Raw genomic sequence first — 60,948 nt, 5'->3', positions numbered from 1 at the left:
CTTGTCCATGTGCAGATTGTCACACAGCGGTGAATTATTTTCATATTGTCTCGTGGTTTCCTGTTTTATTTTGAAAGTCTAACTCTCCTCTCGTTTCAGGTCACTTGCCCTTCCTCTTGTGTCACCGGTCTGATTGTCTTCCCGATTCCTGATTGTTTCCACCTGTTCCCCATTACCCTCCTGTGTATATATGGTCTGCGTTTTCCCCTGTCTTGTGCCAGTGTGTCACGTATCGTGTCGTTGATTCTTTGAGCATACCAGCCTACGTACATCAAGTCATAGCTAAGTTTTTTGTTCTTGATTATTCATTGTCTCGTTTTGCCTCCTTGGAGTGATTTTTTTGTTTGATACTTTGTTTTGTTTTTTGATAGTTTTGTGTTCGTAAAGAATAAATTATCCTTTGCCTTTCGCTACCTCTGCGTCTGAGTCCTCCTCCTTTACCTGGTGTGTCACAGATGAGAAACTACATCATGGTAAGGGCTAGTGCTCTAGCCAACAGCAGACAGTTGACGCTGAAACAAATTAAAAAACTTATGGATAGAATCCACCTAAAAACGAGGACAACCTGATCGCTTTCGTTCAACATGTTTATTTTTTCACATGCTCACAATAACATAGTAACAACCAAAACCTAAGAGAAAAAATCAGTACATCACATAAGATAATGACAAACGAAAGCAGGCCTTTTAGTATAAAAAGCCCATTGCCTTAAAAACTAAGTAAAATGAAAACTAAAACTTGAAATGCTGGAAATACTTTTTTAAGTTTAAAGCACTAAATACCAAGTTGTTTTTTTTCACTAAATACCAAGTTGGTTTTTAGCGCACAAATTGAAGCAACAGGTTCTGCAACGTCAGTTGTTCTATTTGAACTATATAGTTTGGTATCTTTCATTTATTTGTTGAAGTAGAAAATTTCAATAAACACAAACAAAAACAAGATAATGCTACAAATACAAGAAAAATACACTTTTTTTCTTTTTATTGTTTCATTTCAATTCCAAAAATTCACATTTTGAAAATAGGTCATGGTCATCAAATTCAGCAAGTTTCTCCAAGCTTTTTATGTCTAAGTATGTCCGCAACTTTTCAAAGTACAAGACATAAATCAGTCCCAAAAGGAGACAGATGGGTCCGTCGGATGTGAGCTCTCTAATCATTCCAGTAACAAATGTGTCAACAGATTATATGACCATAATGGCCGTAGTTAAATAAATTTGACAGACATTTTAGTGGTTTCACCAGAAAGACAAGAAAACAGAAAGGGGGCTAATAATTATTATTATGTTTAGGAGTCATTATATGTTAATTACTTCTGGTATTGCTGTGTAGTGTGACTTCAGCCTTGACAGAATAACACAGCGTTATCTAATTGGCATGATTATGTACTCAGGTCTGTTTCTTGTTCTGTTAGGATGAAACTGACAAGGACGTATGCCGTCAAACTGGTACAGGATTCTTCTTTGTTGATGAAGAAAATCCTCTGTTTGGCCCATTCAAAGTTGGAACTGTCTTGAGATTAACAAAATAGATATAAAAGTGGCATTTTAAGCCACAAACCTGCCATGGTTTAAATTTTGTGTGATAGAGCAGCATCCTCCTGTTCAGCGAAAGAGGGTTTGAAGGTGCTAGTTCTGTCAGGATTTTAGCTGAATTGTATTTTGCTACATTTTCTACTCCTCCGTGGCATTAAATGGGTGATAATTTACTATGTGGTTGTGTTGCGATGTCATCCACTGAGGTACTGGAGCTCTGTTGCTGGAGTGCTTCATCACTGTTTGAGACCATCAGAATGGATTCAGACAGGAATGAGTGGCCGGAAACATTGTGGGAGACGTATTGAGATATATCTATCCCTGAGCTCAAGGACATCTGCTTCAGAATCAAGAAAACAAACCAAAAATACGTTAATTAACAAATAATTAATCTTTAACCTTAAAGAACACTCACTTAACTTCTACTCAAACACTTATTGAAACCCAGCATGTGTTTATACAACTATGAAATAATAAATGAACACTGAATAAATACTTACTCTACTGGTAGGTTCAAGGAATTTCTTTGTGGTCCAGCTGAGAGCAGGACAGCCATCTCCCAGTCTATCCTTTATTTTTGGGTGGGGGCTCTCACACAACAGACCTACAGATTACAGCCATGTTAGGTGAGCCCAAATGAGATCAGTTACAGAGAGCCTAACAAGACATTAGAATTGGGCTATTTTACATTTGGTTGAACTATTGTAGCATGAATATGTTTAACACGGCATACGTGGTTAAAAAAAAAAAAAAAAAAAAAGAATTAAGTCAAACTTAAATGTAGATAAAGATCAGACCTTGGAAATAAGAAGAGTGTCTGTCCCTCCTCATTTTGTCCTTGTGTGTGGATCGAGCAATAATGTTATCCATCTCCTGTTCGGATACCTGGGGCAATACCATGAAACCCAGAAGTTTTATTGTTTTATTATTCACTGTCTAAACAACACCACACTGGCAACTACTAGAAATAAACACAAAGAAATGAAGATATTTTATAAAAATGTTTGAACTAAAAACATAAAGCAGATAATACTAAATAGTAATATATAATGCACATTTAAACAAAAACTAGATAGATAGTAGCTTCATCACAATAATAATAATAACTAGAACATTCCTGCGGAAATTTTGACTGTGCCAATGCTGCTGCCGTCCTGTTCAAAGTGTGCGTGGTGTCTGCCCGAATTCTCTTTTTAAAGTGTTACCGCTAGGCTCAAGGCCGGCAACAAGGAGGGAGGCCACACACAGAAATATACTTTGAAAATTAGTGTAATGTGTAAATCGGAGGACTCAGTAATGTCAGCCGTGACTGGATGGGTGTGAGTTTGATGTAATGCATGTTGGAGGGTACAACAAACCAAAGGAACAGGATGACGAGGATGCAGTAGGCCTGGCTGAGAGAGAGAGAGAGACACTGAGAAGGGTTGTCCTTTATGCCCTTCTATAGGTACTTTGTCTTACCTATATACAGCAATTTGTTTCAGCTCTGGTTGTTTTAAAGTGCTTTATAAATAAACGATTAAAAACAGCAAAACGATAAAAATTAAAGCTGCGAGCAGCGTTGAACGGGACCTCGCACCCCACGCCCGTCGGGGACCAGCAAGGACGGGGTCACTGCAGTTCTCAGGGGATACACTAGAGTAACAGTGCACCGTGGCACGATGCACAGTCTGTGCAATTCAATATTTGTCAGAGCAAATCATCTGTGACAGCTGTAAGTCTTGGCTGTTTTGAATGTATTCTCTCTGTGGCATCAAAGTATGTTAAAACAGTTTCTCACACACACACACACACACACAGACAGCCACCAGAGAGAAATGCTATGTCTCCATCTGCTGGACTGTCAACATTTGAAGTAAATTCATTCACTGAGAGTAACAGCAGGTCACACTACAAAATAAGACATTTCCTTTAACGAAAACTCACAAATCCGACAGTGAGTGATCATGAAGGCCATAAGTATGTCCTGATAAAATCTGAAGACAATCCAATCATCCTGACAGGAACAGCAGGTCACACTACAAACACATGCCAAAATCAGACATTTCCTGTTCATAAAAGGTGGCGCTACAATAATTGTATGAATATTGACATATGGATGTGTTCAGTTAGGAACTAGTAACAATACTGTAAAGTTTGATGCACTTTGGACTGAATTAAAGCACGTTTAACGCAACTTCCTGTTTCATGGCGCATCATAAAACTTTGAGGGGCCAGAACACCCACGCCACTTCAACGAAAAGTCAATAAACACAAGTTTTTATCGTTTGTCTATCTTTCGACAAATTATTTCCAAATTTTGAAGTCAATCTGATAAGGTTTAATGCCTGATTTACACACCCTATGAAAAAAACTTTTGTCCACTTTTGACAGTTAGAATATGGCTCCAATTGACTTTTTTGTGCGGCCTGGGATGTTAGATATATGTGACATATTTCCAGATTTTTAGATGCAACGGGCTTCAGGGGCTGGTCCGTAGATGGCGCCACAGAGCCATTTTGCCACGCCCGTGCTCGAGGCCCCTATACAATAAAATTTTTCGGGCGAACGAATTTTTCTGCAAATTTTCAGGACTTTTCGTGCATGTTTAGACATGCGTGGAATTTATAATAATAATAAGAAGAAGAATAATAAGAATAAATTAAATAAGAATAATAATAAACAGTACGAAAACAATAGGGTCCTTGCAACTCCGTTGCATGGCCCCGTTGGGCCCCTGCACTTCGTTGCTCGGGCCCTAATAATAAACAGTACGAAAACAATAGGGTCCTTGCAACTCCGTGGCATGGCCCCGTTGGGCCCCTGCCCTTCGTTGCTCGGGCCCTAATAAGAAACAGTACGAAAACAATAGGGTCCTTGCAACTCCAACGAAGTGCAGGGGCCCAACGGGGCCGTTGGGCCCCTGCACTTCGTTGCTCGGGCCCTAATAATCAAAATAATAAAAGCACTAAACAAAAGGACAAAAACAGGGTCTCATGCTGGGTCGAAAGCCAAGAAATAAAAATGGGTTTTAAGACAAGTTTTAAAAATGGACAGTGAGGGCGCTTGTCTGATGTGCAGTGGTAGATCGTTCCACAATTTGGAAGTAGCAACAGAGAAAGCTCTGTCCCCTCTGAGCTTCCGTTTAGACTTCGGTACCTCTAGGAGCAGCTGATCAGGTGACCTGAGACATCGAACAGAAGTGAAAGGATGGAGAAGCTCAGAGAGGTAAGGAGCGAGACCATTTAAAGAAGATTACTCTTATTATACATATATATATCTATATATCTATATAGATATATATATACATATGTATGTATGTATGTGTATGTATATGTATGCATATATATACTACCATTAACATTGTTAGAGTCATGTGCACAGAATGCATGCTATATTGAAACACATCAGCATTAATTAATGTTAACAGACCAACTCGAAACATCATAACTATGAATTTACTAACATCCATATTTTCAGGTGTGCAGCCTTTTTTTTTTTTTTCGGCAGACCATTAACTTATTGTTGACAGAACACTTTCAGTAATTCTTTTCTATTAAACAGAACAGTCTCTCAGGTTCATTCTTCATTGTAACAGTTATTTCACTTCAAACAGTCTTTAATGAATGAACAGTCTCTTTACACAAATTCATCTTCAGGCAATATCATGTAGTTTTGTCACAACTACTGTACATAGTCTCCATATCTATCTGGTGGTCTCACAAGTCTGCCACTGGAGGTAACACGTGCTGGAGTTGGTGGCACAGTTAGGTGTGGCAAGAGGTGGATCAACCTCTGGAGCAGGTGGGTGCAACTGTTCATCACACTCAATGCATCCTTCTCCACCCCTCACTGAAGTCTCTGGAGCAGACAGGAGGGGCCACATGTGACGACGGTTCCTGCGCAGCACTCCTCTGTCTGTTTGGACTAAATATGACCATGGAGAGTCACATTGTTTGAGGACTGTAGCTGTCTTTGTCCATCCACGTTCATTGTCAAGCTTAACAGCAACACTATTTCCAGGTTCAAGGTCTGGCAGGAGTTTGACATCATGCCTGTTGTCATAGGCACTCTTGTAGCTCTGTTTAGCCTTCTCATCAGTCTGCCTCACATGTTGGAGATCTGGCCACGCAGGTTGTAGCTTAGATTCCAAAGCAGGAACTGTGGTGCAGATCTGCCTACCAAGCATGAGCTGAGATGGACTCACACCTCAGCCTCTCCATTAGCCTGAGCATAGTGAGGACTCGTGCAAAACTGTGCAAAAGCTCTGCTTGAGAACTGGGGACCATTATCTGTGACTAATTCGTTTGGACATCCCTATCTGGCAAATATGTTTTTCAGTTTAGCTCTAGTAGTTTCAGTGGACTTTGACAAAGGCTATTTCTATGTACCTTGAAAAGTAGTCAACTACTACTAAATAGTTTTGTTTATTCAACTCACATATGTCAGCTGCTACTCTTTCCCATGGACAGCTGGGAAGTGGGGTAGTGATCAGGGGTTCTCTTTTGTGTGTGGGCCTGGACTCTTGACAGTGTTTACATGTGCTATTTCCTGAATATCTCTACTTATCCTAGGCCACCACACACTACACCTAGCACGTTCTCTACATTTCACAATTCCCTGGTGCCCATCGCGTATGCGCTGCAGTATCTCTGACCTCATCTTGTGTGGTACTACTATTCTATCATTGTACATTACCAGTCCATTGGATGTAGTCAGGCAATGTCTCGAAGTGTAGTAGGCTTTTATCTTGTCTGGCACTTTAACTGCATACTTGGGCCAACCTGTTATCACATAATGCTGGACCATTTGCAGTTCAGCATCTTGCAGGGTCTGCTGCTTGATCATGTCGAGCTTGGTCAGTGAGATGGGCCATGCTGTGTGGACTGCTTCCTCGTAGGCCTGTATTTCACTTGTCAGCTCTGCGACTTCTTGTGTCTCAGCTGCCTGTGGGTGTCTGGAAAGGGTATCAGCTATGACTAGTTCTTTCCCTGGTACATATTCAGCTGTGGGATTATAGCGCATCGTGCATAGCAACAGTCTCTGGCATCTCATCTCAGCTCAGGTAGTTGAGTTGTTGCTGACACAAGAGACATTTTTCATGGTTTAACTTTAAACCTGCATTCTTGAGTGTGTCCAGGACTTTTTGTAACCTCACTTCATGTTCTTCTTGAGTGTCTGAATATATGAGAATATCGTCCATGTAAATGGCTACACCTTCGTGATCCTTTAGGAGCTCAGTCATTTCACGCTGAAATATTTCACTTGTTCTGACTGCCTCACAAGCCCTACCGCTTTGTTGAGCGTCAAGTCAGGTATTAACTGTAGCTTCTCTGAAAGCTCTTTATCCAATATCCCTATGACTAACCTGTCACGGACATGTTCATTCTTAGCATCGGCAAATGCACAGGTGTCAGCTAGATCATGCAGGCTCCTGGTGTAGTCCTCCGCGGTCTCCCCCAGCTTTTGAGAGCGCTGGTGGAAGCGTGCTCTTTCGTGAATAGTATTCACTTTGGGCACAAAGTAATTGTCCAATTTCGCCATAACAGTCTCATAATTATTCGGATCTTCCGAAAACATAAAAGTCTTGTAAACTTGTTTGACTTCTTTCCCCAGCGAGTAGAGCAGTGTACAGACCTGTACCTCTCCATCTTCCTTGTTCAGCTTTGTAGCTATCCTGTATCGGTGAAACCTCTGGTGCCATTCGGGCCATTGTTCCGGCCGGGAAAAGTTGAAATTCTCTGGAGGTGGGAACTTAGCCATCGTCCGGTGACTTCTGACACCATGTAGTGTTATGCTAAAAGATTCGCAGTCACTCGGCCATCATCTTTTGGTCCTTTATTGACTCTGTAGAACATAACACTGGAATGACTAGCAACTGTGTTTTTTTCGTGGGGCTGGACTGACTTGTGTTACAACATAAAAGGTCCGGCTTTGTACAACTGCTATAGTTCCCACGCCCTGCGTAACCCCATATAACACCATTACAACACAACAAGACATAAACGTTTCCTACTTTACGTGGTGGAATAATATTTTGCAACTTCACACAGATGCACTTTATTTAAAAATATCATCCCTTTAAATTGTAAAACTTCACTATTACGTTTTAACTTCTGTGCCGCTTTGATGACTGTGACAAGCTCCCGCTAGCCTCCATGTTAGTCTGCCGCGGCTTGCCACACGGGTTTGCGGCTAGCTCCGTGGTTTAGTACGCCGCGGCTAGCCCCGCGGGTGCGCGGCTAGCTCCACAGGTTAGCCTGCCGCAGGTAGCCCCACAGGTTAGCTCGCGATAAGCTCGGGGGTTCTGAGTGGGGGGGTCATAGGGTCAGGTTCTGTCTCCCTACTGTACTGCTGTAATGGTGTGAGGGGTGCTAATGTTTTGGCAGATCGTGTGATCCACTGAGAAACTTTTTCCCCCCACTTTCTGTGTGCACCTGTGCTGTGTCTGCTCGTCAGGGGCCGTTGCCACGCCGATGACAACGCGCACATGATATTCAATATGTTATACTCCCATATCTTCTGTACCCTAGGATTTGCCCTCCAAACAAATGCTTATAACTCAAAAACTACAAGTCCTATCGGGAAAACGAACACATTGTGAGAATCAGTCGTCTGTCCTCTACAATTTTGTGTTGCTCCCACGCGCGTACTGCGATAATTGTGGCCTGGGTCGATTGAGAAAGAAGGGCATGCGAAACGGATTTTCGACGAAACCCACACTCCACTCCTGTGTTTTGGAGTGGGGTTAAAATTAGTGGCATAACATCTGTAGTTGCTTGTTAACTTTGTTAAGTTGTGTGACGTTAACTAGCTCTCAGTTGGGTGACAAAATTGAGTGTTGGACTGAGTATTGGTGTGGCCGATTAATTAGGGGTCCATGCAACAAGTTGCAGGAGCCCTGTTGATTTTGTTGCAGTTTTTATTCTTCTTCGCTTTCTGTTCCTTCTGCTTAGCTAAAAGTGTCTCCCCAGGACAAACTGCAAAGGCGAAAGGCATCAAACCTTGTAACTTGGCAGAAGTCCTAGCATGTCACTATGATTCTGTACAAGCACCCCAACTTTTGTGACCCTTGGTCTCTAGGGGGCGCTACACAAGCAACATTGTAATATTTCAAAAACTGCGATAGCTAACTTCATGAAATTTGGCATACACAACGGGCTAGGAGATTTGATTGCATTTTTTTCAAAATGGCGGGAAAAAATGGCAGGCGAAAATGTCTAGTAGAACCAGGGCTATCTAAGGAATCAGAGGGAGAAATAATTTTGTTTCTAGGGCACACAGTTTTCGAGATATGAGGTAAAATGTAAATTGGCTTATTATAGCGCTACCTAGCTGTAGGCATGTGTATTGACACCTTGGCAAAGTGACATGCTAGGACTTCTACCAAGTTATCAGGTTTGATGCCTTTCGCCCTTGCAGTTTGTCCTGGGCAGACATTTGTAGGTACGCAAGAACATTAAGGTGATTAAGAATAAAAATTGGAAGAAAAACAATAGGGATCCTGCAACAAAGTTGCATGGACCCCTAAAAATTGCAACAAACACTAGATGATCGCAAGTGATCATAAAGGGGTCCATGCCGTGACGAAGTCGTCCCCGAGAGGGACTCGGAGGCATAAGTCACCAGTACCGCCCCCTATAGACCGTATTGCATGAAACTTTTTGAGATATTGAAATGTTGCTTGTGTAGCGCCCCCTAGACACCAAGGGTACATTAGAACCAGGGCTATATAAGGAATCAGAGAGAGAAAGAATTTTGTTTCTAGGGCACACGGTTCTCGATATGTGTGGCCAGCAGGGACAGACTCTGTACTCCAGGACAGGTTTCAACACACGGACTGGAGTATGTTTGCTTCTCAGGCCACCTGTGGCTCACACTTGGAAATTGACAATTATGCCTTCTCTGTTATGGACTACATCACCACCATCATCGATGACGTCACAACAGAGAAGCAGATCACCACTGTTGGGACCTGAACCAAATTTGTTGTGCCCACTAGAGCCACTAGATGATGCCATAGCTACCTTTCTAGCCTTAGAAGCTACATAGCTACTTAGCATAGTATTGCTAACCCCATTGCTTTGTTGTTGTTGTTTTTGATACCTCCATCCCACATAACAATGGAGAACCCTTGTGTAGAGCAATTAATTTCTTCCCTTGCACAGAGCCTAAACCCAGGCTACCCTGAATACTGAGGGATTCTTGGCGTCATTACCAATCCACTGTGAAAGAGGCAACAAAAAAATATTTTTCTGATATTGTTCTGTTAAACTGTCATAAGCCTCGTGTGTTGTTTAAAGTTATCAACTCTGCTCTGAATGCACCACAGACTGGAATTGAGGCCTCCCCTGCTGTGTGTGAGAACTTTCTTCACCACTTCATTGATAAAATCACTTCTACCAGAGCACTTATTTCACCTCCTGCTTCTGATCCTTCAGTGTTTGTCCCCTGCTCTGCTGTGTTGGACACGTTTGACCCTGTGACCCTGCCCTCTGTGCAGGAGATTGTGAGTCATTTGAAGCCCTCAGGTTCTCCTGATGATGCTGTCCCACCCCGATTTTTTAAGGAGGTTTTTCCCACTATTGGGCTATCTTGTCTCACAGTTATTAATAGCAGTCTGTCCTCTAGAGTGGTCCCTGCAAAAATTTAAACATGCAGTTGTGCAGCCTTTGTTAAAAAAAACCTGGGCTGGATCCTACTGTTTTGGCAAATTTCAGGCCCATCTCTAAATTGCCTTTCTTCTCTAAAATCTTAGAGAAGATTGTTTATTCCCGGCTCATGGACTTTTTAAATGAACAAAAAATTCTTGAGATTTTCCAATCCGGTTTTAAAACATTGCACAGCACAGAATCAGCGCTTTTAAGAGTTTTTAATTATATCTTTTTAGCTACTGACTCTGGTCACTGTGTTGTCCTGGTACTTTTAGATTTGACTGCAGCATTTGATACAGTCGACCATGAAATCCTGATTGCTCGTTTGGAGCAGTGGGTGGGCATCAGTGGCACAGCACTGGAATGGTTCAGGTCCTACCTGTCACATCGGACTTTCTGTGTCAGCCTTGATGACGCTGTGTCCTCCACTGCTCCTCTCTCATGTGGGGTCCCACAGGGCTCTGTGCTTGGCCCTCTTTTATTTTGTCTTTATCTACTCCCACTTGGTTCCATTCTCAGGAAACATGGCATTTTTTTCCACTGCTATGCGGATGACAGCCAGATCTATGTCCCCCTCAAAAAGTCTGAATCAAACTCAGTTAACCTGCTGCTAAAGTGATTAGACGACCTTAAAGCTTGGATGGCTTTAAATTTTTTGAATTTTAATGAAAAAAAGACAGAAGTCATGGTCTTTGGTGGCACTTCTGGGACCCCCCCAGTTGATCTGGGTTCTTTGGCAGAGTATCGCGTCCCAATTGCAAAAAATCTGGGGGTAAAAGTGGACGCAGATCTGGCACACCTGAAGGACTCACTCCCTCCCACACTGGACCCACACCAGTTCGCCTATCACAGCAACAGGAGCATAGACGATGCAGTCTCCACAGCACTGCACTCTGTGCTCTCACACCTGGACAACAATTACATGCACGATTGCTGTTTGCTGACTTCAGCTCAGCATTCAACACTGTCATCCCCTCCAAGTTAATCACCAAACTTGGAGCCCTGGGCACCAACACCTCCCTCTGCAACTAGATCATGGATTTTCTGACCAACAGACCACAACACGTGAGGTCAGGCCCCATCTGCTCCACCACTGTCACACTCAACACCAGTGTGCCACAAGGCTGTGTGCTGAGCCCCTTTCTGTACTCCCTCTTCACCCACGACTGCAGGCCTGTGCATGGATCCAACTCCATCATCAAGTTCGCAGACAACACCTCCATGATTGGTCTCATCACCAACAACGATGAGACAGCCTACAGGGAAGAGGTACAGAACCTGGCCACATGGTATGCCGACAATAACCTGCTCCTTAACACCAGCAAGACCAAGGAGCTCATTGTGGACTTCAGGAAGCAGAGAAGAAGCATGCATGACCCCATTCACATCAACAGAATGGCCGTCGAGCGTGTCTCCGGCTTCAAGTTCCTGGGGACCCACATCTCAGAGGACCACCAACACCTCCAGCCTTGTCAAGAAAGCTCACCAGTGCCTCTTCTTCCTGAGGACACTGAAGAAGAACCATCCTAACCAACTGTGTCACAGTCTGGTATGGAAGCTGCTCTGTCTTTTCCATCCTGCCCTCAGGCAGGCGCTTCAGAAGCCTCCGGACAAGGACCAGCAGATTGAGCAATAGCTTTTTCCCCAGAGCTGTGACCTTATTGAACTCAGACCCCCGCTGAACCCTGCCCCCCACTTCCCCCTGCTGACCCCTACACATGAATTCACTCGCACCCGTCAACTCCTCATTCCCTCACTGACCAAAGACTTTTACACCATCACCACTGCACAATTGGACTGCTCTGCACATGCACACTGTATATAATCTATTTGCACAGTACCATGTACCGAATAATGCACTAATTTAGTAACATTAGGTAGCTATTGCTTATTGTTTATGCACTGTAAATCGCCCACTTTATCTGTATTCTGTTTCGCCTAATTTATCACCTGCCATCACCTTTATTGTAAATTATGTTATGTTATAGTTCCTGTTTATAGTCTACTCACATTTAACGAACAAATCCATCTGTATAATATATTCATAGTACCTCATTCAATCATTATGTATATCCTGCTCACTAACCTGTATGGTCTCACCTGTACATAGGTTTTGATCTGTAAATATTGTCCATGTGCTGTAAAAACAACCTGTACCATACTTATTTACCATAATATTTATGCCACGTGCACTTACTGCCTATTGCACTTCTGGTTAGATGCTGAACTGCATTTCGTTGCTCTGTACCTGTACATGTGTAATGACAATAAAGTTGAATCTAATCTAATCTAATCTAATCTAACATGAGGCAAAATGTAAATTGACTAATTATAGCACTACCTAGCTGTAGGCATGTGTATTGATACCTTGGCAAAGTGAAATGGCAGGACTTCTACCAAGTTACCAGGTCTTGCAGTTTGTCCTGGGCAGACATTTGTAGGTACGCAGACAAGTAAGGTGAAGAAATATAAGAAGAAGAATAAAAATCGGAAGAAAAACAATAGGGACCCCTAAAAACTGCAACAAAAACTAGATGATCGCAAGTGATCATAAAGGGGTCCATGCCGTGGCGAAGTCGTCTCCGAGCGGGACACGGAGGCATAAGTCACCAGTACCGCCCCCTGTAGACCGTATTGCACGAATCTTTTTGAGATATTGAAATGTTGCTTGTGTAGCGCCCCCTAGAGACCAAGGGTACATTAGAACCAGGGCTATATAAGGAATCAGAGGGAGAAAGAATTTTGTTTCTAGGGCACACGGTTCTCGAGATATGAGCCAAAACGTAAATTGGCTTATTATAGCGCCACCTAACTGCAGGCATGTGTATTGACACTTTGGCTAAGCGACATGCTAGGCCTTCTACCAAGTTACCAACTTTGATGCCTTTGGCCTTTGCAGTTTGTCCTGAGCACACACTTTAAGGGAAAAAGAAAAAATTAAGGAGAAGGCGAAGAAGAATAATAATCGCAACAAAATCGTGGTCCGTAAGATCGTAAGATCACCCGGTCAGACTGTTGGAGGCATGACAATCTGCCTATGATACTGCTTATTTTCAATCATTATAGCAGCTAACTCACCTGTGATAGAACAACTGCTGTCACTAACAGTTTTGTTTATACTCATTATCAAATTGTCATGTAAAATGCATCAGCTATATCTTGTATTTGTATCACCATCAGATATGCTTTAATTTGATGTATGTATCTATGACAGATGTATGTTTATCTCATTCCTCCTGTTACTCTCTTCTCTCTCTTTTTCTGTCTCTACCTGGCCGACCTTAGGCAGATGGGTCTCTCCATATTAGCTGGGTTCTGCTCAAAGTTTCTTCCTGTTTTTCCTTGCCACCGTCACCTTCATGCCTGCTCTGGTGGTTTGAGGCCAGGTTTCAGGCCTGATTTTGTAAAGCATCTTGAGACAATTGTATTGTTAATGCTATATATGCTAGATAAATAAAATTGAACTGAACATCCAGCACATTAGATTCCTGGTTCAGGCAGTTTACTTTCACTTTGCCAAGCCCTATTAACCTCCACACATGGGACAACGCCCCTAGTGTAGTGGCAAATGAAACCTATAGCGCCTTCTCAGCAGCTGTCCTAAGGTCCTGGCTGACAGGCGCTACTGCTGGAACCACGACCAGGGGCTTAAGGCAGTTGCGGAAGTGGTCAGTAAAGCCATCAGATCCAGCAAATTCCACCCTGAGAAGAATTTAATTATATTCCTCAAAGCTGGTGAATATCCCCCAACACTATAGACAAGGCCGTGCTTGCTCCCTACAGCCCGGACTGGCAGCTGAGAGTGGATCTTGCAGACAGCTTGAGTTCCCAAAGCATATCACCCACACCTCACTCTGTACCGACAAGGTCATCTATTCAGTCTACAGTGACTGGAGCATAAAAAGGGAGCCATACGTTGAATTGCTGAGGCCACAGAAAGAGCCACGAGGTGGCCCTGGATTAAGAGGGGAGACCCATGGCTTCTTGCTGTGTCACTTGGGGGAAGCGGTCTGATGTTGAAAGACCTGACCCCCCCAATGACACCAGGATGCTCACCATTGATGTATCCCAACGCATCATAGAGATGTATCTTAAAACCTTGGCAATATGTTCATAGGAAGAATCCATACAGCATGTAACTTCTCTTATATCAAAAGTGCCTGGACTGTACAATATGCCATCAGTGCTAATGGAGCACAGTACATGGTATAGTAAATGTTAAAAGGAAATGGATCACACATCGTCTTACCTTGGGGTCAGGATGCCTGCTTATAATAAGACTGACTTGTCCTGGGCCACATTCACTGAGGATGGCATAAGCTTCATTGAGAGCAGTGTGGCGAAGGCTGACTGAACCCACCTCCAGTATCTGATCTCCACGACTGCACAATGACACACAGGTGTGAGCACAACACTGTCAAAGCCCTTTTTGTACATTCAATAAGATAAATGTCCACATTTGTTAGCAATATATTGAAGTATTTACCTGAGCCTTCCATCCATCTTGGCCACAGAACCCAAAGCTAAGCTATGGATGTAGATACCAGGAGAAGAGTGCTCCAGGGTCAGGCAGCAAATTCCAATCCCCAGACCAACACCGGGCTCTAAAACAACAGCATATTTTTGAGCAGTGTCAGTATTTCCTGATTTCTTACTGAAGGGAAATGCATTCTAGACTGTTATATTAATATGCATTTGTTTTCACTTGTGTAACTAATAATGGCAAGTGAATGTATTATTATTGCTTTCTCACTCACACGGTATTGCTTTCTACAATACAGATTGAATTTTGTACAAAACCAAACTAACCCAAAACAGATGCAAATGCATACAGTTCATTACTGCCAGCAGGATATCACCACAGAGAAGGTGAAATCAAAATTGTGCTGAAAATTCTGTTGTCAGTTCAGCTAACCTTTATTAAGTGTAACCTCAATGATAACGCAATCTTTTGGACCTAGACCAAGGCCCATGTGGCTGTCAGCCTGTTCAAACCCTGATGGCACAGGTGTACCATCACTGGTATTGGAATTGGGTGAGCTGGAGCGGCTGAGGAGGGTTGGGGTTGGACATGGAGTCAGACTTGGACTGCGCAGACGGGTTCGAATTGTCAGAGTCACTACACCTTTTTTCAGTTGCTGTTGGAAAAAATACAAATAAGGCAAATGTTTTTTTTTTTTCTTCATGTTCCTTACACTGTTATACAAAACTCTTTGCAAATATGCAGTTCACCTTGAAGGTCTGGATGGCCTGTTGGTGTGTGAGTCCTTGGAGAGACTCTCCATTTACCTCCAAAATCTCATCTCCTACACAGCAAAGTAAAAAAAAAAAATTGGTGTAAAGTGTAAATACAAATCATTATGAATTACATACACAATTCTTTCCTATATAACTGTCACTTCAGTTACACAGGACATAAAATAATGGTTACCCTCTTTTAATCGGCCATCAGCTGCTGCAGCTCCATGTAGGGAAATGGTTTTGACAAAAATCCCCATCTGACCACGTGCTGAGTCCTGCCCACCAACAATACTGAATCCTAGGCCCTGAAGAAGTTACAGTTTAATGAATGTCAAAAAACTGGGGAAGATAAAGTGGTTAGGTGTTCACAGATTATTATTAGATTATATTAGTATTATTTTAGACTTATTCGGACACATGAGAAAGATATGATAAAAAAAAACTGAGATTCTGTTTAAAAACTCACATATCAACCCTAACGTCTGTTCTGGAATGGTAAGATTCATCAGTTTCTGGTGGAGGAATTAAGCAGATAATCATATTTATGATTTGTTCTAGTTTTTGTAAGGGACGAGCACAGAAAAACATGTTATTCCATTTCCTTCTGATATATTGTAAGTGTTAATGCCAGCATGTTGAAGTCTAGTCTTTTGATGTCTTCACTGCCAAACCACAAAATGCTATGGGAGTTTTCAGTGGCAGCTTCAGGGCGGGCAACTGGTGCAATAAAGGCTGAAGTGTCTCATTCAGTGGGTAAATAACAATGGTCTAACTAGACATGTCACATTGCATGGAATAGTATGTTTTGCTGTTCAACCAGAAACCAGTAGATGGCAGCCATCACCTTGGTTCACCACCTTTGAATGCAAAGTCAGGTATTTTAGTATTAATGAAAAATAAACTGACTCCTCCATCTGATTGAATATATAAGGTACCAGGCAATTCATCTTTGGTGCAACAAATCCAGAATAAAGAGCCGTAGCACTGGAGTTAATAATGTGAAATTATTTAAACCAATTCAACCACTGCACTTACTATACAGTATAACAATACTAATCACATAACTAAGTAATGAAATGACCCATCTATATAAAAAAATTGTCTGGACTGGCTGTACCAGCAATCGAATAATATATATAACCTCTTGGAACCCATACAGGTTGGCTTGCATTGTCTGCTGTTTGGAAAAAAAAATAAACATTTCATGTGATAGAGCAAAATAATATGGGCAATTTGCTCCATGGAGCACAGCTTTACACGGACAGTCTACAAGAGTGACAGAAACGCTACCTTTTTCTCACCCTATGGCAGTGCGTCATCCTGATTGCCCAATGTGAGAAACTGGACGTATTTTTTCACATATCTATGGCATGATTATAGTACAAACTTTATAATGGCACTAGTATAGTACATCATCATCGCTTTCCACCAATAGATGAAAAAAACAAACACAAACCTAAGCAAATGTTAGCAAATCATAATTATAGAACCAGACAGATGCATGTTCTGTCATTGTGATCATACAGTATATGCGCATACTCTGAGCTTAATTAATGCATATTCATGTCAAATGAGTGCACTCACCTTGCCCTGGCCTTTCATCAGCACTATACTGGAGATAATGGATGGCTGTGCCAGTCGCCATGGAGATTCCACTTGAATTGTGCTCAGGGAGCGTGCTGATTTCCTAATGATCTGATATTGGTAGAAAGAGGATTGGAAAAAAACTCAGACAAATTAATCTTCACAGACTTTGTATCTTCTACTGGCATCATTCCCACACAGTTTCAGCATGTCTGTGTTTCCTATGTAGTACTGTCTCTGTAGCTGTATCTTGATGATGATGAATTTCAATTCCAATTCTCAATTAGACACTCATTAACGCTGAAATTAGTGAACATCTCTAAGTCATTGTTGTCATGACAGTCGGGGTAGAATGGGTCACCATGCTTTGATCTGACTCTCTTTGTGTGTGTGTGTGTGTGTGTGTACACCTACTTTGAGTGTGCTCCACCCACATGTCTGCATCAACATACTGTACATACTGTGTGTGCTTGTGATCCTTCAAACATATAACACACACGTCTGAATATTTCAGTTGGCGAAGTTGGTCTTTTGTTAACCTATGTTTTTTCACCTTATATCCAAACTTGACAGCAAACAGAGCATATGGTCTACATTTTCTAAAATGTGGCAACAAATTTTATGTAACACCATAATGTTACGTCTATGTATCTTTGCAGTTTTCGCTGCACAAAGAAGGAGGTGAGGCTTTTTACCGACCTGCCTCACTCCAGCACTATCTAGTTGTTGAGGTAAGGAGTGTTTACGTCGGCCAGGGGGCTGTTTCTCTGCTACTTCACAGCCGCTCACATGATTCTCTACAAACAGCTCATCCTCTTCACCCACGGACTGTAGGCGACAGCTCCCCGCAAACCAGGGATAAGAATAATTTCTTTCCTCTGCGCAGAAGTAGAAATTAGTAAAAATTAAACTTTTTTCTACTAAATAACTTCAAATAACTTTTAAATCAAATTCACAAAGTCCTAGACACAGAATTACCCATAATACTGTACATACAACGTGAAAATGCCAAAGCTGAAAAAGCTGCAAATATAAATATGACAGGGCTTTTGCATATGACATGGTTATGTCATGACATATCACTGTAGTGTCAATTTATGACTGTAAAGCACCAACCTTGGGATTGGCTGCACAGCTTGAGTGGTTTGGGACTGCGGCAGGATCCTTTGGATGCCTCTTTCTGAGTTTGATCTTGTAATTTCTCCAGACTGGTCAACTGCAAGATCACACACTGATTTTCATGTTATCAAATTTTAAAAAGCTATAGATTCTCCAAGTATGTTTCTCTGTGACTTTTTTTTTTTTTCATTTTCATTTGCTTTCTTCTTCAGTCAGCACAGACCTATTTCAGATCACCTCCCACTTTAGAATGGTCTATACACACACTACTGTATACATATTGGTGTATGTATGAGCCTTTTACTACTGTCAAAATGTGATTTTATTGCTACTTTGTATTGTTATGATTTGGAGCTTTGGAGTTTTTCTGTTCTGTTAAGTTTTTCTGTGTTCACATCCTGTTCATTCTGGTAATGTGCCTCCTTGTGTTTCAGTTAGTTTTACTCCCTGACCTTGTGTTTTCCCGCCTTTGATATTGTTTTCGCCTTCCCAATCGTTTTCACTTGCACCTTGTTACTGATTAGCCCTTATGTGTATCCTGTCTCTCTCTTTGTCCCTTGTCAGTTTGTCTGCTGTGTGTGTTCATTGTGATTCCTTGATTGGTTTGATCTAGGTTTTGTAGATGTGCTCTGTTCTCCTACGTCCTGTATCTCATTTTCTTGTAGTTTTTGTTGTCTTGGATTCCCTGTTTTCTCTGTGTGGATTCCTCATTCGTTAAACTTATTTCTGTGGTATTACTTAATTTGGACAGATTTTCGTTGTATCATCTGTCCGCCTCATCCTCAGTGTGTGTCACATTTGACAATAGCTTCTATAGATGGGAGCAGGCCAATGTAAGTGTTACAAAGACACTCTCGCACACACACAAAAAGTAAACAAACGTATTATCTATGTTTACCAGATAGGAGTTATGCAGACTGGTGCTACTGTTGGTCTGAGAGGAGTGCAGGGGATCAGTCTGAGACAAGGAGGAATAGTAACTACAGTTGCTGACGAGGTCTGGCAGACTGGTGAATGGGAAGCACTCAATACCCAGATCTGATTCCTGCGGGGACAAAAAGAAAGGAAAGAGTGTAATTTACATGTATCATACTTTGGACGTGTTGAGAAGGGAAAGTGAGGTGTCATATACATGTGTGAAAACAGGCATAGTTTAGAATACTCTGCTTCATTATTATAAGACTCCTGTTGTCCTTTCTACGGGCCTGTTCAGACATTAAGATGCGATCGCAAATGACCCACCATAGGTACACTGCCTGGCCAAAAAAAAAAAGTCGCCACCAAAAAAAAAAAAAGGTCACACACGCTAATATTTCGCTGGACCACCTTTAGCTTTGATTACAGCACACATTTGCTGTGGTATTGTTTCAATAAGCTTCTGCAATGTCACAAGATTTATTTCCATCCAGTGTTGCATTCATTTTTCACCAAGATCTTGTATTGATGATGGGAGAGTCTGACCACTGCACAAAGCCTTCTCCAGCACATCCCAAAGATTCTCAATGGGGTTAAGGTCTGGACTCTGTGGTGGCCAATCCATGTGTGAAAATGACGTCTCATGCTTCCTGAACTACTCTTTCACAATTTGAGCCTGATGAATCTGGCATTGTCATCTTGGAAAATGCCCGTGCCATCAGGGAAGGCAAAATCCATTGATGGAATAATCTGGTCATTCACTGTGTTGGGCAAGTTACTTCAAAAACGTAATACATTACATATTACTTGTTACTGTCATTTCAAAGTAATTTGTTCCATTATAATATTACTGTCTCTGAATTGTAAGACAGTACACTACTACTGCATTACTTTTAAGTTACTTTCACCAAAATAATTGGAAATATATATTCTAAATGTATCTTATTATGCTCCATGTAGCTCATTACACATCCAGTGCAGGGCTGAGCTAGGCTTAAGGCTAACAACAGAAGAATGTAATAGGCCGTGATGGCTCATAATACAATACAAGGAACAATCATAGCTAGAATTTAGTTAAAAACAGACAAAAGGTCAAAGTCTGGTAAATTGTAATAGAAATACAGTAACTTTAGGCCTACTCATAAAAATCAATAGAGAGCCCACTATATCATAACCTAAAGCCTAAAGACATGACGAGATACACAATCCTTTTTTTTGCATTTCTATTTCTTTAATTCAAGGTCACGGCACAAAGCTGGCATGCATTAATGCACAGTAACTTCATAAAAACATAATTATGGAAAAAAAATACTTATATACTATTTGCCAATGGCTAAAACACAGGCTACCAAATAAAGGCTGGTAAAATTTAGATCACTTACAGCTAGACTATGACTATTAGCTATACAGTCATGGACGAAAGTATTGGCACCCCTGGAACTTTTCCAGAAAATGCACCATTTCTCCCAGAAAAGTGTTGAAATTACAAATGTTTTGGTATACACGTTTATTTCCTTTAAGTGCATTGGGACAACACAAAAAAGCAGAAGAAAAAAGCCAAATTTGACATAATTTTACACAAAACTCAAAAATTGACTGGACAAAATCATTGGCACCCTCAACTTAATATTTGGTTGCACACCCTTTGGACAAAATAACTGAAACCAATCGCTTCCTATAACCATCAACAAGTTCCTTACACCTCTCAACTGGAATTTTGGACCACTCTTCTTTTGCAAACTGTTCCAGGTCTCTCAGATTTGAAGGGTGCCTTCTCGCAACAGCAATTTTTAGATCTTTCCATAGGTGTTCTATGGGATTTAGATCCGGACTCATTGCTGGCCACTTCAGAATTCTCCAGCGCTTTGTCTCCAACCATTTCTGGGTGCTTTGTGAGGTGTGTTTTGGATCATTGTCCTGCTGGAACACCCATGACCTCTGATGCAGACCCAGCTTTCTGACACTAGGCCCTACATTACGGGCCAGAATGTTTTGATAGTCTCCAGATTTCATGATTCCTTGCACACAATCAATGCACCCAGTCCCAGAGGCAGCAAAACAACCCCAAAACATCTTTGAACCCCCACCGTATTTGACTGTAGGTACCGTGTTCTTTTCTTTGTAGGCCTCATTTGGTTTTCTGTAAACAGTAGAATGACGTGCTTTGCTAAAAAGCTCTACCTTAGTCTCATCTGTCCACAAAACATTGTCCCAGGAGGATTGAGGCTTACTCAGGTATGTTCTTGCAAACTGCAGTCTTGCTTTTTTATGTCTCTGTGTCAGAAGTGGGGTTCTCCTCGGTCTCCTGCCATAGCGCTTCATCTCATTCAGACGACGACGTATTGTTCGAGCTGACACCGTTGAACCCTGAGTCTGCAAGACAGCCTGAATTTGTGTGGAAGTTGACTGAGGTTGTTTATCCACCATTCGAACAATCCTGCGTTGCATTCTTGCATCAATTTTTCTCTTTCGTCCACGTCCAGGGAGATTTGCCACAGTTCCATGGGTTAAAAACTTCTTGATTATATTGCGCACAGTTGACAAAGGAACTTTAAGATCTCTGGAGATTGACTTGTAACCTTGAGATTGTTGATGTTTTTCCACAATTTTGCTTCTTAAGTCCTCAGACAATTCTCGGCTCTTCTTTCTCTTCTCCATGCTTGGTGTGGCATACACAGGCAAACAACACAAAGGTTGAGTCAACTTTTATACATTCCAACTGGCTTCAGTTTTCTATATTGCCAGCACCTGTTACTTGCCACAGGTGAGTTTAAATGAGGATCACATGCTTGAAATTAAATTCTTTACCCACAGTTTTAATAAGGTGCCAATGATTTTGTCCAGTCAATTTTTGAGTTTTGTGTAAAATTATGTCAAATTTGGCTTTTTTCTTCTGCTTTTTTGTGTTTCCCAATGCACTTAAAGGAAATAAACGTGTATACCAAAACATTTGTAATTTCAACACTTTTCTGGGAGAAATGGTGCATTTTCTGGAAAAGTTCCAGGGATGCCAATACTTTCGTCCATGACTGTATATGGGTCTAATGACAAAAAAATAAAGTGCTTCAAATGAAACTGAAGTGCTTAGGTCTACTGGGACACATAAAATACAGCTCAGACATATTCAGTCAAACTTCACGCAAAAAAAGTAAGTTTGACTATACAGGAAAAAAAATCAAGTCTAAACCTCTTACTGCCAAATATATAACATAGCATGCAGCCAAACAATGCTGGTACAATGGAAATGGGAACATAGAATATAGCTGATAGCTAGACCTATGGCTATTGGCTCTGTGGGGATAGTCATCTTTCAAGATTACAAATAACAAAATCAAAGTGCCTCTTAATTTTGGGTTAATGCATTGTAACATGCGTTACTGACATTTGTACCGAGTAAAATATTTGGCACTAGGCATGATGGGTGCATCACTTCATTTGACTCTCTTCTTACCCTGATGCACCCATCACTCTGGAACAGGGTAAATCTGCACTCATCAGACCACATGACTTTCTTCCATTGCTCCAGAGTCCAATCTTTATGAGTTTTCTTAGGGCTACACAGCTGTTCTGTCCCAGTCCCTCGGGTTCCCTTCACATTGTACGTGTGGAAATGCTCTTAATTTCAGTATTAAACATAGCCCTGAGTTCTACTGTTGTTTTTCTTCAATTTGATTTCACCAAACGTTTAAGTGATCGCCAATCGCGATCAATCAGGATTTTTTTTCGACCACATTTCTTCTTCGAAGACGATGTTTCCTCACTATCCTTCCAGTTTTTAATAATGCATTGGACAGTTCTTAACCCAATTTTAGTAGTTTCTACAATCTCCTTAGATGTTTTACATCTTTACCACGACCAAGGGATGTGTCTTTCGACATGGTTGTTCAAGAAATGAGAAGCTACTCATTTCATCATTTGGGGTTAAATAACTTGTTGCCAGCTGAAAGATAATCACCCATGTAGTAATTATCCAATAGGAGGCTCATACCTATTTGCTTAGTTAAATCCAGGTAGCGTCTGGCAAAACTCAGCTGAAGCAGGAGCACCCCTGTTGTGTATACTGTAGGTGCTCTTTAATGCAACTCAGGACACAGTGCATTCACACTAACAAAGGAATGCAGACACATGCAACCCAGATCGCCTCCAAATGTGGTCAGAGGTTGGACCTCTCAAATGCGATCTCAATGCGTCCTGTGGGTGTTCACATCTGTCTTTCATGAGATCGGATTGCCCAGATTCCGAAGATTCTTAATGCAAGATCTGAACAGGCCCTACATGTCTTGCAGTACAGAGAAAACAACAACAACTGGAAGAATTGAAGCATGTTTTTTTCTAAAGAGATGAGGTGTGATGTGTCTATCTTCAGTGCATTACTGCTACACAATAACTTCATCAGTTTGAAAAAACAAACAAAAAAACATTTAGCAGTGTTGGTCTTGTCAGCACCACAGACAAATGGCCAGTTTGCAACTGAGCACAAATAGAATTTGCATCATACCAAAGCAGGACAACTGAGTAAAAAGTGATGAATCATCATCTTTAATGGACACCAACAGCACAGGACAGGATACACCCAACTTGCCCCACACACCCCACTCTGTTATTACATGTTACTTTGTTAACACATCTGTAAAGTGATCTTGAGTAGACCTAAAATTAATGCAGATTAACTGAGGTTATTGTAATATTAAGATTTCTTTCAAAGGAGAGATATTTTTGTGTGTGTGTGTATCTGTGCACTTACCCTCCTGGCCACGACCAACTGGACAAGACCAATAGTGGACCGAAGGATAGCCACAGCCTCTTGATGAGTAAGACCCACCAGAGACTTACCATTAATCATCAGCAGCTCATCACCCGCATGAAGGCGACCATCTCTAAAACACAAACACAGACACATGCACGCAAACACACACAGAACCAGCTGTTACTGCACTGTAGAATACACTCTCATCTACTGTAAAGGTTAACAGGGGTTTGCAGGGAGCACTACTGAAATGTGAGCTTACTATACCTGTGAATGACGCCCCCTTCCACTATATGAGCTACAAGGATGCTACAAGGAGAGTGCTTGGAACCACGACCCCCTGTTATATTTATGCCCAGGCCCTCCTCACCCTTCATCATATGCATCTTCCAGATTTGACTGCCCTGTCTGGGCTGCAAAGGAGCACAAAAAAACATACATTTTATAATATGTATATAATATATTTTATAATTATATACTTACCTTAATTATGAAATCAATTATTCTCTGAGATTAGGTGAAACCAGTCGACTGTAAATATTACCCACTCACTTTAGGTATTTCAATGTCAAATCGGAAAATGAAACAAAAGGAAGGAGATCTCTTACTTGTCTAATGGTCTTCAATTCAATTTAATTCAATTCAATTCAATTCAGATCAGTTCAATTCAATTCAGTTTTTTTTTTTATAGATAGTGTCAGTATCAAGAACAAAACACTGGTCTGAAACCTGCAGAAAGGAAAGGTGACGGTGGCAGGGAAAAACTCCCTTTTAATAGCTAAACCCAGCTCACATGGAGGGACCCACACTCTGTCTAAAAAACAGAGTTTTATTTGTTTTTCTGTATTACATTAATAAACAAATACAAGTAAAAAAAAAAAAAAAAAAAAAAGTAATTTTACACGTTTGATTGGAATATCCAATTTATCATATTATATGAGTAAGTGTGCAAAACATTCATAAACCTCACAAATAGAAATGCCAGATTAGACTAAGCAAGAATGAAACTAAAATTAATCTTTAGCAAAATGACAGTTTTGTTTTCATAAGAGTTATTACTGCCTGCACAGATTCACTGTAAAAGCAATTGGGAGTTGTTTGCTATTAGGGCCTGATAAGAATGGGAATAATGTGTACAAACATATTTACGATTGCTTCACTTTATATCCAGTAGGGATGAAGATACTCTCATATTAAAGCTGAGGGCCTGCAACTCAAGCTCATACTCATTATATAACTGTAAGTTTAGTATGGTCTACACTCAGTATATTGTTGCTGCTTGTTGTTGCACTTCTAAATTTAAAGCAGGATTGTTAATTCTAATTACACAACATACTTACCGCTCAATTTTATCAGTCATCTGGATGACTTGTGGATGCAGAGGTATTTAATATAAAACAGGTCACCACCATCTGGGGTGCAGACAGGCTGCCTATAGACATTATTCCTCAGTTACAATCCTTCTGATGTGCTGGGATGATACACCAGCTGTCTGTATTAATCCTGTGACCCACATTTATAACTACCACTCTGTTCTCTCATACTAGTTGTTGTAGGGTCTTATAATATCTTCTCAGATATTTATGCACAGATCTGTCACAAAATACCGTATTGCTGGACATGTTCTTTAGTTCTTTTATGACCAAGGAATTGGTGTAACTTTATTTATCTGAAATCATTTGTCTTAATCCTCTGAGGAGGAGTGAGAGCTGACTTTCTTACCTGACTGACATCTTGCAGGTGGAATGGTAGTGCTTTCACAATGTGTAAATGCTGAGGAACAGTTCTCACCTGAGGAAACATGTCTGGGATTTCTCCTGTAGGTGTATGTGTGGAGAGGATGCAACCTGAGCCATCTCCTGGAGGACTGACTTCAGCGTCAGTGGGAAGAGAAGACCTGCAGCCATTAGAACAGCTCCATACTTCTGCTTCAGAACTAACCCTGTCGTCTCGGTTAAAGGAAGATCGTGATATGACACCAAACTTGCGTGTTCGTTTGCTGATTGCCAGGCTGTCAGTTGACTCAGATGCACATCTATTGTGTTGCAGGTGTTCACACTTGTTACTGCTGACAGGTGTATTGACACTTTCACTAACATCACAGGGAGGGAGGGGAGCCTTTCTCTTGACTCGCCGGAGTAAGATCAGGTTGATGCAGCCTTGATTCCAGCACTGGTCAACCAAGTAACTATAAAAAAAGAAAAAGAAATATTAGTAGTAAACTGTCAGCTAATACGAATACATGCATTCTTTTCTTTATTAAACAAAAGAGGACATGACTCATGGGTCATTAGTCATGAGTTACCGTGTGACATTACACTTTCACAAAAAGAAAGGTAAATGTACCTAATGCCAGTTAGAACAGAAAGAGGTGAGAGACACATAGTGCTCCCTGGATAATGTAGTTTAATTGCAAGGGTGCCATTTTTTGTATCTATTATTCAATTTTACCAGTATGGCAGCAAATAATAATAGTCATATGTAGACATTATTGGATTAGCTTGATGTGATATGAATAATGTTTTACTGTAGATTTTTTTACATTTCTGAGTAGTATTCCTATTTTTTTCCCCCTCTAATTCTAAATTTGTTTAAATATATGCAGAGCTTTGATAAAGTATTATGATAAAACATAAAACAACAGTGATTTGTCATACAGTATCTTTGTTTGTATTTATATATTGTTTTATTTATTTATTTAAGAGGCAATTTAGGATTCACTCAAAGGCTGATTGGATGTAATGAAGTAAATTTTCAGATATTCATTTGGATGAATGCCTTGACATCATATGGTTTCTGTGGTGTAATGGTCATCATGTTTGCCTCACACCCGAAAGGTCCCCGGTTTGAAACTGGGTGGAAACAAGTCTTTTGTGAAATTTCACATTATGGGATTAAAAAAGCATCTATCTATCTATCTTGGTCCATGTTTCAGTTTTCACAAGTAATTACCTGGCTCCGCTGACATTTACTCCCACCATCAACTGTCCATTCAGTGAGAGCAGTTCATCTCTGAGTTTGATCCCCCCACAGCAGGCTGCTGGACTTCTTTTTCTCACCCCTGTCACCCAGATGCAACCCACATCCAGGATCGGGCCCTGGTCCCGCCACCTTCTTGGGCCTCCTTTCTTTCTGCCACTGGGATCCCCAAAAATAGGAATGTTTCCAAAGTTAAGGCCAAACTCAGCAGCATCTCCCTTATCTTTACTGAGGGAAACAGCATGGACCTCAACATCTAACCTCTCCTTGCAGGAGGATGGGCTGGCTGATGGAGGTGTGTCACCCTCCATGAAATTAAACTTAATGTACTCCACCAACTTCTGAATTGCAGCCAGACACAGGGACATGTCCTCCACATGAAGACTGCTAACGCTGGTGCTACTGCACACACTGTCTCCATCTCCAAGCTGGTAGGAGTCCTGATCAACATGCTAGAGGAAGAAAAGGAGCAACTAATCAGTAAATTAAGATGGATGACATTATTTGCTTTGACATTCTGAAATGTATCATCCGTTTGTTTTTTATCAGAAAAAATAAACACTTTTTTATACTATGGCCACGTCCACACGTACGAAAACGATCTTTTTCCTCTCCGAAAACGGGCCCTATGTAGGCTACATTTGAGACTTAGGGCCTGTCCACACGGAAACGCAAAAACGCCGAAACGCATAAGTTTTTCATCGTTTTGGCCTTTCGTCCACACGTATCCTGTAAACGCATTGCCCTAAAACGCACTTTTCTGAAAACGGGTCCCAGGGTGGAGAAATTCGCAAACGCAGGTCTTGCGTTTTCATGTGGACGGCGAATACGGGGAAAACGATGACGTCTTCGCCACACTCCCGAGCAGCCTTCCACCTCCGGCGAGACGTCTCGTAACAACATCAACAACAATGGCGGACTACATGCTAGTTTTCATGCTGGAGACGATATTGAGCCTATTAGGGTTACTAGGGCAACATATCATGCTCCTGTGCCACCACGCTGAGCAAAAAAGGCGATTTGTTAACAGCGTTCAAGCTTTATGCGCATGCTCCGCATCTTCCTCTCCATTTTTGGTGAATTTCTGAAACCGAAACAGCGCCACTTATAGGCCTGGAATAGGAAGTAGCGTTTTCGGTCGTGCTGAAACGGACCTGTGTGGACGCGGATATTTCTTGAAACGATGATCGAAAACGGAGAGGGAAAAGATCGTTTTCGTACGTGTGGACGGGCCCTTAATCAGTGTTTACATTTTAGTCATGTTTTCATTTTTATTTGTAAGGTGTTGTTTTTTCTTTTGTGTTTACATGTTTTGAAACTTGATATTTTTAAAAAATCCTGAGATTAATTCAGTTCTGATTCTGAATGAATTACCTTGTAGACAAAATTGTCCTGTTTCAGAAAGCTGTCCTCCTGTGACCTTGCACTCTGAGCCCTGTACCAGTCCTTCAGCAATGAGAGTATGTCGAGGGCGTTGTCCTGAGTGATGGGCATCCTGGCATCTTTGACCCCCTGACCAGCAGCCACTCAGATGCCTCCAACACTTACCATATGCACAGGGCAGGAATCAGTTAGGGTGTGTTACCCCAATTCCATCTCTGAATGGGGGGTCCAAGGGGCTGCTATGCTTTGGCGTCTGCAAGCATCAAGCCATCACCTAAGCAGAACACAGTAACATACATATGTTGTAGCAGTAGATGACAGTAACAAAACTGTTTTCATTACTAAATTATGTTATCTTGCAAATCCCTCTGAAACAACCAACAGAGCAGTGGAATAGCTCTCTAATACCCCATACTGGATTGTAAGGAGTGAAACGATAACAAAGGCTTGAAGTTGCAATTTTGTGCAACTATTTTGCGGGCGGCTACAGCATCTAAGAACTGTCAAAACTGGATTTATCCCTTCTAGCATCAAGGGGATCAAAAATAAATAAATAAATAAATGCATTTTTTTTTTTTTAAGATCAAATAAAGTACCACTGCTAGACAGTGAGTGGAGAACAATAAAAATATTGGGTTGTATTTTGATATTTTTGTACAGCAAAACGATCTCCAGTATGTTCTCTCTCACCATAATGTGCTGTTGTACACCACTTAAAATGCACATTCCTCTAACAATAACATAAGAATAACTACTAAGCACAGCATCACTTCCAGTCCTCTTCAGTAAAGGTAAAAGGCTGCATAGTTCTACTGGTATATAGATCTAAAGTAAACAATTCATACTCATACTGCACTGCAATTTTCTGTCCTGTTTTGTTCTTAGAACAGGGAAATGCCACCATATCAAAATATTTGCGGCTTGAAGATGCATACTTGTAATCAGCTGATTTGAACATCTTGAACCCATCTAAAACCCAGCTTTTTCAACATGTAAATGGGCATCATGCCAGCATTTCTGTAATTTCCTTCCATAAGTGCCTTGTCTAGTCATATTTGGTGACATTGGAAAATGAGGCAGCTACAGTTTGTTGTTTTGTTAGTTGTGGTTTTGGATCTGAGTCAGGAGCTAGCATCAGTACTGTAGAGATACACAATGCTGCCATTCCACTGCATGCATTTATTTCAAGAGCTGCCACGCTGCCAACGCCCCGCCTTATTGCGAATAGGCAAAACTCAGACATTCCAGCAACTCAGTGCGAGAGAGAGCAAGAAATAATTTTAAGATTTAGGCGTCCATCACAAACAAAAACGAAAAAATGTATGCATTAATTAGATACATATACCCAGCATCAGCTATTACCGAGTGGTCTTGCACATGTCAACATACAATTGCATTAGACATTTTTCATTATATAACGTAAACAACTGCAGATGAATAATACTTCATTATTGGACTGTCGTAGGTGTTGTCGTAAGTTCTGTTAAAGACTGTATATGCATATAAATCTAGAATTGATATTAAAGGAACAACATCCTGAAATATGCCAAAGCTCAAAATTCTCACCGCACTTTCTCCTTCTGAAATAAATGATCAAATGTCAATGTCAGCCTGGGCAATAAAACTCTGTAACTTATAACTGTACCATACACTCTTATAACGTGATGCTTTTAAAATAGGTGACTGTAATATTAGGTTTGTTGTTAATGGTCTAAAATCTACTAAACCAGCAGAGTCCTTCATAGGTCCCATTGGGGGAAAAAAGGATTGCTGAGGAATGTAGGTTGACCATTCATCTGCTTTGAGCCACATCCGTTTCAGAAATAGACAGAAACTACAGGCTTAGGCCACACTAATGACTATGCAGAGCTTGTGTTTCAAATACTGTTGGGCTTTATGATACCATCTGTTTCTGCGATCCCTGTACATTTAACTTAAGCTCTAGTCTGAGCTGAATTAAATTCAATTCGGTTTTATTCATATAGCATCAATAACAATACCAATTGTCTCAAGACATTTTACAAAATCCAGTCTGAAACCCGGCCTGAAACCCCCAGAGCAAGCCTGAAGGCGACAGTGGCAAGGAAAAACTCCCTTTTAACAGGAAGAAACCTTGAGAAGAACCCAGCTCATATGGAGGGACCCATCTGCCTAAGGCCGGTCAGGTAGAGACAGAAAAGAGAGAGAGAAGAGAACAGCGGGAGGAAGGAGATAAACATACATCTGTCATAGATACATACATCTGACTAAAGCATAGTAGAATCTGAAAGGTGATACAAATATAACATATAGTATGGTCTGGAATAAGTGATTTAGGTTTACTACAAGGTACTGGAGGTAAGAGAGGAAAGTCTGCAGGATGAAGCTTTCAAATGTGATATCAACAGGCAAAGAGGGCAGTTATAGTCCCATATCAGACATACACTGATCAGCCACAACAAACCACTGACAGGAGAAGTAAATAACAGTGATCATCTTGTGACAATGCAATGTTCTTCTGGAAAACTTTTGGACCTGACATTCATGTGGATATTACTTAGACAGGTACCGCCCACCTAGACCAGACCAGACACATAATATTATGTCATAATATTATGCCTGATCAGTGTAAATGGGAGCTTTTCTGGTAGCCACAGATTTTACACAGTTCAATGCTCAATGTACTGATTGTGGTAAGTAAAATCTGAAAGTAAGCCTGGTGATGTTCTAGCCCTGCGCGAAGTGACTAAAAGTCAGCTGTGGTTTATGTAGTCAGTTTAAAAAGTTTTTGTTTTGTTGCCTTCATTTAACAGTTGAACATGAACAGAGGACAATGCAAGAGGGAGAGAGGTGAAGAGTCATTTTAACATGTCCCAAAACTGTGTACGTGAAATAATAAATTAGAGCAGAACCACATTGCTATCGAAATGTTCATATCTTAGTCTAACCTTTCTTAGCATCTCAACTGCATTAAATATGCATGAAGATTTTACAGCAAGCACAGAAATAATTAACAATTAACTACTCAGCTAGTTGTGTTGGGGCCCCCATTTTTGAGTCAAAATTCCTGAACCTATATTTTGACTACAACTTTAATAATAAAAATGTTTGAGTTGTTTTTTGTGTTGGGAGTGGATGACCTCCTAGTTTCCAGAATATTCAACTTGCATCACTACAGCAAATGAGTAACTATTGTCCCTCTTCTGCGTATGACTCGGGCCATGATAAGAGATCCCCATTAACTCACACCACCAACAACAAGTAAGAACGTGACTGGGCTGCTCCCGTGGCACTCTACTCAGGCACTTGTGTGTGGGAAACAAGAATATCTGAGTACTGAATGCTCAGCAGGAACAAAAGCAGACTTATTGAGAATAACATACTCTTTTGGGCCTCTTCTGCTGAGCTGGAAACAGTCAAACATCGCACTATTGATAATATATTTAGGGGGGAGGAGAAGGCACCGAAACAGGTGCAAACAGAGACACTTCCTTTTCTTCTTCTTCCTCTAGTGAAATAAATAATATATTGTAAACAGGGAAACATTCAGCAGCTGCCATCTGATTTGTGGGAAAAACTGAGGCATGTGGAGCTTCATGCTACTCTGCATCATTGTCTGACACATTATACACCGATCAGGCATAACATTATGACCACCGTCCTAGGGGTTGAGAGGAGGGGTCTCTGGGGATCAGGCTTGTTCCAATGCGTCCCACAGACACTTGATCAGGTTGGGATCTAGGGAATTTGGAGGCCAGGTCAACACCTTGTGCTGTTTTTCATGCTTTTTTTTAGTTGTTTGTTAACTGTTTTTGTGTGTGCCTGTGCCAGGCTGCATCCTGCTAGCAGAACATTGTATTGTCACAAGATGATCAATGGGATTAATGCTTCAACTGTCAATGGTTTTAATGTTGTGGTTGATCAGCATAAGTCAGTACAAAATCACAGAGAAGGCTATGATGCATAACGCTGTGGTGCATAAAGTACGAAACATAAAGGTACAAGGAATATTTATGTTATACTCAGGCTTAATTACTGGTCACTTATTGGTCATGGTAAACAGCAGCAAACTGCAGGCCCCTCAGTGCACACAAGCATGAACCTGGTCCCAGGGGGACAGTGGGGTGAACTTGTGTCTGCCTAAAAAAGTTGGAAGCTAGCTATGCTATAGAAGGGCAAGAAACCAATCTGCATCCAGTGTGGCAGAACGCTGCTTCTAAGCGTCACTGAAGGGAAGTAGCTACATTAAGTGAAGCAACATTGGGGGATGTCTAGACAGTTTTTCTTGGTCATAGACGTCCCTGCAGCCACAAGCAAGTGTAACTTTTCTTCTGGATTAGGTCCCCCCAGATAGGCCCCTGTGAGTACTAGCCTATCATCAGAGGCACAGAGGTCTAACTAGCAGCAGGGATGGAGGTTTAGTAAGATATTGTGGTCAGGCCAACAGCCTATGCACAGGTGGACACAAGCGGAATTCTTCATTATATTTCTTCTCCCTTCATATGCTGACTGCTTGATTGCTCAAAACAACACAAGTGGACATAAGTTAGCCTGTGTGGAAAAAGAAAACTGCGCATGCATGATGGAATAATGCCATATGATGACGGAAAGTGTTTTAAATTGCGTCTGGATTTCAACTGAATCTGACCCACTTGAAATTAGTGCAAATGACCTTTTCATATGCCATAAAGCAGATGTCTTCAACAGGGGGTCCGCGCCCCCTAGGGGGTCTGCGGAGGTAGTGCAGAGGGGGTCGCGAAAGTTTTTGTTGATTAGACATTTTTTTTATACCCCCCCCCCCTCCGCAATTTTTTTCCACAAATTTAAATGTCTTTAAATACACATAGGGGGTCCCCGCTCCATCTCTCCACCAGTTTGGGGGTTAGGGTTATCCTTGGCCTGGAAAATGTTGAAGACCCCTGCCATAAAGGCTTTAAATTGTTATCTTCATCTAACATATAGTGTTTCTCTGACATTTCCAGCAATGACCTAAATCCCTTTAAATACACCCTTCCCCCTCTGCACATAATTTTAGTCTACAGTCTATACTGACACAGATTTACAGCAGGATTTATCAACTGGCCTCCACTCTCTTCACAGCTTGTATTATTATCCATTTCAAATACGGAACAAAGAAACTGTTGCAAACAATGATAAAATTTCAGTGCATATGGTGGGGATTAGGCCCATATATGTATTGTCATGTACACGGACGTACACACTGTGGAAGCCATTTATTATAGAGAAGTTTCAGCTGCATGCCTTGAGCCACACAGCATTGATATTTGTTATGTAAGTAAAACTGGAACCAACTGAGACTTGGCGTTGAACTAATTAATGAACAGAACGCTGATTTATCTAAACCACTTATAATATCATTCATGACCAGATAGTTGAGTTTTAGACTGAAACAAATGTTGCACTGCACCCTCCCCCTCTACCCTTCTCTTCTCCTGGGCGCCATATGGCCAAAGATTACATTCAGTATATCCAAGATGTCACATTGTTACTCTATAAAGGAAGAAACAACCCTCGTGTGCTACCTCTGTAATGTGGACACACGGCTGGTGAAACTGACTTTCAAAGTGTGAAATGTGGCCATTTTCATCATAACAGGATTCATATACAATTTTGGAGAACATTTTATATTATTGTCCAATATGCTGAGTTAACTAAAAATTAAATAACGAAATACTACTTTATTTTTATTTATAATTATGTGAAATTGTGAAAAAACATTCTTCTTAAAAACTTAATAATCTTCCTTCCCTGAAATAAAGACCACCAATACTGTATTTGTGATAAACAGATAAAATTTGTGACCCTTTAGTTAAATGTACCATTGTCATCACCAGAAAAACAACAAATACACAATATCACACTACAAGACATGAGTTCTGAAACAGATTTAAGGCTCTGATGCTAGATAGGAGCACTGCATGCCGGGGATTAGAGCTACTTATTACTGCTGTTGTCAGCAGAGAGTAGGTTGATTCTGTCTAAAACTCAGAATTTTAACCTTGCTCTATTCGTGCAAATTCGTGCTATTCGTTGCTCAAGCTGTATATTTCTCAGCGTATCAAGCCAGAAAGTATTATTTCAAAACTAACACAGGTGTTTCCCTATCTTATAGTTTTGCTCCTGATTGCTGAAATAAGTAGAATCCGAGATCAGGTTCAAAATTCTCCAGACCAACTGATATGATTGCATAGGCAATTAATGTAAAAAAAAAAAAAATAATTAAGGAATATGCTAGTATTGTAACATTTATGTTAAATCACTAATCTACTCTGAGCAAGAAACTGCAAAAATGTGCATTCTGACAATAAGGTACAAGCAACTAATTTCCCTTACAAGTTTTACTGGCCTTGTCTGAACAAATGTCTCACACACGTCTGACAATAATACTCACATGCCCATTTTCACTGAAAAGGGGGTTAGTTCCAGCAATCATACTCCATTCCTGTTTATGATGTCAAATAAATAATCCATTCTGTCCATCTGTGACAACAATTGTCTACGTAACATAATCTGGAAAAACACAGTCTGGAAAACAGTACGCTTCTCTGGCCCAATTGTTGCTATGTGTAGGCTACCTCTATGTACATATTGTATCAGAAAGTGTCAGTCTATCACTGTACCTTTGGGCTACATCGTCCAGGCTCCCGATTCCAGTCCAAAATATTCCATGTTTCCACAGGTTTTTTAATGAACTATAGCCTACTGACGTTAGCTGCTTCTAAAAAACATCACACATTCACAACAATGAAAGCGTGTTGACAACTAAATATGTGCAAGAATAAAGTATCGCGAAGATGAATTTACGGTCATCTCGAAAGGGTGGTTTTAGGTCTCAAAACTCCATTCAACTGATATCCACTGCAGGAACACCGAAACAAGAAACCAAAAAAAAAAGTGCTGGAACTTTTGTGACGGACGTGGATATGCTTTGGATACGGATGATCGCCGCCTTGTTCTCTGTTGCGGGCGGAGAGAAGAGTCGAAATGTCCAAATTTTGTCGGGACGAGTGATTATGCCTGAACCCAGACAGCGTGGTATACAACTGTATTCAGCTTTGTGGCGTAGATCACGTGATCACACGATGGACTCCAGTGTTACCATTTCACACTGGTGACAATCCGCTTATCGTTATCATTTGAGCCATCGTATCTTTACGGAGACAACATACGTTGCACCACGATGTTACTGTAGTTATAATATTTATTATACTGAATATGGTAATTATTCGGAACCACCTTAGAGACAGGGATGTTTATGTGCATAGTTACATGTACTCACTTGCCAGCTCACTAAGTAAGACAAGATAAGATAAAATTATTCTTAAAATAAAATAATCCTTTAATTTATCCCACAGCCCTACACATTTTATTGTCGTAAAAATTTAAACAAACTGAAAGATCAGCAGTTTGTATAACGATGGACAGAGAAGCAACAGATATTGCAGGCAACTGTTTGGGACCTAAGGCCAGTAGGGGGCCCCCGAGGGCTGAATGTGCTAAACTTTCAATGACTGTAGGAGACTTCCCTAAGGGGCCCCTACATGACACAACTATGGACACGCAATCCCTTTATGTGTGCATGACCCTTTAAAACAGTGGTTCTCAATTATTTTCTGTCATGCCCCCCCCCCCCAGGTGACAGATTTTTTTTTTTTTGTATGAGTTGCTGGCACGAACATTCTGCATACAATCACCTGAATATCAAAATAGATCAATAAAATGAGCTGAGGCAACATTGCAACAACTTTAAACGATTTCCAAGGTCAGTTTATTTACTCAATTTGCAACATCTAAACAAGACTGCTCAGTCTGATGCTGCATGCTGCAAATGATTCACTGGGATATCGTGTGAGTTTTTTTTGCACCTTAGACTTAGACTTAGACTTAGATAAACTTTATTGATCCACAAGGGAAATTGCTTGGTTACAGTAGCTTAGTTGTCATAAAAAACACACTCTTAAGAACCTCAGATAAAAAGAAAAGATTAAATTAAATAAAATAGAAATAAAAAATAAGTAGAATAAGATCTAGTAACATAAAATAGAAATAGTATAAGCCAAAATGTACAAATTATCATATTAGAATATGAACAAATGTACAAGAAATGGAAGAATATAAGTATAAATTATATATACAGGGTAAGGTGTAAGGTGCAGTAGTGTCCATTAACATTAATAACAATGAGTTATCTGTCACAGAAAGGTGAGTTGTTGTACAACTGGACAGAGAATGGTATGAAAGTAGTCCTGTAGCGTTCAGTGTGGGAGCGGAGCTGGATCAGCCTGTTGGAGAATGAGCTCCGCTGCCCCTCTATTGTCTGGTGTAGTGGATGTGACGGATTGTCCATGATGGAGAGCAGTTTGTCCAGTGTCCTCCTGTCCCTCACTGAGACAAACGTCTCCAACTTACTGCCAATCACATGACCAGCCTTTCGGATCAATTTGTCGATCCTACTTATGTCCTTTTTGCTGGTGCTGCTCCCCCAACAAACCACAGCAAAGTACAGGGCACTCGCAACAACAGACTGGTAGAACATCCTTGCGATATGGTGGGCAACTTTGTACGAGGCTGCTTTTTTTATTTACCAAACAGTGCTTCTTTATTTACCTATTCCGAACTCACGAAATGACTGGCCTCTTGGCGATACCCTGTACACCGGTGTTCCTATGGGTGTTCCTGTGTAGTTTTTCTATGGGTTGAACAGGCAGCCTGTTGATTGGTTTGAACACTGCCACCTAGTATATTCACACCTCCCATATATTACAAAAGGGGAACTACCGTTTTTTACAACCTTGACCTTATTTCGGCCATAAAATACGATTGTTTACTCACCCATATAACTTTGGTGTTATTTGGAATCCTTCGGACAGAAGTACAGAATCCAGTGTTTTCCAAGTCTAATGTCTTGTTTATTTAGCATGTTTTTAACACGATGTCCAACAGATTTCTTTTCATAAAGGCAAGTTAGGCTAATGTTTATAACGTGGATTACAAATGGGTGTCGCTCATTCAGCACTAAAACTACTCACGATAAGAAAGACATTCAGGATTAAACAGTTACTTGTTATTGTAGTTACTATTATGAACCTCCTCAGAAAAAGTCTTCAATGTAGGTCATTTAGCACAGTGATTAGTAACATTATGTTGCCGTTATGACAGCTTATCTGTGAAGAAGAGACACTTAACCTTCCAGTGATGACGACACTGTTTTTAGCCAACAAACTCCAAAGCTGGATGTGCATCATGAAGCCTGACTGCATCCATTTGTACCCCTCCAGGCTCTTGTATGTAGTGTTGCCAACTCCCTGAAAAATAAATAAGAGACACCTCATTGGCAGGACCGGCCGACCCGATTGCCTTTACCTTTCCTGGCGTGGTGAATTTTTTTTCAGCCCGTTATTGTGTGTGAAATGATTTTTTTCATTCAGATTCAGATTCAGATTCAGAAAACTTTATTTGTCCTGGGGGGCAATTTAAGGCACAAGTGAGCAGCTTAATGTGCATGTACAGACATTTTAAGGAGCAAAAAAACAGAACAAGATACAAAATACAAAGTTTTTAACTATTTGACTCAAACCTGAATTGAATTAGATTCATATTTTTGAGTGTATGAATATGAACACATGGAAAACAATTTATTATTCAAAAATTTATTTTTAATACAAAGTAACAAAATTAATAGAATAAATATCCTTCTCATAGCAAAACTGGTCTGGCCCAGTGATGGGCCACACAACCCACTTGCACTTGGCCCACATGCATGAATGAATTGCGGTCCTTCAGTGGCCCACCCTTGGCGTCCAAAATGTGGGCCACATAAGGCCCATAACTCAGCCAAACTATTCAACCAGAGCTGGCTCTAATCTGGCCCTATGTTGGACCAAACCATTTTCAGAAGTGGTTCCTGATATCAGCCTTAATTAAACCTTAACTCAGCCACTTACTTTTTGGGCCATATTCGATAACAAATTTCAAAACAATTGTTTGAAGGTCGCCCTGCGATAGAATGGTGACCTGTCCAGGGTGTACCCTGCCTCTCGCTCAATGACAGCTGGGATAGGCTCCAGCAGACCCCGCCATCTGTAAGCAGTTACAGAAGATGAATGAATGAATGAATGAATGAATGTTTGAAGGTCTGTAGGTTTGTTAATTGCAGTCTGCCTCGCATTTTGTGGCCCAGAGTTCTAATTTGATATTTGGGCCGAATACTACACTCAACAAGTGGCCCATATCTTGTCTGCCAGAGTCAAGACAGTGCCACCTATGCCTTATGCCAGTGCCGACTGAATGCCTTCGTGGCTTCGTGCAAATCTGGGCCAAACGTCACTGCTATATGGGAGAAAGCTGTCCTGCTTAACTTAAAACTGTATAAATATATAACATCAGAAAGCAGAACATTCTTCTTGTAATTGGGCAATATGAAAACTGCAAACAGAAAGTGTGAGGAAAAGTTGTTTCTTTGTTGTCTTCTGGTATATTCTTCGCAAGCAAAAGTACCTCAACCAATGAGATGAATGGGATTCCTGCTGTGAGCTCATTGGTCACAGAGCAGGAGACTGAATAGGAATAAGTTTACAGAACAGATCCAGCTTCCCATGTGTAGAACAGATCCAGCTTCCCATGTGTAGTTTGGGTTAAATTTCCCAGAATGCAAAAAATACAACATGATACCGTGATTTAGTAGGTTTGGATGAATGATTAGCGGTAAAATGCTGTATTTTAGGAAAACAGTATAGTTCTGTTAAAAAACAGTAAATCACCAAAATTTCAGTTTTTTGTTTGTATTAACAGTAGAGTGATGTATTCAAAAATAACAGGTTAATCCTGTTGGAATTCTGCTGTAAATTAACAGCAATTGCCAACAGTGTTGTTTTCCTGGCTGAGTTGTGCCACTGCTTTACTTCTTTTACCGTGTAAACGCACACAAACGCACACATAGTGTCGGGAAAATTCACCTACATGAACTAGTTCAAAGTTCAGTTCACAAATTTTAAAATGAACTACTTCAGTTCATAATTCAAAATTTTGCACTAAGTTCACAGTCCCAAAAATTAACTAGTTCTTTCTTACTTTTTGCCTCCCTGTGCCTGCCAAAATGCACGTTTATTAAGGGGAGGGAGAGAAATTTGTGCCTCTCAACTTGAACTAATATTCATTCATTCATCTTCTATACCCGTTTTGTCCTGTTAAGGGTCACGGGGGTCTGCTGGAGCCTATCCCAGCTGTCATCGGGCGAGAGGCAGGGGTACACCCTGGACAGGTCGCCAGTCCATCGCAGGGCCACACACAGAGACAGACAACCATTCACACTCACATGCTCACCTACGGCCAATTTAGAATCACCAATTAACCTAATGAGCATGTCTTTGGATGGTGGGAGGAAGCCGGAGTACCTGGAGAGAACCCACGCAGACACAGGGATAACATGCAAACTCCACACAGAAAGGCCAGCCGGCCCATGGATTCGAACCGGTGACCTTCTTGCTGTGAGGCATCAGTGCTAACCACCTCGCCACTGTGCCGCCCAACTAGCAATAATCGCGCCTCGGATAAACCTCATAGGCTACGATTTGAACTAATATGGACAAGCTAAATGTTGTGTTTTAAAACATGAATCATTCCATAAAGGGGAAGAAGATACTGAGCCAACCGAGGAATCTACACTGTTAAATAGCATTATTGCAGAAAAAAAAAAAAAAAAAACATATTTGGGGCATGATGAGTGTGGATGAACAAAGTTTTTTTTTTTGCCTCATGTCATTAGAGGAAGGAGGTAGTCTTCTTAATTAAAAGGAACACAGCATTTACTGTTGAAAAAGAGATAAATTACACTATGGGAAGATATGTAATGGTGGTGGGATCAATAGGTGGCACTCAGAATTCTAATATTAAATGTACAGTATACACTTCAAATAAGGAGGAGAGAATAAGGAGAGAATTAAACAGATGGCTAAAGCAATAACCAGTGAAAGGAGGGGGATGGAGTTGATGGGAGGGTATGTTTGTGTTTTTTATAAGTTGATTGGAGGGTATTTCATGGTTCTTTAAACAGATTACCACCTGACTGGGATCAAGCACAAACATTTTTAGAATACTGTTAACAAAGGGCTGGGCCTTACTTTCTAAAAAAAAAAAGGCATGAATAAACAATGAAGCGAATAAAGGGATAAAATTAAAAAAAAATTTAAATAGCAGTAAAAAGTATTAGATAACTCCATAGTCACTATATTGAAAACAGCCAGAGACAGATTAACTTTCATTATAAAGCAGAAGGAGCTTTACATTTCGTAAGACAAAGATATTATGAGACAGGTAACAGTGCTTAGTGTAAGGCCCAAACAAATACAATAATGTCAAAAATTAAACATCCCATATCTACTGTAGACAATTCATGTAAAAGCCCGCAAAGATAAGCGTTTTCAAACTATTATAAAAATTTATGCGAAACGTGGAATTTCCTAAAATTGTAACCTACCAAGAATGCTCAATCAAGGTGCGCCGCAATAGGTAACGTGAGGGAAAGACTTTTACTGAAACCTGATTTGCCGCTTGGAGGGAATCATGTCAGTTTTAACACAGAAACTTCTGGCATCTACTAGAAGCTTAAAAAGAAGACACCTTATACACTATATTACCAAAAGTATTCGCTCACCTGCCTTTACTCATTCTATGAACTGAAGTGCCATCCCATTCCTAACTCATAGAATTCAATATGATGTCGGTCCACCTTTTGCAGCTATTACAGCTTCAACTCTTCTGGGAAGACTGTCCACAAGGTTGAGGAGAGTGTTTATAGGAATTTTTGACCATTCTTCCAAAAGCGCATTGGTGAGGTCACACACTGATGTTGGTCGAGAAGGCCTGGCTCTCAGTCTCCGCTCTAATTCATCCCAAAGGTGTTCTATCGGGTTCAGGTCAGGACTCTGTGCAGGCCAGTCAAGTTCATCCACACCAGACTCTGTCATCCACGTCTTTATGGACCTTGCTTTGTGCACTGGTGCACAGTCATGTTGGAAGAGGAAGGGGCCCGCTCCAAACTGTTCCCACAAGGTTGGGAGCATGGAATTGTCCAAAATGTTTTGGTATCCTGAAGCATTCAATGTTCCTTTCACTGGAACTAAGGGGCCAAGCCCAGCTCCTGAAAAACAACCCCATACCATAATTCCTCCTCCACCAAATTTCACAGTTGGCACAATGCAATCTGAAATGTACCGTTCTCCTGGCAACCTCCAAACCCAGACTCGTCCATCAGATTGCCAGATGGAAAAGCGTGATTCATCACTCCAGAGAACGCGTCTCCACTGCTCTAGAGGCCAGTGGCGACGTGCTTTACACCATTGCATCCGACGCCTTGCATTGCACTTGGTGATGTGTGGCTTGGCTGCAGCTGCTCGGCCATGGAAACCCATTCCATGAAGCTCTCTGCGTACTGTACTTGGGCTAATCTGAAGGTCACATGAAGTTTGTAGCTCTGTAGCAATTGACTGTGCAGAAAGTCGGCGACCTCTTTGCACTATGCGCTTCAGCATCCGCTGACCCCTCTCCGTCACTTTACGTGGCCTACCACTTCGTGGCTGAGTTGCTGTTTTTCCCAAACGCTTCCATTTTGTTATAATAGAGCTGACAGTTGACTGTGGAATATTTAGGAGCGAGGAAATTTCACGACTGGATTTGTTGCACAAGTGGCATCCTATGACAGTTCCACGCTGGAATTCACTGAGCTCCTGAGAGCGGCCCATTCTTTCACAAATGTCTTGTTTCACAGTCTGCATGCCTGAGTGCTTGAATTTATACACCTGGGGCCAGGCCAAGTGATTAGAACACCTGATTCTGATCATTTGAATGGGTGAGCGAATACTTTTGGTAATATAGTGTATCTGTCAGCATGACAAATTAAAGGGTGCTTCAACAAAGTTCAGGGTTGAGCACACTTGCACAATTTGGTTATTCAAGTTTAATTTCAATCTTTCTTTTTTTTTTATCAAAAATTACAGTTAAGTGAGACAGAAGAGAAAGAAGAGGACAAAAAGAGACCAGCAGAGGCAAACAGATACAACCATACATGTGGAAGAATTATACCCCATTTTGAAGTCTCTCTGTACATCAAAAATGACTCATTCAATTCCCTTCACTTTCAGATCATCTCGTACTCGATGGAGATAATCAGGATCTGGGTATCCATACCTGCAAACAACAGAAACATTGAATTAACACAGACAGTTGTTGGAGAAGACCGTTTACAATCCCTTTTTGACCTCGTTCCTCTTCTCCGCACGTTCGTTTAATGGACGACACTGCACACTTCTATTTCTTTGTGTTGCTTTTAATAAATTACTCAAACAATTTGGTGACCCCGACATGATGGTCGACAATTGGCGAGGATAGAAATTCTGACGTTTTCAGAAATCATCCAGAGGTCCTGTTGAACCAGATGACAACGCGGCGCCGCTAAAATAAGATGAGCAGACGCCTGTTTGAATCGAAGTTCTGCGATTGGCTAAATCCAAAACAAGTTGTCTGTCTGATCAATACGACATCTGCAGTTTGAACCAAAGAAATAAGCTTAAAACTGTGCACTTTGGGGTGAAAGGCCCCGGGGGTTAGAGTCCTCCGAACTCACATTTCGAGACCGTGGGTTAGGAGACCCTGGGGTTAGAGTCCCCTAAAAGGCGGATACGGTCTGGAATTGATCAGGTGTGCGGGTTTAGAGACCCTCGCAATTTAGACATTGCGTAAAAGCTGCGCATGCACACCTGGAGACCTTACGTCTCCACGTAAATTTAGAATTGGGATCAGACACGTGCGGGTTTAGAGACCCTTGGGATTTAGACATCCCATAGAAGCTGCGCATGTACGTGTGACACCTTAAGTGTTGTGTAAAACGCTCCGGGTTAGAGGCCCTGGGTTAAAGTCCCTAAAGACCGGGTTAGAGGCCCTACGGTATGGAGCGCCGTAAGAGTGTGTGTCTTTACTCTGTTTAAAGGGTTATATCTGTGATTATCCTGCTGGTCTCGGTTCTGTACGGGGAGGTTTGGGTGACACTGTTGACTGGTGAATTAAAAGAATTACGGAGGATCGGGAATTAACCCCTAGGTTGTGACTGGACCAAATTAGTTTGGTCTAGAAGCTTGTCATAACGATCTCCTGATTTGCCCGATGGAGGCATTCACTGGTCAGGTGCACGTGTATAACAATTTTTGTAGAAACATAGTAACAATGGAAGGTGAATTTGATAGGGAATGTGAGGGTTATGGAGGTTGTCCATCGGATGGTGATAATGATAATGAATGTTCAGTGGACTGGTGGGAAGAAAAGATCCTTGCCCAAGTGAGTAGTGGAATGAGGGAGAAGGAGAGAAAGGAAAAGATGAAAGAGGTAAAAGGAGTTTGGCAAGACCTCCAACAAAAGGGAAAGGTTCCTGGAGGCACTGAAAGGGTTCAGCTTATACGTATCTGTATTGGCAAAATTAGAATGAGAAGCAAAAAAAGTGGGATGAATTACGTGAAAAACTCCCGGAGAAAATTTTAAGTAAGAAAGAAATGGAAGGGGGGCGCTGCTGTGCTGGTGAGATGCAGACGTGATTTTCAGCAGCTCCCAACAGGTGGAATTTCAATCGATCAAAAATGACCATTTAGCCAATGTTGAACTTTAGAAATAGTTGAGGGACTTTTATAACATATTTCGAAACAACAATTTTAAGTTTTCAGTCCCAAGAATGGCGGGCACAGGCAAACTTAGGCCCAAAACGTTGCGTGGAACTTCCGCTAACCAAGACGCTAACGCTAACGAGGGAGAGGAGGTAACGGCAACCATGCTCAGAGATATATTGCAGTCTATGAAAACGGACATTTGTAACTCAATTGAGGCGGCAGTAAAGGGACTTCAAACTGATATTGCCGCTGTAAAGTCTGAGCTGAATACAACAACAGGGGCTTTGCAGCAGACCATCAATCTTCAAGAGGAGAGACTAGCTGCGGTGGAGGACTCTGCAACAAAGACTAGCGATGGCTTAGCCGAAATGGAAGTAACAGTGAGTACACTCAAAGACGAGATTCGCGCACTTCAAAGTAAATGTGAAGATCTAGAGAACAGGTCGAGGAGAAACAACCTAAGGATAGTCGGCATTGCGGAAGGAGAAGAAGGCAAAACTCCGACAGCATTTATTTCCAACCTGCTAAAAGACCTGTTTGATTTCGAAGATCAACCTCTTATCGACCGAGCTCATCGACTATCACAAGCTAAGCAGAAGACAGGGCTACCACCCAGACCCTTCATTCTCAGGGTGCACTTTTTCCATGTTAAAGAACAGATTCTCCGCATGGCCCGAGAGAAGGGAGACCTCGCATATAACGGAAAGGCCATACACATCTTTGGAGATCTGACCGCTGGAGAGGCGAAGAGACGGGCGACTTTCAACGACGTAAGGAAGATTCTGCAGAACATTGCGGGCGCCCGCTTTGGCTTCAGACATCCGGCTACGTTCAGAATCACAATGCCCGGCGGAGAGGAGCGTCGCTTCACAGATCCAGAGAAGGCTATGGACTATGTCAAATCAGCCTCGTCGAAGTCCCCAAGTTCGGATTGATGGTCACTACAGGCTACTGCTACGGACTGCGGAGTATCTTCTGAATGCAAAGGTTGAGTTTTAATAATTCCTCTCTTTTTTCTCTTGTATAATAATAGTTGGCACATTGTGAATGCCTTAACATATGGTTCTTGATAAGATGATTCACACACGTTGCGTGTTGGTGATTAGGTAGGCTATAGGCCCGAATCCCGCACATCTAAAGTTTATTTGGTGTTTAAACATGGATAGCTATGTTTTTTTTTGGTCTTGCGGACATTACTTAATGACACCTGAAGGTAATTTTTTTGTTGTTTGCCTTTTTCCTCTCACGGTTTGAATACAGCTGTGGTTACACAGCTTTGAAGCTAGGGTTAAAGCTTCATGTTGGGATGTGGAGTGAGTTTGCACCCAAGTTGGGGGGGTGCTTGGTTGGGTGGGAATAGTGGGATTAATGTAGTAATTTGTTTTTGTGTTTGTATTTGTTGTTTTAACCCACTTAATGTGTTGTTATGGCCACAATATCTATATTGCTTCACCTTTGCTGTGGAACAGAGTCTGACAGTATGTTTTCTCTGATAACATGGCCTGCATTCATTTTGCTAGCTGGAATGTGAAGGGATTAGGTCGGCCCAGTAAACTCAACAAGGTGTTGGCTCATTTAAATAGCTTGCATATACAGATTGCATCTCTTCAAGAAACACACCTGTCTCCCTCTGATCATGTGAAATTGAGAAGAGGGTGGGTTTCCCAGAGTTTTCACTCTCTTTTCAATAGTAGGGCTAGGGGGGCTGCTATCATAATACACAAGAATGTTATATTCACTGCATCAGATGTCATTGCTGATAGAAATGGGAGATATGTTATTGTGACTGGAACTTTATTCAATACTCCTGTAGTGCTGGCTAATGTGTATGCGCCTAATTATGATGATGAGGGCTTTTTTGTTAGATTTCTGTCATCCATTCCAAACCTTGACTCTCATCATCTGATAATTGGAGGCGACTTCAACACATGCTTAGATCCAATGTTGGATAGATCATCCAAGAGACAAATAACCATATCCAGGTCGGCGAAGACGATAAACAGTTTTCTCAACGATTATGCAGTGACAGATACACTATATTACCAAAAGTATTCGCTCACCTGCCTTTACTCATTCTATGAACTGAAGTGCCATCCCATTCCTAACTCATAGAATTCAATATGATGTCGGTCCACCTTTTGCAGCTATTACAGCTTCAACTCTTCTGGGAAGACTGTCCACAAGGTTGAGGAGAGTGTTTATAGGAATTTTTGACCATTCTTCCAAAAGCGCATTGGTGAGGTCACACACTGATGTTGGTCGAGAAGGCATGGCTCTCAGTCTCCGCTTTAATTCATCCCAAAGGTGTTCTATCGGGTTCAGGTCAGGACTCTGTGCAGGCCAGTCAAGTTCATCCACACCAGACTCTGTCATCCACGTCTTTATGGACCTTGCTTTGTGCACTGGTGCACAGTCATGTTGGAAGAGGAAGGGGCCCGCTCCAAACTGTTCCCACAAGGTTGGGAGCATGGAATTGTCCAAAATGTTTTGGTATCCTGAAGCATTCAATGTTCCTTTCACTGGAACTAAGGGGCCAAGCCCAGCTCCTGAAAAACAACCCCATACCATAATTCCTCCTCCACCAAATTTCACAGTTGGCACAATGCAATCTGAAATGTACCGTTCTCCTGGCAACCTCCAAACCCAGACTCGTCCATCAGATTGCCAGATGGTAAAGCGTGATTCATCACTCCAGAGAACGCGTCTCCACTGCTCTAGAGGCCAGTGGCGGCGTGCTTTACACCATTGCATCCGACGCCTTGCATTGCACTTGGTGATGTGTGGCTTGGCTGCAGCTGCTCGGCCATGGAAACCCATTCCATGAAGCTCTCTGCGTACTGTACTTGGGCTAATCTGAAGGTCACATGAAGTTTGTAGCTCTGTAGCAATTGACTGTGCAGAAAGTCGGCGACCTCTTTGCACTATGCGCTTCAGCATCCGCTGACCCCTCTCCGTCACTTTACGTGGCCTACCACTTCGTGGCTGAGTTGCTGTTTTTCCCAAACGCTTCCATTTTGTTATAATAGAGCTGACAGTTGACTGTGGAATATTTAGGAGCGAGGAACTTTCACGACTGGATTTGTTGCACAAGTGGCATCCTATGACAGTTCCACGCTGGAATTCACTGAGCTCCTGAGAGCGGCCCATTCTTTCACAAATGTCTTGTTTCACAGTCTGCATGCCTGAGTGCTTGAATTTATACACCTGGGGCCAGGCCAAGTGATTAGAACACCTGATTCTGATCATTTGAATGGGTGAGCGAATACTTTTGGTAATATAGTGTATGTGGCGTTCTCTTAACCCAACTACTAGGGCTTACTCTTTTTTTTCTAATGTTCACCAAACCTTTTCCCGTATCGATTATTTTCTTTTAGACAAGAAGCTTCTCCCATCAGTCAGGGCGTGCACATATGAAGCAATTGTCATTTCAGATCATTCACCACTCTCCCTTAAATTGAAATTCGACGATATACCTACAACTCATCCATGCTGGAGATTTGATACAAGTATGCTTCTAGATGAAGATATGGTTCATGTCATTGCTACTAACATTGCTGTCTATATACAAACAAATTCTACGTCAGATGTATCCCATGGCACAATCTGGGAAGCTCTTAAAGCCTTCATGAGGGTTCTGTTAATATCTATGTCATCATTTGGGAAAAAACAGCGCACACAGACAATAAACCGCCTGACTGATCAAATTCGTCAGATTGATAATCAGATAGCCAATGGCCCATCACCTAATCTTCTTAAGGACCGTCTTCTTCTTCAGGCAGAATTTGACACATTTACATCAACAGATATTGAAAAAATGCTACTTAAGTCCAGGCATTCACACTATGAGTTTGGTGAGAAAGCGCATCGGCTTCTTGCTCACCAACTCAGACAGTCCTCTGCTTCTAATGTGATTTCTGAAATTAAAACACAACATGGGGTTACCCGGGACTATTTAGAAATAAACAGCGCTTTTAGAGACTACTATATATCATTATATACTTCTGAACAAAACTGTACCCTCCTTGAGATGGAGCAGTTTTTTACAGATATTACTCTCCCCCAGATTGACCAAGCCACCATGGTATCTCTAGACAGTCCATTATCTCCTGAAGAGGTTGCAACGGCTATTTCTGCTTTACAGACCAACAAAAGCCCTGGCCCTGACGGGTTCCCAGTGGAATTTTATAAAGCATTTTCTGCTGAGTTGGTACCACTTTTAGTAAATATGTACAACGAATCATTTGAATCAGGAAGTATGCCCAAAACATTATGTGAGGCTTCTATCACATTGCTACTGAAGAAAAATAAAGACCCCCAATCCTGTGGCTCATACCGCCCTGTGTCTCTTCTGCCAGTACACTGTAAGCAATTGCTGTAAATTTACAGCCAATTTTCAACATTAAAATACTGTTTTCGTGTTAAACAGCTTAGTACTGTAGTTAGCAATGCATTGTGGGCTGCTTACCTTGGAGCAACAGGACAGAGGCCCCAAACAGTATGGTGATATTTTAAATTACAGGACACTACAGTATTTTTCGATTAAGCATGATTTGCACATGCGCATTGTTGAGTTTGAGATCCCGCTCTCTGACCTGTTTACGTCCAAATAAAGGAGTTAAAAAAAAAACGTCCGTCACTGAACAATCAGTGGGCGGCGGTCGGTCGGTTCACTACATTAACAGACCCTCGATCCAGGCTGCGACACAGAAGAACACAACGAGCAACAATGACACTGGTAAGATAAAAACATTAAACTTTGTCTACCGTTAACGTTGTTTCCAAGTACACCTGACTGGCCTTGACTCTGGCCGTAATCTCAGCACTCCGCTTGATAGTTTATAAATGCTAACGTTAAGCTAGCGCTAACGTTAGCATTCTTCATTCAAACTATAAAGTTAACTTACGTTAGCCGTCCTCTGGTCGTGGGTGGGTTATGTTATCACAGTTCGCTAGCTAACTAAGAAATAAAAGCAATCATTTGTAAACGTAATGTTATTTTGTGGCGGCATTGATGGTAGCTACCACGCTTAAGTTAGTTAACGTTACAGCTAATGTTATGTTCGTACCTTAAAATGCGTTTGCTCTGCTTAGTGTTTTTAATTGTTAACAGTGGCGCGAAGAGCCGACATTACTGTCTTAAAGTGCTCTGTGTTAAAGCTATTGAACATAGTACCAACCATGACATGCTAGCTTGTCAGGAAGGGGGTTAACGCTCCAAAGTTTTTTGTTGTTGTTGCGTTTTTGACACTTGACACGTGGTAACGTTAGTTAATCCCCAGGTTCAAGCTGCAAACTTGACTGATGGTTATTTCTGCTGTCAATAGCAAAAGGGCATCTGTGATCTTTTATTCACCCTCCTAATTATCTTGTGTTCAGTATTTATCAGCCATAATATTACAAGGCCCAGCTAGTTCTTGCTGGTAATGTTAATATGCTACACTGAATTTACATGTGGTAGAAAAGTACCTTCCCTAAAATCATAAAATAAAGTATATCTGTTTATGTTAAAAGTTGGGTAATTTGTGCATCATGTTAGTAGCTAACACACTTGATGGCTAACTTAAAAACTAAATAATGTATTCTCTTTCAACTTAAGGGAAGCAGCCACTAATCAGTCGTGTTTCTGCTGTGGAACCATGTGCATTTGGAAGCTCCTGCCAGTGATCATTGCTTGTGGTAAGTTCTATTTACAATGTCATAAGGATATTATGATCTAACATGAAATCTGGAGATTTCTGAAACAATAACATGTCTTTTTTTTCTTCTTCTTTCTTTTTAATGCAGGAAAATGAGGTTGAAGAGCTGGAGCAAACAATGGCGATCTTTATCACTGAGAAAGAGGATCCTCTCCATCCACACAAAGACATTAAGACTGTCATCGAAGGAACAGAGGTCCTGAACGAGTTGCCCTCAGTTGCAACAGCTTTTGTGTTTAGTTGATAATAAGGCTTACATCTGAATAAGAACAGTGTGTCCTGGCATGATGTCTTAGGAGTTGAGCTACTATTGCAGCTCCATGATTTGTCTTCTGATGACATCAATAGTCTCGTTTCTGGTGTTCAGCTGAAGAAGACTGTTTATCTAAATAGATTTTAAACACATGTTCAGTGTTGTCAATTTATGGAACAATAAATATGAATGTGTTCTTAAGGAAAGTGTTCTGAGTAGTCACTGATCAAAATGTATTGAAAGCAATTTTTTAAAATTTGATTTACTATACATTTCAAATAATGACAACCATTACTTTTTTATTTGAGACAACCTAAAATAGTTATGCTCCAACCTAAAATAATTAGTTTGCTCCAACCTAAAAACAATTAGATTGCTCCAACCTTTAATTAGTGGTTGCATGGAGTTAAACTTTTCAGGTTAAACGAAATAAAATTATTTGCTTTGAGTTAATGTCAGATATTTCGTGTGATTGATTACCTCAATTTTTTTAAGTTGATCCAAGTTTTTTATTTTTTCAGTGGAGAGACACTTGAATCCAGGCTTAGGGTCAGGTTGAAATTGTTTGTTTACTGTAGACAGGCACTGTCTACAAAGTAACAACCTAAACAAAATATTATTTTAATTTCCAAATAATCACAGAAATATGCAGCATTTATTTTTTACTGTAATAGACTGTATAATAACAGTATGAATACAGAAATATACTGTATGTCTGGTTTACAGACTACTACTGTAAAATTACAGTATATTGCTGGCGTCTTTGCTGCCAGCTCTTTACTGTAAATTATAGAAATACAGGAATATACTGTTTTTATGGTTTACAGACTAATACCGTAAAGTATTTTACGTTTAAATACCGTTAAAATAACGGTATACTGCTGGCGTCTGTGCTGCCAGCTCTTTACTGTTATTTTACAGGCAAATTGTTTACAGTGTAGATTTTAAGATTTTAGCAAAGGTCCTGGCCACACGTCTTGAATCCATACTCCCACATATAATTTCCCCAGACCAAACTGGATTTGTTAAAAACAGATTCTCCTTTTTTAACATACGTCGACTTTTCAACATCATCTACCATTCCTCACAGTCTACTACACCTGAGGTGGTAGTTTCATTAGATGCCGAAAAGGCGTTCGACAGGGTGGAGTGGAGGTATTTGTTTTTTACATTAGAAAGGTTTGGCTTTGGACAAAACTTCATATCATTGGTCAAGCTGTTGTATGTAGCCCCTATGTCTTCAGTGAGGACAAACAATGTTTCATCTGAACTTTTCGCAGTTTCCCGTGGCACACGACAGGGGTGTCCTTTGTCACCCCTGTTGTTTGCTATTGCAATTGAGCCATTGGCATTGTCTTTACGCCAGACAACAAAACTGACAGGGATTTTTAGAGAAGGTCAAGAACATAGGGTCTCCCTATATGCAGATGATCTCATATTATACCTCTCTGACCCCTCCCATTCTCTACCATCTGCCTTACATATATTGGAAACATTTGGCAAGTTCTCAGGGTATAAAATTAATCTGTCCAAGAGCGAGCCAGTCCTATTATTGGGCATGTAACATCCGACCCATGTTGCATTGGCTATATGAAGACCCTGGTGCTGATGCACTTTCTTGGCATTCTATTGAGTCCAAGTCATGTAAACAATCCTCATTGGCAGCTCTTGTATATGCACCTCTTTCATTATCGCACACAGCTCACACAACAAATTTGCTAGTGAAAACATCTCTGAAAATATGGACTCAGATAAGGAGACATTTTGGTTGGCAGTCTATTTCATTTAAATCCCCTGTTTATGCCAATCATTATTTTAAACCATCTGTTATGGATAAAGCTTTCCTTATATGGCACAATGCAGGCATTACACAATTTCAAGACTTATACTACAATGGCACTTTTGTTTCCTTCCAATATCTTTGTGATACCTTTAATATCCCTAGAACTCATTTCTTTCGTTTTCTTCAAATCCGTAACTTTATTAGGAATATCTCCCCAATATTTCCAAGACAACCTTCTAGCACTTCTTATGACCATATATTATATAAGCCTGTGTCATTCAAGGGTATTATATCAGCCTCGTATGGCATGTTGATGGCACTTTCACCCTCCAACACTTCTGACTTAAAATCTCAATGGGAAGGTGAACTTGGGGAGCCAATTTGTGAAGAATCATGGGAGACTGCGCTGGGCAGAGTTCATAGCTCATCAATCTGTGCTAGACATGGGTTTCTACAATTCAAGGTTATACACCGCATCCACTGGACTAAACTCAGACTTTCTAGACGGTTTCCTGATGTAGACCCATCGTGTGATCGTTGTAAGGGCAATCCAGCATCACATACCCACATGTTCTGGTCTTGTACAAGGCTAGCTCAGTATTGGGCATCCATCTTTGACATAATATCAGGCTTCTTGGGACAACCTATTTCACCAAGTCCTTTGGTTGGGTTATTTGGGGTGGTACCTGATCATTTGGGTCTAACCAGGGCGCAGTCCAATAGTGTTGCTTTCTTAACGCTCCTGGCCAGGCGGCTGATTCTGATCAAATGGAAAGACTGTAAACCCCCAACATTTACATATTGGGTCAAGGATGTTCTTTACTTCCTCAAACTTGAAAAAGTAAGATATTCTTTGAAAGGATCAGCAAAACAGACCTACAATAAAACATGGGGACCTTTTCTGGACTATATCAAGACGCACACCACTCTCACCTTAGAATAAGTAGAGAATAAGTACATTCCACAGCATAAGGTTGCAATTAGTCATAATAATAACAGATTTTAGTAAGTGGTCACCCCTTCCCCTAAATGTGTTTTCTTTAGTGATATTTTTTTTTTTTTATTATTGTTGTTATTATTATTTATTGTGTTGGTTGTTATGGGGTTTGTTTTGTCTCTATTTATTTGTCTTTCTGTCAGACTATTTCGTTATACTTTGCAATGTTTTTTTTTGTTGTTGTTTTTTTTGTCTCGTAGTTTTTGTTGTTGCAATTGTATGTCGATAATAACATTTAATGTAAAAAATGTTTCAGATATGTTCAAGTTGTAATGCCCAAACTAAACAGAAATAAAAAGAATGTTAAAAAGAAAGAAATGGAAGAGAGAGGTGGAAGAGATATCAAATAGGAGAGCAATGTTATATGTGCTGGCTGAGGCTGCCGCTGTAGTGGAGTCTAATATGGTGCATTTGCAACACAGCAGACAGAGGCAGAAGGGAAAGGAAGAAGAGAGTGAGAAATCAGAGTTTGAGTGAGGTCCCGATGCCAGTTTTTCGGCCCTGACTTATCCCGCCTTGCCCCCTCCGTACCCTCACCCACCGCTGACTCAGATGCCTGTTATGGAAGTAAAAGGAGGAATTTTAGAGCTGCAGGTTAAGACAGATTTAAGCATTGAAGAGTACTGGGAACAGGCTAGACTTAGCGTACAATTAGCAAAGCACAAAATAGATGTATAGATGTAACACAAGCACAGGAGCAGGTCCAGCAGGCACATGAAGCAGAAAGGTCCACCCGCCATCTTTTAAACCACGCCAGACCGTCCCGTCCCTCTCCATCACACTCAACACCACACATGAACGCACTGGGGAAGGTAGAGGTAAAGGGCAAAGGTATCACAGTACGGCGCTTCCTGCAGTTGTGACAATTGTCACGCGGACCCGTTTAGATCGCAGAAAGCTTTGTCCACGGCGGAGGAGGAGGCACCAGTCAGGCCCCCACCAGCATAGATATTCCACCCGCTTGCGCAGACCAGCCCCGTGTCGCCAGCTCCCATTGATTCAAGGTCCCGGGGGAGCTCGTTACAAGCCATTTGGATTTGCAGACATGAATATGTTAATCGAAAGCTTACCACCTATGACAGACAGTGGAGGTGATTGGCTAAGAAAATTCTGTCAGTTGACCACGGGACATACTTTGGCCATGGGGGATCTTAGGGCCCTGCTGGCCCGCAGATATAAAATGTGGCTTTTGTTCTGAAGAGTACTTATGGAGGGACTCCCAAAACGAGTGAAAGAACAAATGTAAAATAATCCTGACCTTTCCATGGCAGACTGCTCCGAGTGGGGGAGTCACCTCACTTACTATCTAAAAAGATACCAGAAAGAGGAAAATGAGAAACAGGAGGAGATAGAGGATTTGAAGCAACAGCTTGCTAAACTGCAGCTGCAAGAAGCTAGAAATAAAGTTAATAAAAACAAGAAAGGAAGTAAGGTTCAGCAGTTAGTACAACAGCCAGCTCAACACCCTCCCCAGCCATTGCAGCCTGCCCCATCGCCACTCCCACCTCCAAACTGGCATCAAGCTCCCGCCCCTCGTTGGGCTCCCGGGGGACTAGGGAGGGACCACGTCTCGGGCAGGGGAGGGGGAGGTAGGCCTCGCTCAAGACCAGATGTGTGTCACCATTGTGGACAGCCAGGGCGAGAGGAGTGACTCTCGTCACCGCGTCATATGGACCGCCTCATGGGCCGTATCCAGATCCACCACCGTTCCCCACCTCACACCGTCCAGCACCACATCAAGCTCCTAATCCAGCGGCTGCCCCTCAGCATTTGGAGCAGTTTCCTCACAGACACTGACGGGGCCCGGGAACTCCAGAGCCTGTGGTTCCTGTGGTTCTCTCTGGGAAGACCGACAATGTGCCACTTACCAAACCTGATGGGCCGTCACATCCTTGTCCGCTGCGGACAATTTATATTATGGTGGGGGAGGAGGGAGTAGCTGCAATGATTAATCTTACAGGGGAGCAGTTGGAATGGTATCAGATGGCAGACGCAACCTGTCCTCATATCACCTTAGGCATACATGCTAACCATCAGGCTAAAGGTTTAGGCCCCATGGTCAAACAACTTTCCCAGGCAACTGATTGGTCCCTGACACAAATACCTGGCCTCCAAATTTCTCCTGGTGCTGCAGACTTTCCTCCGCGACATACAGTTGCCGGGATGACATACTACTCTCCATAAGACAGGCTTTAAAGTTTCAAAATTCAAATTGTAATGCTGCAGACCCGTCGTCTCCTTTTTGGGAAGACTGGTCTCTGCTCGGGGTCATAACATTTCTCCGACACATAAGTTTTCTATCCTTCACCACACTAAATCACTCCTGGTGAAAGAGATGCTATCCTTTCTCGGGCTTATGGGCTACAGCCGTCACTTTGTATCAAATTATGCCGGAATCACCGCCCCCTTAGAGCTTTGGTTAACGAAGAAGGTGTGTGACATCTCACAGCCTCCCTGCAGTGGACTGCAGATGCAGAGCGTGCATTCATTGAACTGAAATCCACCTTCTGATTACTCACAGCCATTGTTTCCTTGATGTTTCTGAAAGATCACACTCGATGTACGGTGTTCTCTTTCAGAAAAAAGGGGGTGGTAGGAAGACACTAACATGTGAGCATAATACTGGATCCGACAGCCGGCATGTAGTCGATATGCGGCTGGATTGGCAAAACTTTTGCAAAAAAACTGCTCACATTGTAATGTGCCACCCACTGACGGTGCTGACGACACACGGGATCATGGCATACATTACCTCCAAAGCATTTACACTCTCCTCAGCGAGGAAGACTAAGATCGAACAGGAACTAACTAAGCCACACATCACATACACACACGAGGGAATTAACATGGCTAATACCATAGGCGAGGGTGAACCACATGTCTGTGAGGAAGTAGCTAAACAAGAACTGAAGGTGAGGTCAGATTTATCGGCAGTATCATTGGAGGATGCAGAAGAAGTGTATTTCACAGATGGATGCTGCTTTAGACATCCTACAGAAGGATTGAAGGCAGGTTTTGCAGTGGTGCAGTACCAGGAAGGACAGTTTACAACAAGAACAGCTGATAGGACAGGTTTTAGCTCAGAAGGCAGAGCTACAGGCGGTCATTGCGGCAGTGGAAAGGGGGGAGGGAAAGCAAGTGGCGGTTTACACTGATTCTGCGTATGTTTGCAATGCAATCCATTATGAGGTGGCAGCCTGGTTGAGAGCAGGATTTTTAACAGCAACAGGAACACCCATTAAACATGGAGATGAGATGAAGAAATTAGCAGAAACTTTACTGAAGCCGCAAAAGATAGCTGTTGTAAAGTGTGAAGGATATCAGACAGAAACATCACTGAAGGCTAAGGGAAATGAGGCAGCGGATGTGGCTGCATAACAGGCGTCAGGTTATGCAGGACAGTTTGTGGTACTGCAGGCCCAGACAACTGTGTATGATCTGTTGCCAAAGATTGATGTAAATATGCGAAGTCGGTGATTCAATTTTTAATAAATTAGTACATTCCCACACATGGTTTCCCCCGCACTATCAGGTCTGATAATGGTACTCATTTTAAGAACAAAGATCTAGAGGAAGTAGAGAAGGCCTTGGGAATGAGACATACGTTTGAAACAGTGTATCATCCTCAGTCACAGGGAAAGGTGGAAAGAATGAGTCAGCAGCTGAAAGGAAAATAGCAAAAGTCTGTGCTGATACGAAAATGAATTAGCTGAATGCCTTGCCTATTGCTTTGGTGGCAGTTAGAGCTCAGGTGAACTCCGTTACAGGATTCACCCCACTTGAACTTAACACTGGTCATCAGTTCCCAGGACCAGGGGCGCCACTGGAACTAAAGGGGGACTGGAAAGAAAACATGGCCTATAAGCCTTACTACGATCAAGTAAGCTCTCTTGTCTCAGCCTTTTCCAAACAGGTAACAGGAGGTCCTGCAGAGGGTTGTCAAGATCCGCCAACGACAGCACAGTGGGTCTGACTGAAGGTCATCAAAAGGAGATACGTGGTATCACTGGACGCAGTGTGTGGCAGCTCCTAAGCCAACCAGGACCCTGGAGCATAAGACAAGGGCTGAAACAAGATACATGATACATTTGCCTGAGGTGACCTCAGGAGACTGGACAAAACATCACTAGTTGTTACATCGAGAACATAATTGGCTACCAAGTGCACCCTACTCATCTGTTAGCTGGGTCAGATGGTGGTCAAACAAAGATAACTACCAAAACAAAGTTCCACCCTCACAGCCTCATCCACCACTAGGGGTGGTAAGACAATTTAGTGTTCACAGTGTAATAAGAATTGGCCCGTTTGAAATGCTCCATTATGTGGACACAGTTAGAGCAACATGGAAGAGTTGGGATGGTAACTATTATGGTGCACATTATTGGGTAAAAATTAAATTGAACCAGCTATTTATATATGATGAGACACCTATATATGGGAATTGGGAAACTGTTCTGAAACAATTTGCGGAGTTGAAATATCCATAAAGGAAAAGAGGGTTTAAAGCTCTCTCAGTAAAGATTTTACTGAGAAACAAGGTGAAGAAAGGCTGGATATTAAAAAGCCGCCTACGGGGATGCTTCCCAGGGGGCGTATTGTGCGTGTGTGCTTTAATTTCTTTCCAGGTATTATGTGGGGAATGGAAAGCACGGAACCAGGGAGTCCAACCGGTCAGCCACCAGTACAAAATTTAACACTGGAAAAAGGGAACACCACAAGGACGCACAGAGTCCGACGAGAGGTAGTGTCTGCATCGACTTGTAGATATAATTGATAAAAATACCTGAGGAGTTAATCATAGTTTCATAATATGGTGTGATAATTACTGTTACAAAATGTATAGTAGTTAAGAGTGTGTTCTGCTTAATGTATCTTACTAATCACAGAATATTCCAGGCTATGCAGGAACAGAAGAATGTCAGTAACAGATAAAGGGAGGGGACGTGTGGGGTGAAAAAAGGAATCACCACTCTTGCAATGAGGATCTTGAAGTCAGCGTCTCTTTACTCAAACAGTGCACTGAATCTCACACAACACAAGGTTATGGGAGAGGAGCTCTCCGAACAGAAGAATGAAACAGTATTTATACACAATGCTAGATTATCTTCATACTGCCTAGCAACAAACATGTTATCTATTCTACGGAAGGAGGGAGTATCTTCAGGTGGCACCAGGCCTCAGGCCTCCTGAACTCTCCTTGAACTAACTTTCTACAAAACAAGGCACATAATTGTACATGAATATAACCTGTTTGCTAAATCTAGTATCTAAACCCAATATTTTTCTATCATTTCCCCCCTGTTATATACTTTTTCACACAATTGTATAACATACTTAAAAAGAAAAATATTTCAATCTGGGATTACATGATTAAATGGATTGTATTAGTTATATAAAGAGAATACATACATAGGGAGCAAGTTGCAACGTTTCCATCTGTTAATCAGTTAATACCACTTCTCTCGATTTACAGTATCAACATCATTCAGAATCCTTCTTTTGAAACTCACTTTAGACCATGTCCTGGCAGACGTTCTTTTCATCTAACATCAAAAGCTGTTCCTGATACCTGTTCTCCCGGAGCATAACATCTCCTACCATCCGTCTAATCATTGCTTTGATACATGGTATGAAGCAAAACATGACAAGGAAGAAAACAAGAAAATGCATCACTGGAGTAAGAAGTTTAAAAAATACCATGTACCATGGGCCAATTGTAAACCACGAGTCATTTGTCTTAAAATCTCTATTAATAGCATCACATAGTGAGGTTATATTAGCAATCACCTGTTGAATCACTCCTCCATCCTCATCATTGTCAGGTACATAAGTGCAGCAGGAAGTACCAATAAGGACACAAACCCCTCCCGTTGCAGCAGTAAGGCGGTCAAGCACAATGTGGTTCTGGAGTGTTATGGCTCGGAGGCCCTTCAGTTCCTGAACTCTGAGCCTCAAAAATAGATAATGTGGCATTCACAAACCCAGAGAATCGGTAGTTCATAGTCTCCATTCTAAGCATAAGCTTCCCCACACCTAGAGATGAAAACAAAGATAAAACTACCTTTCTCCAGCAGTCTACAGCTTATGGTCTTGAGGAACATCTGTTCCCCTAACTGAGTCATGTCTTTGAAAGGACCGTTTCCTCCGATGCCCTTCATCCAAATGAGGCTCTGCTGAGATAATGTAAGAATGGTCAGAGGGCAAAACAGGGGCACAAAGACCCAGCCAGCTTGGAGGAAGGTTAAGACACATGTTATAGCCACACAGCCACATCAAATCTGTCTGGGGGTAAGTGCCCATAACATCTGGAACAGTGTAGTATGGAGCACAGCTGCTGCCGTTAACGTTCTGTGTGTCATTCAGAGTGTTGTTATTTTGGTATTGGGTACACGGAGTGAGAATGGAGGAGCAAAAGAATGTTGGTATTTGTCCTAAATATTCAGGATTAAGGCCTAGAATAAAACCTTGAGTGTAACACGTAAATCTGATCACCGGTGTAAGGTGAACAAGTCCAAATACAGGCTTTCTGTCTCTTTCATCTGCTACTCTCAGTTTTGAAAACCCCAGGCCAGAACTTTCCCTAGGTGGTAGTAAATTTGCTCTGGTTGACTCTGATTTAACAATACAGCATCCACATGGGAGATCAGGATATCAGGAAACAAACTAGGTATATCTGGAAATGGTCTTGGCACTATATAAGGATTGGTGGAGGCGACTGGTATATGAGTACACACAAAGCAGTTGGTTTGATTATGCGATTCAGCAACATACTTAGCATACAGATACCACAAGTTAAATATATACACTGTTGGATTGGCCACAGTAGTAGAGATAGCAGTCAACCAAGCATTGTCAGTACATAATTAAACTAGTTTTTCTATACAGGTCTAACTGTGGAAGTATGACAGGTAGGAGTCCCCAAACAGTCACAACAGACAGAATAGTCAAACAAGATGCAATGCATACCAGGGCTGTAGTCAAGACCACCTTTGTCAAGTCCAAGACAAGTCCAAGACCAGGACTAGTCGAGACCAAGTCAAGACCGAGTCCAAAGAGGTTCGAGTCCAAGACAAGACTGAGTCCAAAGAGGTTCGAGTCCGAGTCAAGAGTCCATAGAAAAACGGTCTCGAGTCCGGACTCGAGTCCAAGACCGGACTCGAGTACTACAGCCCCGATGCATACTATGTTTATCCATGAGACGCCATTTTTTATTTATTTATTTATTTATAGTTTAAGAGTCCACGTAAGGGCTGTAGTGTTCCCTCAGACTTCCCTTACCACTATACCTCAGGGATCGTTGATTTCTTCACCAGGTTTGAGACGAACGTGCCTATAGCAACAGTCCCCCTTTGTAGCCCGTTCCCCACTGAGGTGTTGGGTCGGAAAGCTGCAGGAACCACTTTAGCCGCTGGTAGGTGGCACTCTTTTGCAGTAACACAGTGTATGGGCCTTCCCATCTAGGCTCAGATCACTTCTCCTGAACACCTCGATGAGGACCAGGTCACCTGGTTTTAGATCTCGGGTTCTGGAATAGGATCAAACAAAAAGGGTGACAATACTTTGTTCTTGACATCTCTATGCATCAGTGTTTTTCTCATGTAGTCTGCAAATGTGTCTTCTGCTTCTGTTTTATTGGGGGTAATGTGCATGCTCTTTAACACTAAAGGTATGCAATAAATCCAAATTTTCCCTGTTTCAGCCATTGTTTTTCTCAATTTGCTCTTAATTGTTTGATTAGTTCTCTCTGTGAGTCCAGCTGATTGTGGATGGTAGCAACAGTGATATTTCACTTGTATTTATAAGTTTTGTGTCAATTTTGCAATTACTTCATTCACAAACTGTGTCCCATTGTCACAAATCCTTTCTGGTGTACCAAAACCTGGTATTATTTCTCTGCGTAATGCTTCAGCTACTTATATAGTATCTGGGTGACTGACAGGAAATATTTCTGTCCGACTTGAAATTTTTTTTAACTATTACAAGTGCATATTTTTTCCTTCACATTTAGTCAATTCAATGAAATCCATCTCGATTTGTTGGAAAGGATATGTAGATTTTGGGAAGGAGCCCGGTTTAACTCTACAGTTGAGGCCGAAATTATTAGCCCCCCTATGAAATTAAAAAATTTTTAAAAATTTTCCAAAGTGCTTTTTTAGTAGAGCATAGAATTTTCAACATAGCATTTTCTAAACATACTAGTTTTCTTTAGAAAGCATAAATTACTTCAATTTGCACACAATAACAGAATTGTTCAAAAAAATAAAAAATTACCACGGTCAATATTATTAGCCCCCTTAAGAACTGACCATTTTATTTAGCCATAGCACAAACCACTGTTGTGCAATGATGTGCTTTGACTTTGTAATGCTCAAAGCTTGTAAAATCAAGTTAAAATTAAGAGTTATCTCCCAATTTACACACAGTATAAATCCTC

General features: G+C 41.4%; 1 protein-coding gene across 1 annotated transcript; it reads right to left on the bottom strand.

Moving 5' to 3' along the window:
• Positions 1-653: 653 nt before the first annotated feature.
• Positions 654-28,650, bottom strand: pdzd2 (PDZ domain containing 2). The gene is made up of 17 exons (XM_084552192.1): positions 28,127-28,650; positions 26,726-27,204; positions 25,565-25,961; positions 24,041-24,186; positions 23,771-23,903; positions 19,010-19,156; positions 18,109-18,208; positions 17,692-17,870; positions 16,993-17,103; positions 15,599-15,713; positions 15,400-15,473; positions 15,083-15,305; positions 14,654-14,771; positions 14,417-14,549; positions 2,332-2,419; positions 2,035-2,138; positions 654-1,874 (listed from the first exon to the last, which is right to left on the bottom strand). The coding sequence occupies exons 1-17, from the start codon at positions 28,244-28,246 to the stop codon at positions 1,689-1,691; spliced, it is 2,853 nt and encodes a 950-aa protein (XP_084408318.1). The 5' UTR covers positions 28,247-28,650; the 3' UTR covers positions 654-1,688.
• Between the last annotated feature and the right edge of the window lie 32,298 nt (positions 28,651-60,948).

The sequence above is a fragment of the Chelon labrosus genome (genome assembly GCF_963514085.1).
Source record: "Chelon labrosus genome assembly, chromosome: 9".
Taxonomy (NCBI): domain Eukaryota; kingdom Metazoa; phylum Chordata; class Actinopteri; order Mugiliformes; family Mugilidae; genus Chelon; species Chelon labrosus.
This window is presented reverse-complemented; position numbering and strand designations above follow the sequence as displayed.

Bases quoted from the DNA above. Each gene is read 5' to 3' on its own strand.
- pdzd2 (XM_084552192.1), bottom strand. From the start codon at position 28,246: ATGCCCATCACTCAGGACAACGCCCTCGACATACTCTCATTGCTGAAG. The intron at 18,209-19,009 runs GTAAACATAGAT...GTGATCTTGCAG, and splicing joins GTCTGCATAACTCCTATCTG to TTGACCAGTCTGGAGAAATT. The intron at 15,306-15,399 runs GTGAACTGCATA...TTTTTCCAACAG, and splicing joins AGGCCATCCAGACCTTCAAG to CAACTGAAAAAAGGTGTAGT.